Source organism: Aythya marila (assembly GCF_965140915.1).
Source record: "Aythya marila genome assembly, chromosome: 10".
Lineage (NCBI taxonomy): Eukaryota > Metazoa > Chordata > Aves > Anseriformes > Anatidae > Aythya > Aythya marila.
Genome location: NC_139051.1, coordinates 19,677,931 through 19,745,017, shown reverse-complemented (window position 1 = coordinate 19,745,017; position 67,087 = coordinate 19,677,931). Strand labels below are relative to the sequence as shown.

Here is a 67,087-nt window from a genome sequence, read left to right as displayed (position 1 = left end):
GGGCCAGCTTTCAGGGAGCAGTGCTCACCATGTTCCTCAAAAGCAGCCTCCCGTGTTACTCGTTCTTCTCCTTTCCCCATCTGCTTCGTCGTGTTTATCGTTTGCCGTCCTCTGCTATTGTTGCTCAAATAGGGGCCACATGTGGTGACAGTGGCAGACTTGTAAAATTTTTTCTAAATACAAAAAGTAGCCAACAGAGGAAGATGTTGCTTTCCTGAGCTAAGAGTTGGAGCCATCTCTGAGAAGGGAGAGATTTTCTGTGCAGGGGCTGATAAAACTGTGGTGCTCCCCTAGGCAGATCTTGGTTCCCTTAAAAGTATGTAAATTGCAGCAATCTGAACGAATACGAAACATGGAGATTTGCTGAAGAGACAAATCTGGAAACAAAGATGATGACAGAGGTCTCTAAAACATGCCACATTGTTGCTATACTGCCAAGCAGGGAAGAAAATGGTGTTCTAGCAGCAAAACTGTAGAGAAGTGCAATAAAGTCCTAACAATAAGCAGGAGGGCACAGAAACAGAACAATGCTTCCATCCCCTTTTGACCACCTACTTTTTCTTGCCTTTATTTTCCTTCTGCTTTGCCTTAGTTCTTTCCCCTACCTCTGCAAAGTTTATTCCCAAGCCTCCTTTCTTGTCATTTGCCCTCTCCCTGTCCATGAGCTGTTTGTAGAGAGGTACGCTCCACTGGAGCGTGCGCCACTCCTGTAGCTGTTGGCTGAAATGTGGGCAGGATGCTTTGGTGTTTGTATTTTGGGGCTTTTTTCCCTCCAGTCCTGAAGAGGCTATGGTGATGGTAGATCACCACAGGTATGGGAAATGCAGGAACCTAATCTGCTGCAACTGTTTCATCCACATGCATCTTCTCAGGTGCAAGTCCCTGGAGACTTAAATTCAAGCCAGTTCCATTCCCACATCTTCTGTGGGAATAATTGCAGAATAATTGCTTGCAAATTGATAGGAGCTTGCTAATGAGCTCATCCTGGAATAGTGTGCTGCTCTGCAATGCCTGGCTCAATGAAGAGCCTCAGCAGCAGCGTGACAGAGTACCTGTGGCCAAAAGCAAGATTTGTTCACAAAGCTTCTAACTGGTGCTAACTGCTACTCCCTGACTCAGTACTGTAATATTCACACCCCTAACTACAATAACTCTGAAGAATTTCTACTTCGTGCCTATAAATCATTTATTATTCAGTGTCATCTTTGAAAATGAGTAATTGCTGGAGTTTTGGTTTTGTATTTTGACATTGGATTTATTTTTTCAAATTTATGGATTTATCCTACTTTGATCTAGTGAGAACCGACAACATGTTGTTTGGATATTAATCACAGCCATCCCACCATGCAAACTGTGACAGGCTGTTTAAGCTCAATCTCTTTTATTTTTATGTTTCTATCACCGATGTCTATAAAAATATATCATAGGCATGCCATTTGTGCAGAGTAAGGCTGAAAGTAACTGCCTATCTGTAGCCAAACAAATGTTAATTCTTTAAAATTTGGTATCTGTGCTACTAGAAACTGGGGTGGCTGGAATCTGAAACCTCTGAAACAAGACAGGCAGGGGTTCAGTGGTGTGGCCAGTGTCACCCCAGGTTTTCCACACCTTTCTGTGCCCAGCATGAAGCCCATTGCCCAGCCCCACGGGACAGGAGCTGGTCAGCTAGCTCAAAATGGAGCAACTCCAGATGTTAATTCTGGAAGATTTTTTCCTATGCAGCCATTGGTGTTGCCCAAGATGGGTGTTTTCATGCTTGCTCCATGCTGAACATCGTTAGGACAGTCATTTTTCAGGATGTGTACTGAAGTACATTGTTTCTATTAATCTGTGAAGTGGAGCTGGCTTCCTTCAGAGCTCCTGGTGGGACTGGAGGGACCATTAATGAATTCCCCTGTCCTTCCCCTGTCCCTTGGCCACCAGCTCTGTCCTGCTGGCTGCAGGGGATCGTGGAGCACCTTTGCTCTCTCCTGGGCTCTAATGCTCACCTTCAGTGTGCTGTTCTACATGAAGAACCACCACAAAAGTGAATAATATATGAAAAATTGTAAGATTTCCATCCCATTACTCATAAATGAGTCATAATGTTGTTTCAGGTGTTCGTGTTTTCAGCTGACACCGGACTATGTTCTTGAATGTTGCTGTCTTACGAGCTCACTGCATAAGTGATACCTGAGTACAGGACTGCCAATAGTCCAAACACTGATTTCTAGTAAATGTCAACAATCCTTAGGTTTAATTACCTCCATTAACACTTTCTTTAATGGCAGCTTAGCAGAGAGTTCTGCACAAGCATCAGATAAATTGAAACAGAAAAAAAAAAAAAAAAAAAGAGGAGCTGGCAGTGAGAAGGGTAATAGCTACAATTAAAAAGTGTGAAGCTTTGTTTTGTGTTATCTCTCTGTATCTTTGAGTTCTCTGTATTTGCTGTACATAATGAAACACTAATTTAGAATGCAATTTGTTTTTAATTTATTTTCGGTGGACTAGAATAAATGAATACTGTTGTCTCATAAACAGGGCTGGGATTCAGTCTGTAGTTTAGCCTCACCAGCTTTGTAACGTTCACACATCTCCGCAAAGAACATGCTAATCCTGCGCACAGCAAGTCCTTGAATTCGCTGCTCCAGTGTCACTGCTGGGGCTTGCTTTGTGCTTCAAGGCTGCTGCAGGGAGTTTGGGTGGAGTGGTTCACTGCTGCACTAAAGTTGGAATAAGATTTGTAAAACGCTGCTTTAATCACAAGCAATTTGTATCCTTCCTGATAATGCTGCGAGCAGCATGTTTAATAACATTTTTAATGGCTCCAATTGCCTGTTATTAAGAAATGCACCAATATCATGCTGCTTCTGATCCATGCACTGAGTTGTGCGAGGTCCTCGCAGTGGTAGCAGACCAACTATGAGAGGAAACGGTCACTGCAAACCCCGTGGTTCAGGTTAAAATAATCGTTTTGTTTTCTGAAATAGGGGGAAACAGAGGTATTTCCCTTACTTATTTTTTCGCAGCTTGAAGCCATATCCTGGCTGCTTAGAAATCCAGAAGTAAAATTCCTACTGACCTCTCTTTAGACCTATTTTTCCTTTGTCAAATACACTTTTTTTCTTTCTAGATTTACAGGGGTTTTCTTTTTCTTTATATATGTATATTCTTTCTTGCACCTTTTAAAGTCCCCAGCCCAATAGTGCACGTATGTAAGTGTAAATGCTCTCTGTCAGTGTAATTATTAGCCCACACAGGGCTAGGCACACACTTCAGGGTATCCATGGAGCAGCATCAGAGTGCCAGTGTTTTCTACAGTGAAGCCTTGGGAGCAAACCTCTGCCTGCCCTTTTCAGTCACTCAGACGAGGTAGGACAGAATCACATATTTACTTGTTCCTTGCAACCCTGGGGACCTGGCAGTGGGAGGGTGATGGCAGCATGCTCAGGCCCCCAGGAGCAAGGGGAGCGTCTGCCCACGAGTGGTCATGGCCAGGTGGAGGAGAGAAGTGGGGTCAAATGCAGTGAGAAAACTCCACGTGGCTTTCTCTCTTTGGTTCTGAATCAAGTATTCTGGACAAAATTGCTCTTTGGTCATTTAATCTCTTCTATTCCAATGGGATAAGTTGGAATCACTTCCTTTGTGATTTCATAAATTAAGGAATGCCTCACTTCTGTCATTGGCAAGTTCTGGTGGTTTTCGTTCTGCCCACTGGGGAAAATAAAAGTATAAAATGAAAGCTAGGAGATGTTTTCCCAGGCAGTCTTTCAGAGGCCAAAGAAAAGCACGGAGCCAGCCATGTACTCAGCTGGTTGCCTGCAATTCTGGAAAATTCACAGTTGCAGTAAGAACAGTCCAAATAATCCTGCAAATGCTGTGCGTGCCTGTAATAGCCTGTGAGATGTGTGAATTCAGCCTGAGCTTGAATCTGAGCTCCTCGGACAATTTGCCTTTCAAGTTTCTTTCCCATACAAGCAAGCACCCTGATCCGAGCGTTGTACGCTGTGCAGATTCGCACCGCTCCCAGGGACCGGATTTATTACCACTTCAAACAGAACAAACACATAAACAGCAACTCCGAGAGATTCTCTCTGCAGTGCCGCTCCAGCAGCCCTTTGCTGTACCCAGCTGCGAGACAGCCAGCCCCAGGCCTTCCCCCCTGTTCCACTAATGGCAAGGTGCATCTGCACCGGGCAGGCGGCGTTATGGACAGGAGCCACGTGCTGGCAGGTCTCCTGGCCATAGAGTACGGTAGGGAGCAGCGTACGTCCTCTCAAGACTTCATCTCCTGCAGCTCTGGGCCACAGGATTTGATTTCGGATCACCAGCCTCTCTCAGTGTATGGCCTGCCAAGCGTGCTTTTTGGCTGTTCCGTAAGGAGGAAGGCTCTCCTTTCCTCCCGCGGGTTTGTTTTACCGAACAAGCACCAGGGGGAGCGTGTGATCAAAAGGGAAAAATGCTGATGGGTGAGTGAGTGGTACAGCTCCTTGTTGTACGAGGATGCACTGTGCTGCTCTGGACTTAACTCTGTGCAATGGCCAAAAAGAGCTCATCTCCGGTGTCTTTCTGCAGGGGTGTGCTTTTATGTATTTTAGGTTTTACTTCTAATTCTCCACAGCACCAAAATGGGCATTGTCACCTCCTCACAAGCTCACAAGCACTTGCATCAGACATTTGTTGGGGCTTTGAGTAACAATGCCAGTTCTTTCAGGAATAAAAGTGGGTCAGCCTGATCCAGAAAACGCAGGGAATAAATCTCACCAAACCTTTGCCTCTCCGTGACGTACACAAAAGCCTTATGTCAGCAGTCCACAGCCTACCCTGCCGTGAGGCGTTATCCCAGCGTGGAGGTGAAGACAGCTCCCTGTTGTACCTGCATGCTCTGCATAACTCAAATGTCAGAAACCAGCACACGTTTCAAGCTGGTTCCAGTACCTTTGCGAGCATGTGAGGACTGAGGCCATACATCTAGCAGCGAGTGAGATATTGCTGGTATTTAAGGAAAGGCAGGTACCTCTCTGCTGCAGCCTCCCTAAGCAAATTCCTGCTGAGACGCCGCGCTCTGCGGCAGCTGCCCCAGTGTGTGAGCCCGGCTGTAATCAGGGATCAGAGTGTGTCTGTAGTTCTTTTCTAATGGTGCCACTGCTGCCTCTGGAAAACACCTAAGTGCTGTGAACTTCCCATCAGAGGTTGGCCTTGGTGTGTGTCTGTGGCTGCAGCCCTCTGAGCTGTGTTCTTCAGGTACCTCGGTAGTGGCGGTTGGGTTCGAGGGGTTCCTCGCACCCACTCCGGTAACGTTACAAGGCAGCACGTGAGACCCTTGCCTGAATTCACCTGCCTCTGTTTCCAGTACAACCAAGCAGCAGCAGTGATGCTTCCTAATCCATACCAACCCCGATACACAAGTTGATGAATTCATCGCCCATCTCAGACCTTCAGTCACTGAGCAGATACTGGAATGGAAGACACAATAAGGCGGCCCTAAACCCAAGTCCGGCTCTTTTTCATGTCATTTTTCTTTCCTTGGCAGTGCAGCCATGCTCTGAAAAATTAATGTGGGGAAAAAAAATGCACCCTCTGTTTTAATAGATCTGTGCCCTGTCAATATTCAGAACCAAACCTTCTGGCTTGAGCAACTCAGACAAGATTTTACTGCATTTGGTGCTTGTTGCCTGCCCTCAGCAGTTGCTGTGGTGCTCGCAGGAGGGGGCTGCTGCCTCCTGGCCACAAGGACCAGCAGAGTCCTGGGGGCCCAGTCCTTCACGCCGGTGCAGACCCCTTGGGGGTGATGGCCCTGCTCAGGTATTGTAAGAGGTTTCCAGGCAAGGAGGGGTGGGTGCAGGACTCGGGCTGGCCCACAGCAGCACAGTTGTTGGCACAGGTGGGGAGCAGGGGAACGAGAACCCCGAGCCTGCCTGACCCCGAGGTGAGTGCCCCCAGGAGCTGGGCACTCCAGCCCATAGTCACTGAGGGTGAGGACAACCCCAGCACCTGCTGGGGCCTTCGCTCTGGGAATCTGCACTTCAAGGTAATGCACTCTCTCTTCATTTTATTATTTTTTGTTTCACCACCATTACAGAAGGAAGGTCTTTCCTTGTCCTCTAGTCCAAGACTGGTTCCCCCTAACAGCACCTGCTGTGCTTACAAGGGCAGTCATGCCATTTGCACTGCGTTCGGGTGGAAGGCTATGAAGGGATGATAGTGGGACAAGTATGATGGGAACAATACTGATGCTGTTTTCATCATGCAAACCCAAGTTCTAGACTACAAAACTCTCTTACACATAACTTATATTTTATGGCCGTTTTCTTTTTATAGCTGCCTCTAAGTAGACATCTACATTGGAAATTACAGGATTAAAGAAATTCTTTTCTTTAGGGTAAACTTGAACTGAACTGGTGCATTCATATTTAAAGTAAATACTAAATATTCATAACCTTGTGGCAAGCAGTTAGACATGAGATTTGGTTTCCCTTGTGCTATCATCTTCTCCGCTGTTAATAATGCCTGTTCTTATCTGTTCTCAAAGCCGTGCTATTGGAATTGAACTGTATCACCAAATGCATCTCATGTCAGCATGAGTCAAGCTCGATAGCACAGGCAGTGCCTTTTCATTAAGGTTTCCTACAATCTACTACATTGTCAGGTCTTTTTTCAAGAGTAGTTGTATCTTTCCAGAAAGCTATACCAAAGAAAGCAGATCAGTCTCTTTTACCAGTTTTCATGTGAGTTGACCAAGGTAGAACACACGTTTGTGCTGCTTTGCTGATATAGAAAATCCATTTGTATTATAATTACAAGCTAGAATAAGAAGGTTGGTTTTTGTTTGTTTGTTTTTGTTTTGTTTTGTTTTGTTTTGTATGTAGGTTTTTCAGTTATTCCTACAATTCAAAACATTTTCTAGGGGGAAGTGTTTGATTATGAGTTTACTATTTTTAAAATTGATTATAGCTTTAGGTAATGTTTCAAAGAAAAAAAATGGTAACAGCACAGAGGCTTGAGGCTGGTGTAACCAGCCTCTTGTTAAAAACAAAATTTGGCATGCTGCAGTGAATCAGGCTGGAGAAAGAGGCTGGAGTGAGAGCCATTTTCAGCACCTGTTTCTGGCCAGCTTGGGGACTTGGGCCAACTCTCAGTCTTTACTTCCTCTCTTCTTCTTCCTTCTTTTGGTTTTGAGTACAGACCCTTTGGTTCATCTCCATCTCTAGGTTGTCTGTCCCTATGTGCCTGAACAGGACCAAGCATGACTGGTTGGGTCTGGCTTGGAGTCTTTGGGTGCTGTTGAGTGTAATTTCAAATCTAGCTCATCCAAGCTCATCCACTCATCCAAGATGGGTCATTAAGCAGCATTGCCATTAGAAGTGTTGACAGTCCATTTAAAAGTGGGAGATGAGCTTTGTTCTGTGTTAATTTGCATGCAGAAAGACAGAGAGTTGCCTGCTTATCTCATTGAAGAGCTGTGCACATCAAGTCAGTGCGGTCTGAAAATATCCATGTGACAAACTCTACTTTACAAAACCCTTTTGTGGGTTCTTCTTTTGTTTTCGTTTCAGTCTTATGATAAACTGCTCCAGTTGCTTGCTAGTAGGCAAACCCTATTTCCTCCCTGTGAGGTTTCCTTGCTTAGCATTGCTGTTCTTGGAACCAAACACACCGAGAAATGCAGCAGGAGACCTGGATCTCATTTACTATGACTTCATTAATATAATTCCTTCAGGGATGTGCATTCTCAACAAGTCAAGGGAAATATGCGTAATAAAAATGAATACAGTAAGGAAGCAACATACCATAATGCAATAGCAAAGCACTCTCAGAGAAAGGACGTGCTTCAAAATGGTGTAGCAGAATCTATCTCAGCCTGCATCGGCTTCCTGTACTGCAGAAACCAGCCCGAGGGGCCCAGGGCATGGTGCTGCCTTCCTCTGAGGCTGTCACCAAAGTTCTCTGGAGACTTGTAAAAAGCCTACAGCAGCACCCAACTTTGTCCAGATACAAGATGCAGGGTCAGGGCCCTAGTTTCATTCTCTTTCTTAATCTTCTGTCACTTGGAAGGAAGCAGAGCTTCCAAGGCTGAATAAATGGAAGTAACCAGGAGTATTTGTCAAAAAAAGCTGTAAGCTTAAGACTTTCCTTTGTCCTAAAATCTGTTCTTCTGAGTACAGCTTGCTTCTGTGCAGAGGGCTAGCACAGGGATTAAGCATCACCTAAATCCTACTTATGCCTTCATATTAGTGCGTAAGGAAGGCTTAAGCTGCTAATAGTCCCTTCTAGCTCTCTGTGTAGAGCCAAATTTCATATGTTGGCTACAATGAGGCTAGCGAATAAGCTTAGTAGTGCCAGCAGCAGCCAAGTTTGAACATGGGACTGGATTTAAAGTGGCCACTTGCCTACCCACCGTGTCATTTCTAGGGGTGGCTACCAGCTCTGCGGGGTGGCGACCGGGTGCAGGTGCTGCTGGCCTTGTGAAGCCTGCTTGAAGCCCAGCTCCTGGCCACGGATGGGACCGGGCTGGGTCGTGCACTGCCAGAGGCCGGGTGTGTGCGCCCGGTGAGCATGACACGGGGAGTGATGTGGCTTGCTGAGCTGTGCTAGCAAACCATTTCCATCTTTCCGGTTGTAACTGCAAAGTAAAATACGTTAGGTTTTGTGATGCAGGCTGTCAGATAAAGGCCATCAGGCGCTACCCGCTTCACAGTCACAAAATGCCTTCTCCGAGAGCAGCTCCTGCAGCACAAAATCAAGCCGGTCTGTTCAGAGCGCTTAGGTACTGCCCGATCCCCAAACACTAAAGCTCCTGGCAGCTCCTGGGAGCTAAACCTCTCAGAAATATGACAGTGTGCTCAGTTCTTCCTGGCTCTTGTTAGGTAAGGCTCTTCTTTGATTAGCTGCTTATCCAGGAGTCACTGTCTATTTCTGAATTGCCTATCATCCCCCTGCTGCACTTAATTAAGCTGCCGTCTTTTTTTTTTTTTTTTTTTTTTTTTTTTAACTTTTTATGGAGAATAACAGATTAAACAGTTGGAACAAAAATGTTTTTGTTACAGGAGGCATTCATTAACAAATCAATTAGGTGTACTTAATATCATTCCAGTGCAATTTTCAGTGTGAGTGCTTTTCTATTAATTTTCCTATCCTGCTAAAACGTAGCATTATGCCAGCAGAAAGAAGAGTTGGCAAAGGCAAAAACAAAAACAAGGGAGCTGCCAAGTGCAAGCAAAAAAAGGAAGTGACAATGCAAGCAGACATGGCAAGTATTCAATAATTTATTCCCTTCCCTAGAAATGGGATGGACTTTGACAGGTGTCTAATTCCGGAGATAATGAGAAACACAACGATGAGGGTGAAGAGTAACATGCAATAATGGTTTGGAAAGTCACAGCATTCCAGGAATGAGCTGACTCCAATGTGAATCTCTCTCCACCACCTGCATTTGGGCCTTCGGTACAGTGAAAGGGCAGTGGAAGTGATGACTGAGCTCTTTATTATGGCTGAGCAGCATGGTCTTTGCAGTGAGCAAGGGCCTCTCAGCACCAAGACTGCAGGAAATGAAAATGAAACCCCTCATAGAACAGTTTTTACCAAATCTTTGTCACCTCTCAGAATATGCAGAGGGTATAAGAAGTGTTGAGGCTAGAAGCTATATTTTTGCTAGATAATGTGTTGCTTTGTAATACCTCTGTCCCTGAATTTCTGGTGAGCTTCCACGTGATCCAGTAGGTTGTGTACTGGGTCCAGCAGGGCTTGAGCAGGTACAAAGCAAGTGAGAAAGGGGAAGCAGCAAGATGAGCAGTCCTGGCCTGCTGTGCCTGCGGGGAACCGTCTGCACAGCATAATCTGGCCCAGCTTTTGATAGAGTCAAATGGAACTCATCCTTTCAGCAGGATTATTTAGAATTCACTTTAATCTTTTCTAAATTTCCTAGATTTCAGTATGCTTGTTTGGTTAATTCATTCTCTAGTCTCTGTTTTGCCTACTAGGGGATTTCCATAAGGCTCATTTCATTTTTCCAAGAAGAGGAGCATGAATGTGAGGTTTTAGGAGAACGATGCCACCACTTCAGGGCTTTGCTGTGGGCACATGAGGCTTTCTGCTAAATGTAAACCACATGAAGTCCTGCGAGGTGAGTGCAGTCGGGCAACTGTAACAGCCCCTGTATGTAACGCTTCTTCTAAAGGCGGTGTGGGACAGGCAGAAATGGGAGCCACAAATCTTTTTTCCTGTGCTCATTGATTGCCTTGGCACTGATAGATGCTTATAGCTGCTTCTGAGAGGAAGACAATAAAGTTACCAATTTCTTGTTTGATGCTGGAGCCATTTGGAGAGAGAGAAAATATAGTAGAGCACTGAACATGAGGAATATGTGTTTATGTTCATTATAAACATCTTTACAGAGGGAACAAAGTAATTACTGTGCCAGAGCACATTGGTGCTGTGTCAGTGCCAGTCCCCCTTCTCTGCAAGTGGTGGATTTGGGAGAACACCTGTATTCAGAAGGAAACAGTGTTCTTGCCTGTAAGGGAAGATTTTTTTTCAGCTCTTCTCAGGGATTGAAGTATGAAAGTACTTCCTAGGTGTCTTGAAAAAAATCTAATGCTGTACAAGAGACACTTGGAAGTGCTTTTAACCACGCAAATGTCTTAGACGTGGATTCCTTTGTAACTTCTGTGAGAGTTACAGTGTGCCATGCCAGCAGCCAGGGGAAGTAGTGCTGCTGCCAGCCTCAGGGGGACTGCTGAAAACTTGTGACACGGGCTCTTTTTAAGCGGCTACCCAATGCGCTATATTCAAATGGATCTATTATTTTTTCCATCTTTAATTTCTTCCTCTCTTTCTGTTGTTGTTTCACACAGCTTGCTTTCTTTTGTTCTATGTCAAGGCCTGGTTTAGACGAATGCACCTTTATTTAACAGACTGTCATTCAAGTGCCACCGGCTACTGTGGGCTCTGTTCTCCTGCTTCAGCAGTCTCGTGCTTGAGCCAGGTAATGCAAAGCAGAGGGGGCGATTCTCGATGCTGCAGTGTGGAGCACTTGCCATGGTTCCCCACAGACAGTGTTGTGGGGAGGAGGCTGTGGAGCCCCAGACTTTTGTAACCTTTCCACTCTGACCCCAGTTTACACTCAGCGTGGCGCTGGCATTTGGCAGGGGCTGGGAGGCGCCACCTTGGTGGCTCCTGCATGCAGCTGGCCAGGAGGCAGCCAGTGTGTTGGTATGAGGGGAGAGGACAAAACCCAGCCCCTTTTGATGTTCTGCTGTGTGTGAGGTGTGGGGCACACCTTGGAAGTCATCTCTATCTCTTGTGCCAGCCGACTGCAGCAGCAGGCTGTGTCACTTGTTTTCATGTTTCTGTCCCAGACTGCTTGTGGCTGGGGCAAAGAATATTCTCCCTCTTCAGCATCTTGTGCTGTTTGGACTGTCTTGATCAATAGTAATGCGTCAGTGCTTTCCTGGCCGGTGCTGTTTTCTTTGTTCAGTGCCCTTAACAAGCTGGAAGAAGAAATATTAACCAATATCAGCTTCGGGCGTTCTTGAAGTTGATGTTAGACTGGTGTTTGTGTATCCTTCAAGCACTGCCCTTTCTAAGTGAGCAAATTGATGATGTTGCAGAGCTTCTAGCAATTATATTTGAATATACCACGTAGGGACTGTGACAAATTCATTGCATGAACTGAAAAGGGCAAAAGGTTAAAATAAAAAAGGCTTAATGATGCATTGCAATAAGACATTTAAACTGCACTGGTGGTCTGCAGGACTGTGAAAAATGCTGAGCATTTACCCCGAAAAGATCTTTCTTTGTAAAGAAGGACAGTGAGCAGCTCCTTAGCTGGTATAAATAGATGGATTTAGTTACAGCTCTGTTAAATTTCGTTGAGGATCTGACTATTTACCTTTGTTTGATTTTGAAGCATGAGATAATTTCTGCCTCCTGTCAAGCCCTGGATAATCAGGGATTTCCAGCGTGGCTTTAGCTGTCCCTAAATGTACAGGAGACTTGAGCCATTGTTCAGTTTCATGGTACTGTTTCCTCCTTGCAGCGAAGTTTATGAGGCTCCTTGCTCTTGTTGCTGCAGTACAAGCTGAAGCAAGGGAAGGGCACAGCCAGGAGAGCCCCGGCTGGCAGAGCAGGAGCCTCTGACCCTACCTTGCAGCGTGTGCTGGCAGCTGCCTGCACGCTAGGGGGGTTTGCTCCCTGCAAAGAAATTAACTAGGATTTATTTTTCTCCTAAAATAATGTGAAACTCCTCCCAGGCTTCTGGCTCCAGGCCAGATTGCTTTGTGCTGGGGAAGGCTAGGGGTGAGCAGATCAGATTGGCTCAGAGCAGGGACCCAGGGCAGTGCTGGAGGCAGCGTGGTTTGAGGCTGCTGTTCCTGCCATCCTGCACAGGCTGTGACTGGGGCAGTCACAGTCCCGAGGCATCCCGTCAGCTTCAGGTCAATCACACAAGGCAGGAACGTTGCAGTCGTGCTGTGAGCTGTGGCTCGGCACCCCCAAACCCTGTGCTCTGCTCTTGTGACCGTTGTGGCTGCCAGCAGTGCAGAGCTGGAGGAAAAAAAAAAAAAAAAAAAAAAAAAAAAGGAAGAAAAAATGTTATTTAATCTCATAGAAAATGCTGACTGATGTGATAGATAATTCTGCTTCATTTAATCTGTTTGGGTGTTAGTTGTTTCTTGCTCAGACTGGTGTCAAGCTGCCAAAACGGCACAAGGCAAGGGAAGCTGGCGGCGTGCTGCCCATGTGGTGGAACCCTGCCTGCACCGCGCTGTGCTTCGTGTCGCCTGCACTCGTGGGGGGTGGGAATGGGGGCACCTGGGTAGGATAAAAATATATTTTCCAAAATGATCACTTTGTTAAACATTTTTTGAAGGTTAATGATTGTTTTATGGCACTTGTGGTGTTTGCATCAGAAGGATGGAGTTAAAGAAATGCTTTGGAGCCTCTGTTTGCATGTCCCTGGGTGGTGGGAAAGACCCAAGGGTGCTGCCCTGCTGGGTCTGGGGATGAACTGAGCTACAGCACTCACAGCTTGTGCAGCCCAGGAAGGTGGCAAAAAGCAATGCCAAGAAAAGAGGTATTTTAGTTCAGATTGGCACCTGTCACAGGAAAAGTCATTACTTACTTCTCTTCAAGGAGTCTGAGCGAGGCATCCCAGAATGAGAGACTGGGGCACCTTCGGGAACTGTCACCAGTTTCAGACGCGGGCTTCTTGGGGATGTGTATCCCCTCAGGAGAATGGGGCTCAGCCAGCAGGCCGAGACCTCCAAAGCGGAGCTCTGGGGTAAATGGAGCCAAAGCTGAGCCGAGCTCAGACAGCCCCAATGTACTTGTAGGGCTTGTAGGGGTGTGTGGCTGCAGCAAGGAAAAGCCGACCTTGTGAGAGACTTGTTCTTCACCTTCACAAAGAAGTGAAGCTTCAGCTTTAAATTGTGAATAGCAATTGGAAAGGAAATGTCCTTGTGGGTTTGGCCAGGCCCATGGGGCTACCACAGGGATGGAAGCAGGGGGTCACTTTGTTGTCTTAGTCTCCCCACTGGAGAAGTGCAGGAGCTGGAGGTGGAGTGGTGGTGGGAGCAGGTGTCCCCATCCTGCTGTCCCCACCTTGCTGTCCCCTCCGAGCCACCTTGGGACCAGGCTGAAAGGAAGGAGGAGAAGCCCTGGTGCAGATGGAGACACTCAGCCAGAGCCCCCTTGCCCCAGGGAAGCAATAATAATCCAGAAACATCTCTGGTTGTGACAAAAATGAGATCTTCTTCTTCCCCATTTCTACAAATGGTATTAAGCCCTGCTGTCATTACTAAGCACGTGCTGCCTTCCCTGGCAGCGCTGCCTGTCTCTCATCAGATTTATCAGATTTCTGTTCTTTGACTGCAAATAGCTCTTCAGTTAATTTTCTCTCTAATTTCCACCAGCAGACAACCAGACACTACATTATTATGCAATAGCCACTATTTTTTTTATTATTTTTTTTTTTTCCTGAGAGATGATTTTTGTGTCAAATCTGTGTCATATTAGCACCTCTTCCTTGGTTTCCAAAGTCAGCGCAAGGCTCAGCAGGCTGATGTTTTACTCTAGGTCTGTAAGGGAGCAATCCCTTAGAGGCAGCATACTAATGCTTTCCTCTTTTCTTAGAGATTACTTCCCATTGCCGTTTTGAAGGGATAAAGCAAATCCGATGTGCCTCTCGTGAAAGTTCCTAAGGCAGACACTGGTATCACATGGGTGCAATCCCCTTCTTAGCTACGCAGAACCAAATCCCCAGGGACTTGCTTGCCACGGGGCTTTGCACTCGCACGTGTGCAGGCTTCGGTACCCAAATGTTACCCCGTGCCGTGCCTTGCCATCAGCTTGTCCAGAGCTGGCGGGTGTTCCACCAAGGGAATGGCATTTTTTGAAATCAGGACCAATTACTTGATACTGGAGCAAGTTGTTTGTGTGTCACCTTTGGCTTTGTAATTACTCCTGTGTCTTTGTCAGGATTAAAACAATAGAAAGCAACCCTGCAAAAGCAAAGTAAAACTTGTAAGAATTAATGATTCTCATGTGAAAGGATGTAAAAAAAAATAAAAATCTGTATCCTAACATTGGAACAATACTTTGGTTAAGAATTTCTGACAAAATTGAAACTAGTTTTCACCTGGAGGAGAAGCATTAGCCAGACATGGGAGTTGGACAAGTTCTAGGGAGGTGAAGCCAGGACCTGGTAACAGCAAGTGTCAGGCTGGCAGCTGCTGCCTGTGAGAGCCAGAGCACTGGTTCAGGTGGTAAATGCTACGGCTCTGGTGCCTCTTCCAGAGAAAATGCCCTGAAATTTTCTCCAGAAGCATGCACAAGACATGGTGACTCCTGCAGTCTTTCCCTGACTCAGAGCCAGCATCCTGGGAGTCACGGAGGAATGTCAGTGTCTGAAGGCAATACAACACTGGCATAAACTGAGCTTGGTTTTTCTTATGGATAATCAATCTAATTATTATCTGTAGAATCTCAGGCTGGATACACATTTTTGAAGTGTATTGGTTCAAGAGACCAGAAAGCTGATTTGTTCTCTAAAAATATAAAAATTGACATTTCTTGTCAGCCAGTGTCAAAATGGTTTATAAAGGGACAGGCTGGGGTTCTTGGTATGACAAGATGACAGCTTTCCTCTATATGGCCATTATAAAAGTGCTCTGCAACTGAATTTCAGTGGAAAACCAAGGTTGGTAGAGGTTATCTGCATGTGCTTTGGAAATATTATATCGTTTTAAAGGGTGTCTGAATTTATATGGAGAACTGCATTTGTGGAGGAGAATATTGGCACCTCACTGTTTAGGGTTCATAGTGTCCTCACTTCTAATTCAAGGCAACGCAAAAAGCTATTTTCAATTTCAGTAGCAAATGTATGAAAACTGACATTAATGCTTTTAAAGTGGTGCTCAAAACCCATAGAAATTGGAATCCAGGAAAACAAACAGTGAATAATATGGCTTAGCAACAGCCTCACAGGTAGCAGTGACATACGGCACCGTGCCGCAGGAGCACGGTGGCAGGGGACTGTAAATATCTCAGTGGAGGTATTAGCACCCTAGCTCGCACAGGGCAGGATCAATACTCACAATAAAACTCTGAGCATGAGAGAGAGGGGATTGTTTTAGCCATAAAACTGTAACACCTGTGTGAGCATTTGAATAAGGGTTCTCCAGGACTGTTTTTTTTTGCTGCAGGTCTCCTTGAGCTGGCGAGGAGCTGAAGAGGCAGGACTGGACTGACCACAAACAGCGAGCGAGCACAGCTGGCAGCAGCGGCTGGGCTGCCCTGGCAGAGGAGGAGGGCTTGCTCGCACACAAGTCCTGCAGCTCAGTGCTTGGTTGCAGCTTTCAGCACTGACACTACCACCGCAACGCCCTTCAGTGTGTTAATAGGGGAATACAAAAGCATGCTCTGTAAGGCTGGAAGGGAGCATTCTTGTCACCCACCTAACAAATGTCATGAGGCTTCCTTTAGTTAATCTTTTAGAAAAACATCCACTTCTGATGCATAAAGTGCTGGAGGTTGCAAATTCACAGCTGCATTTAGGAAAATCCCCCTCGGCCATCCCCATCAATGTGTCTTTGTAGCATCATGCTGTGTGTGCTCAGCTTGGCTGGTAATGCTGTAGCTGGTTAGTCCAAGCAGCCAAAAAATGTTGACAAAAAGTCCCTGACCTTAGGTATTTATAACTGCCCATGAAGTAATCCCATTACTCTTCCTCCAGCAAATCTATGAGATTTTTTTTGGTGTGATATTTCCACCATGCTTCCCTGAGCCCTTCCCAAACCAGCAGTCTGCCTCTCCTGTCAACACCAGCACTAGGCATGACACTTCAGAAGCTGGCAAACCTGTGCCAGGTACAGAAATAGGAGGATTTTCCAGCTGTTTCTTGATATTTCTGTCTCATAGCCAGTGTTCATCTTTGTGGCCCCATGCAGCACTGGGAGTACCAGACCAGGTGTTTCTGTTTCGACTCTGCAGCCCTCCTCAGCCCTGACTTGCTGCAGTCCTCTGGCCTCCTGCAGATTTGGTGCACACTTGGTGTACATTTGTTGCTTTGCTGTGTCAAAATGCCTGCTGTCAGTCTGCAGCCAGCTTACCAAGGGAGCTGTATTTCTCTGCTGTTAGCTGCTCTCCTGTCTTTGTGTCCTTAGCATGCTTTGCCTGCAATGATTTTCTATTTTATTGCAGGTCATCAGTATCCATATTAAATAGTTGGATGTCCAGCACCAGTCACCACAGGAATGCAATAGGAACGGGGATGGGCCGACAATGATCCCTTGGTTACGGTTTGAAGGCTGTCAGTCTGCCAGCCGTTAATCCATGTTAATCCTTTGGAAAGGAGGATTGAGACTCAGCACGGCTCACTCCAAGAGAGGGGTCAGGGGGAATCAGCATGCTTTAACTTCTGCACGTTGACTTCCTGCCTCTAATTGATTTGTCTTCATTTGTGAATGTCCCTGTAGAAGCAGGCTCCTGAGCAAAGCATCATACTTGGTACTCGGTCTGGAGTTGCTGGGGTAGGCTGGGTCCAAGAGAGGACAAATGGGGGGAATGAGTGTAGTGTTGGAAGCTGAGCAGGAGAAGGCTGTTTGGATAAACTTTTGGGTTTGTATTAGTTTCTGTTTATCTGAGGGTGATCTGGTGTACTTGTTCTCGCTATTGACACGTGGAGCAACCAAGTTACCCCTGATTCATAGATGGATTGCTGTAAAGCTCAGTTGATCCCAGATTTGTAGAGGTGCTTATATTTGTAGCTCCTCTGTAATAAGAATTAGGTACTTAAATAGGAATAAGGCATCCAAACACCTTCACGTAGCTAAGCCAAAATTCTTGCCCTTGTCTACAGAGGGAAGACTTTGGAACTGTAAAAAGTCAAACCTGTTCCCATATCCCAAGACAATATCTCAACCATTTGATCTACGGGCACTTCAGGGGCAAACTATTACAGGCATGAGACACTAGCACACTGACTTAGAAGAAGAGGCTTCAAACTAAAAAGAAAAAAAAAAAAAAAGAGAGAGAGGAAAAAAAATCCTATAATCAATAAATCTTTGTTTGTTTAAAAATAACCCCTAGAACTGCATCCTGTAGCAAATTACAAAAAAGCAAAAGAATGGATGACTCATTTTCTTGTCACTTAGTGTTTTTTGTTGTTTTGTTTTTTTTTTTTCTTTTACATAGTCTTGAGCTCCAGGAAGCATTATGTACCAGTATTGACTTCAGAGGAGTTTAGGAGTTCCTCAGTTCTCTGTTCTGGAGTACAAACTGTAACATGGCATGCTTCTTTCATTTCTAACTTGTTCAGCTGACCAGAAATCTAACTTTTGTTTAAAGTGCAAAGTGAAATTTTAGCTTTTAGACTATGTACCAAGCACTGAGTGCTTCTGTGGGACCCACCAGAGGCATCTCCAATGCTGTCCTGAAAGACCTCTGACTCAGGGAAATATTTGGTACGTGTTATTGATGTTGTCCATTGCACTCATTTGCCCATGTTAACTGAAATAATAGTTTCAGCCTGTGCCAGAAGAACTGCATTCTCACAAGGGAGACAAAGAAAGGTCTATAGATAGATAGAGCTGATGCACTAAAGTGTTTTGGGAAGATCAGCAAGTTGCTGAGCACGGTGCTCTAATGCCTGATATAAACCACTGCCATGCTGAGCAGATGCAGCCACCTAGAAAAAGCAGGGAGTTAAATTGCTCAGCACCTGTGGGGAGGGAAGGGAACCTGAGAGGTTCGGAGAGTTCTCCCTTGTTCTCCCTGTGCAGTGAAGATTTGTGAAATGGAAAACAGCTTTAAAATGCATTCTGAGGTGGTTCTGCTCTTTTCTGGGCCCTCTTCTGAATTCCCGTGTTGAAAACACAAATACAAAAGTCAGCAAACCCCAAGATGGCAAGCTGGATAATACAAATGTGTTAGGGAAAGATCTGTAGGCATGAGTTAGGGTCCCATTGTATTACCCGCTGTGTGGGAACCGAGAGCCTTTGCCTGGAAGGGTTTGTGTTCTGCATAGACAAGATAGCAAGCGAGAAGGCAAACCGGGACAAAAGGAGGCACATTAGTCTTTGTCCCTTGCCATTTCCCTGATATTATCATGTTATTTAAGGACTTGGAGCTTGACAATTGGAGCATCTGCAATGCCATCTGACTGGGAGTTTTCCCAAGTGCTCCGGCTTCCTGCAGCTCGGAGGGAACCTCGCTTCCAGGGTTAGGCAGGAGCTTCAGGCTGAGTCAGACACGGCACGGGAAGAACCATTTGCTCTTATCCCAACTGAAAACCTGCACTTTGAGGCAAGTGAAAATGTACATCACAGCGGTACATTCATATACACTGTGGATACATAAACTCTGCTTTTTGGTTTGTTGTTGCTGGTTTTGTTTGTTTGTTTTTAAGAAAGAAAGAAAAAGGAAACAAAACCTGAAATGAAGCTGGCCAGAGGTGTGTGCAGGTGATGCTCAGCCAAATGGCCTGTTCTCTTTGTTGTTGCCTCCTCACCTGTGCTGGGAGCAGGCTGTGCCCCTGTCTGGGAGCACAGCACATCATGTGATCTGCAGAGATGGTGTGATAAGCCTTGCCCAAGCACGTCTCTAATATTCAATATTCAATCAAACAGTGGACTTTGTGCCTCCTGCTGCTAAAAGCCAGCCACCTGGGGCGCGGGGGAGGCACCCGGTGTCTGAGGCTCCATTACAAGGACCTGGAAGGATTTCTGGCACGAGGAGGGTGATCCAGAGGGCCATCCACTGCCTGAATGTCCCATGTCAGCCCCAGGAGCTTCCCTTCGTCTCTTGTTCTTGCACAGGGAATCCAGGAACGGCAGAGCCAGCCCGAAGGAGAGCAGAGGGGGTGGATCAGCCAAGATGATGACAGGACACTTTTATTTATAGCCTAACTAAACCAGTGAGAAGGAGCTGTTTGGCGTGTGAAAGGGGAGGGAAATCACACTCCCCCTTCTCAGCCCTTTCGTGTGGAGCAGTGACAGCTCAGATTTGGCTTTGCAGAGGTTACCTGTCCCCTGCCTGTTTCTGGTTTCCTCAGGAGATGGGTACCTCCAAGTCTCCCAAGGAAAACACATAGCAAAGCCTTGCTTCAAAAGTGCCATTTGCTACTTCAGCCTGCTACTTGTACAAATTTTTTTTTATTCTCCTTCTCACCCTGCCTGCCAATTGTGCTTTATTGCAGTGATTTGGAAATGAACTCCTTAATCTTTCACATTGTTAGGAGAACGATGGTAACTTCACTTCCCACTTCGCAGAGAGCAAGAGAAAAATGATTACTGCACTATAATGTGATACCTGCTAAATAGGGGCCAGAGCAGACTCCTGTCAGCGAGAATTGCTCCTCTTGAACTGCGTGGGATGGGGAGGCTGAGGCTTTCTTGGCTGTTTTGTTACTTTCTGATAAGCTTGTTAATATCTAAAACTATCACTAGTAAAATGCTTGCAGTAAAAGCCACAGATTATGAGTGCTAATCATAAGGTGAGGCAGTATTCAGAGCAAGCAGGGCTTCTCTAGGCACAAAGACAACCTGTGCCTGCCGGTGGGGCTGTGCTGGGCTCCTAAAGAAAGTGCTGGGAAAGGTAAATAATGGGAGCTGCTGTAATGCAGGGATGTCGGTTGCTGGAGTGATGACATACCAGCTGCAAGGAAAGGCAGCGATTCTGTAAGATACAAGAAAAAGTCCTCATTTACTCGGTCTCTCCACCTCCAACTTAATCTGCTGCCAATTGAAATTCCTGACATGAGCTATAGATAAGTTTCTAGATAACTGCCTCAGTGCTAGTAGGGGAATAGACACGAATCTTAAGGAACTAATGAGAGCAAATAAAACGTTTAGGAAGAAACTTTGTCATTCGTGCCTTCATCCCATGTAGCTGGAACTGGCTGAGTACACCACGATGCTCTTGGGGATGTTACTTTCTTTGGAAGGCAGTCAAATGCCTGCCTTCATCTTCAGCAATTTCTTCTCCTGCTTTCTCAGAAACCTGCCGGAGCATGCCAGCATCTCTGCAGTGTTTGCAGGTTCATTAACAGAACGAAAGGAAGGCTGCTTTATAGGCAGAGACATCTCGTGTGCCAGAGCACTCTGGCTATGGGATATACTGGTTAAAAGGCACTGCTTGGTAGTAGCATTGTGTGATCGTGTCACTGATTTCCCTCACTGGGTGCCTTTGGACAAAGCAGCTCTCTGAACAGGCATGGGAGGTGGTGGCCATCCTATGGCAACGTAAATCACTGGGCAGTTCATTTGGGGTTACACAAACCAGAAAGAAAACTTGGTGGGAGGTGAGGGATCCTTGGAGGGCCATACTGAAAGGGCAAACAGCCTGCAGGTGCTGAGCTGCCAGGCTGCGAAACAGCAGGTAAGTGGGATGCGGGCACGGGGAGCTTGCCTGTAGTGTCTGTTTCAGTATTTGTTCCAGGACTCACTGCTTGGTGATCTTTAAGGGTTGGATTGGCTACACTTCTGGGTGCTGGATTTGGTGCTCACCCTGTCTGAAGGCAGGACTGGAGATCTCTCGTGATCCCTCACAGCCTGAAAGAGTCTCCATTTCTGCAATGGCTGGTAATTTAACCTTGGTAATGTTTGGTGTCACTCGGGTTTAATTAGGTTCAGGATCAGAGTTAGAGCAGAAGGAGAGGAAGAATAATAAGTGCTGCTTTGCTCGGTCTCCTAATGCATGGGCTGTTAGCTGTCGGCTGGTGGTTTGTTGCCAATGTTATGTGTATGCCAAAATAGCATAACTTAGGTTGTTTTGCTTTAAAAACCTTACTTGGGAGAGTATCCAGCTGAGGCTCCTGTATCACAATTGTCTTTGGTTTCCATATGGGAGACCTAAATGTCAGGATGGAGATGGCATTATTGACCCTGCAAGTGAAGTTATCTTGGTTTTAGAATAATAACAGAATACAAACCTATGCATAAAACACAAAATCGGTGTCACGCTGCAGGAGGTGCAGGTTCAGTCCAGCAAGGTGCCTTGGTAATTCTACCTGCATCTCTCAATGGGTGTACAGAGGATGTGAGAGCTTACCTGTGGCAGTTTGGGCTGGAAGCCTATTCCGCACCTAACAAATCCTTGAGGCTTGCACTGTCCCTGAGAGCCACAGGGCCAGCAACAGGAACTGCAATGTGCAGCAATCAGCTGCACTTGTGGATTTCACCTTTTATTCCCTGTCTTCTCTAAGAGTGAGAGTCTCTTTTCTATGAACTCAGGGCGACAGACATCTTGAAAGAACAAACCTAGCAAGAAATAAAGAAACTGCTCATTTATTTAAATAAGGAGTAAAAGCCAGAAGGTGCTGTGTGTGGCTGGAGCTGAGTGGTCTTCTGTTGTATGCTGTCCTACATCAAATCTAGGAGAGATTTTATGGCTCTGAACACTGGAGGTGACTGTAGTCTACAGAAAACCAATGTTTATGGCATCTAAATACTGCTGGGAAATTGTCAAGCTCTGTCCTGAATCTGGGACTTCACAGGGAAGGATTTCTGCAGGACTGGGTCTGTAGCTGTGTAGAACCCAGTGTGCTGGGGTATTGCCCCAAGCAATTCTCTGCGAAAATCGCCCTAAAGCAATATCATATGGGGTCTCCTTTAAATTCCATTTCTTTTAGTTTTTCAAGTACACACAGTAAACAAGCGTGGCGGAACTGCGTTGGTGTGCAGAGTGCCTGCAGTGCTCTTTCCTCTGGTGAGCAAGAAAAATGTTTCCAAATCTCCTGTTTTGTTCCCGCATGTTCCAGATGTGCCATCCTGCCACTCCTGGGGCTCCACAGAAACTGGGCTGAATGCAAAAACTCCCACAGAACTCGGGTGAATATATTTCTCCTTTGTTTTACCATAATGAATTAGTTAAAATCAAGAGAGCTCTTCTGGGGGAAATACTCACTTTATGTTCTACTTAGTTTTAAAATACAAAATCATCTCTCAGTTCTCTCCTGTTTATTGTTTCTTACAAATGTAGAACAGCCTCTTACAGAACATCCGTGCTGCAGTCTGAGGGAATTTGCTTTTATGCTATTTAAAAACCAAGCAAGCACAAACTGCCACAATATTTATGCACTTAATCTAGATGGGAGATTTGTATGTGATGATGCAATGTGAATTTTTATGTGTATGCATCTATATCTATAGAAAATTATTCTTTATCCAGTTCTAATCGTAGTATTTCAAGCATATAGGAGTGGGTCTGTTACTGATGTAAAAACTAAAATTACAAAAATAAGCTGCCTGATTAGATCTGGGATTTAGACTGAACCTCCTAGTCTAGAGAGGCTTTGCTGGTAAGGTCTCTGATATGGCAGATTCCTAGCCAGGGGTGATGGTCTGGCAAGTGAGCAGACTCTGTTTCTTAACCATCTCTAAGGGAACTCTAAGGTTTGCAACTTAGGTGCTTGTGCTGCACTAAATTTTGTGCCAAGTATTGAAGATAGAGATTAAGACTGCACAGGAACTTGCACCGACAGCGTTAATGCCAGAGGCAAGGAGACGGCCGGGCTGCAGCCCCTTCCCCTCTGGCCTGACTCTGTCTCACTGTTACAAAGCTGGTGTCCTGCTTGCACTCAGCACTTGGCGTTCATGTAATGTGGTGGAGCTGCAATATCTTGAGCACTGAGAGCATCAGTAGCCAACAAAACATCCTGGCTCCCAGAGTGCATGCACAGCTGCTGTGCACTCGGACAAGATCCTGGCGTGGCAGCGGTAGGTGCTAAATGCAGCTGTACATGATACTAAAATTGACATCGTTTTGTGTTTTCTTGGAAACTCTGTCAGTCCCTTCTGCACCTTATTTGAGCTACGCTTAGCTACAAAGGAAGACCCCTTTGGTTGCTGATGTACCCAGGTCAGGGTCTGCTTTCCCTTGGCTCTGCTGTGCTACTGCGGCAATGGGAATCTTGCTGCTGGCTCTGCCCAAACCCACCCGGTAAGGGCTGAGTATGCTGAGGTGGCTGAAGTTTACTTCTGTTATGGCTGAAAAAGCTCTTTCAGAGTCATTTTTTTTTAATAAGAAAATTACAACAAATAAATATTTTCCCAAGGAATAAATGAATAAATGTTTCTACGATCACTTTTCCAATACAAGGAGGAGAGATGCCCTGAAACTGCTCCATGAACTTCCTCAGTTGCTGATATGTTCCCTTCCCTGAATTCTTTATGTGATCATACATACCCTCTCCATTTTTAGGTTATGCTTTACTTCCATTAGTCTGCAGTTTTCCAGCTTTTCTTTTTGGATATTGGAAGGTGACTTTAAAACAAAGAAACACCACTGAACTCAATTGGGTCTAGAATTGTGGTCACATAATTTTGGATTTGTAGCAAATTATTTCTTCTGCTTTAACTTTCTAACCTCAATGGCAGCACTAAGTCAAGTACTTCTCACAACTCTTTTCAGATTATGTTTGTTCCCATTTATGCAGCTAGGTTAAATATAAGCCAGTTTAGGGATGGGGAGAGCCTGTGATTGTAATTCATCCTGCAATGAAGCCACTGCCAGTCAGCAGTTCTCCCTCCTGATCTCTTATGGGCCAGCACCAGAGGAGAAAACATATGGTACCATTAGGCACCACGTATGTTGTTGGCTGAAGAGTACACTGGGATTTTATCCATGCCCAGCAACCACCATGAATTTTTCTGTGTTGCTCATGTAGCAGCACAGGGTGGCACTGATGGTGGCGGTGTTGTGATGGGCACTGCAGTGAACTGGCTCCTGCCCAGAGCAATGTGCTGGGGGAATTTGCCAGCTGAATGCAACCCACAATACAACAGAACTTAGCAAACACGTGCAGAAATAAAAAGCAAGCTTAGGAGTCTCAAAGTTTTGCGATCTTGGCCTTAGTAATTTTAAACCATATCTTTTGGATTTGAGTTCTCATGTGGATTTGGAACCATTCAGGTTTTCGAACTCTGGCAAACTTGACTGTTCATACATTTTTCCAGCCAGGTTATTGCTCACTAGATTCCTGATTTGTGAGAGCAGGTCCACCTGTGTGAGCCCCAGCAATCAATTTGTTGGGAAGGATGAACCCATACGCTGTTTCCACAAACTTTGTTATTATAAGGGCTCAGTCTGTGGACAAGAAGTACTCAGTGGCAAGAAATTCTGTCTACAGAGGGAATTGTGTGCAGGATCTTGGCACATAAAACTTCAGCTTTGTCAGTCATGTGTCTACAGGATGAAAGAAAGATGAATGTGCTACTTTGGCTGTACATGCTTTTTAAATGGAAAGTTTGTCATTTTGACTTGGTAGCTCAAAATGTGTCCAGTTCTTGGTATTTTTAGGACGTGTTCATGTACCAGTCAAGTGTGGGCAGTCTCCAAAGATAGGACACAGTTTTACTCCCTTTTCACTTAATGGAGCATATTAAAGACTAAAGCAAAACAGACAACCAAAAAAATGATGTGTTCCAGCAGCCAAATTGCTGGCTGTGCTTGGAAAACTCTCTTGCAATTTTAATATATCATAGATTAAAGTTATTTGTAATCTAATTTAAGCAGGTGCAAATAATTTCCATTAAAATCCCAAATTGTACACGGGACTGCTTCTCTCACTTTCTAGTTTTTGTTTTGTTTTGTTTTGTTTTAAATCTATTCTCCCTCATTTAAATAGTTACTAAAGCTAGTCATGTTATTAGTCACTAATAATGTATTTTGTGTGTGTGTCAATTAAGCTACAGTACCAGTTAACAAACATCAAATAACATACTCTGGATTGCAATTTACTGGAAAGGCTTTTGTACAACTTCAAGAACACTGCACATATTTACAGAGAGCTTCACAGAGCTTGGCTGTCTGGGGAAACCCTCACGAGCAGGAGCAGCAGCATCTGCCCACTGTGGCCAGCCGAACTCAGTGCTTTTCAAATTCAGGAAAATATTTTTATATTTGTTTGTGTGCTTTGCTATTCAACCAGCTCCAGCTGGCAGTGACCTCTGTAGCAGAGTGTGGTTGGCTTGAACCACAATGTAGGCAATGAATCGGCAAACCATGCACAATTTCACATATTTATTCCTTCTTCTCTCTGCCTATGTGGCCAAGAGACGGGGATCCTGCAGTCGGTGGGGCGATGCAGTTTCACACGTCCAAGCACTTGACAGCTGTGTCGCCTGGTGTCCCCAGTCACTGAGGAGCATTGTCACTTGTGCACTGGCACTCATTTTCATTTTTCTGGTGTTGCCTGAAATATAACTTCTACTCCTTCCTGCCAGCTCTGTCTTTTTTGACAACAGCAATTATTTTTGACAACAACATTATTTCTTAACCATTTCAGAGCCTTGAGATGTCTGGCACAGAAGAAACGTTCCTGCTGGCTAAGCATTTTACCAGGATGGCCTGCCTGCCTTCTGGGATGGGGGGGAGAAGTTCTGCAGACAAGTTCAGCATTTGCTTTATTATCCAATGTTACTAGCTTTAAGTGTGTGTGTGTGTGTATACATATATATATATATGACTTTACATGTTTTAGCTGATGCTGTTCGCTATTTTCTCTCTCATGTGCTCCTGTCCTCCCAGTCTTTCAGGTTGGCCGTATGAGATCCTGCGGGCATCCACCATGACTGCAGTCAAGAACACTACGCAAGTCAAGGACAAAGGTGAGTTTTCTACTGCTGCTTTCCTTGAAACTCGAGAACATTTCCCTGGAGGCTATGGACAAGCTTCTCCAAGCCTTTTTGCCTTTTTCAGGTTTTAAAATTTCTTTACTATTTCATTCATGCCTGCTTTATGGCTTGCAGATGACATTATATTGCTCTGGTGTTAGCGTGTTCCATTTGACTCTTGGGGCTGCAGGGATCAACTTAGGCAGCTGTGATCAGAGGGCAAAGAAGCTTGCTGACCATGCACAAGGGATCTCATGTGGCTGCTAACGAACTCATAACTTGAGCTTTCTCCTGACAAACGGGTTATATCTCCTGGCTGCCTCTCCACATCATGCTCTAGCTGAGAACTGGGAAACATTTGGAATTTATGACTGCAATGAATCTATCATTTGTAAAAGGAGGTACAGCCCAATGTGAGCTTTTGCAAGGCCTGGTACACACTGGAAAGCCCCCAGTATTCCCCCAAATTTTCCAGATCAAGGTCAGTAGTTCAGTTAGTCGTGGGACTGCAGGATGCCTCGTGGGGTTTCTATGCTGGCTGAGGCAGGATACTTCATTTATTTATGCCCAGGGAGTTGATCCTAGTTTCTTTTGCTGTCCCTGCCTGTTTGTGTGAGAATGGAGCTATTGGTGAGCTGTAGCCAAAGCCCAGCAATTCTGAGTAAGCTGAAGTAAGCTGGTTTGGTGATATCACTTGTAGAATGAAATATGTTCTGTGAACTGAGCTCCTGATAGAATTGTTTCAGAAAGACTGCAGTTCTTTTTTTATTAGAGGGAAGATACTTCTTGGTTGAACTAGATGGACTTGAGACCAGCTTACTTATTAGCACTTGTTAATATCATTTAATATACAGGTAACTCGTACAACAGCGCACATCAGTAATAGAAGAGGTTTTTGCTTCAGGCCAAATATTTAAGCTCTAGCTCTCCTGTTCATGCCCTTACAAGGTAGGCTCTAACAAATGGTTCTTACAGAAAACTGCCTGCATAAAGCTGCCTGCATAAAGTGTAACTGTATTTTATACGGAGTAATAAATGGAGAGTGAGTGGATCCACTTGACTTACTCCAGCCACCAGCAAATGTATAGCTTGCACTTTCAGAAGTTGCTGACATATCTCTTCATAACTTGTGTCGGGAATATATTTTTTTCATGGCTGTACTCATTAAAAATAAGCACCCGAGGTTTCACAGAGAATCAAGGTACAAAGACTGAGTGGATACAATGAAGTAAAGGTACTAATTATGGGAGGTAAGTCAGCAGGATTTGGAGCGCTGCCAGATCACACAATGTGTTTTGGATGACTGTAACTCCAGGGGTTAGTTTGTGGTGGGAAAATAAAATTAGCATAAATATCCTAATAATTACTTTCCTTGTCTGTGAAATCAGATTGACAAGTCCTGTGGGGAGAAATAACTCCTCTAACGAGTCTGCAAAGGTGATGACTGCTGCACTTGTTCTTGCTGGTATAAATTTGGACTTTCAGGTATACATTGTGTCTGTCCTAGCTATTTTTGTTGTGAAGAGAAAAAACAGGATGTAGAGGTGTGCATTTAGTTTCAATTTAAACAAAATATGTACACTCAGGAATGCATTTCATGCCTTTGCTTAGAAGCCTTCTTGGTGAAAAATGTGCGTGTTGAAGATGCACAGGCTCAAATTCAGCTGTGATCTGAAGCCAAACTCTTGCTGACTTGAATATTTTTTCATTTATATGTAATAGGGGTGAGCTTTCCCCATCTTCTAGGGGATAATTTAAAAATTATCACTTGAACCTTGGGTTTATTCATGGGCCTGTCAGCTTTCTCTGCTTTGTGTGCTTTAAAACAGACCATGTCACTCCTGTTGATAACATTGCGACCCTATATAAAAACTGTCTGTGGCATGGGACTCAACATCTGGCTGGCCTCGCACACAGTACCTTGCAACTTCTCCATCTTAAACCCTCCACAAATGCTCGTGTGCTCTCAGCCCCGAGGCAGGAGGGGCAGCAGCTGAGGAACAAGCACCCTCTTTGGGGGGGTTAATGCAGAAAGCCAAGCCCCGTTCTGAATATTGATCACAAGGTGTCGCTGAGCAAGGTCACTGATTTCTTCTGCCTGTTTTTGGTAGCCCACGAGGAGGGAAGGGGTCATCCTCACTGAGAAACAAATCTTTCTGCCCCTTGCTCAGAGAATTCTGCTACTTCTTGGTAATGCCAGGGCGTTGGGAGATGTTTTTCAGCAGAAAGCTGCTTTTGTTTAAAATCAACAGCTCTCTGATTTTCACAGCAGATCAACTTTCCAAGAGCTCTAGGTCTTAAGTGGAGAGGAAAATCCCACTGCTTGCTTGCATTTTTATTCCTCCATATAATCCCCCTACTTAATGCCCCACAGCATCTTTTCTTCTAAGCTAGCTTCTGATTTTTGGAACTGTTTTCATATTTAGATCTTAAATGTAAGAATAAAAAAATATGTATATCCTATTTGTTAGGGCAAGCCTCCCTCTTGCCTTCTCAGCCTGAGTGCCCCGATATCTGGATGCCCCATGGTTTTTGGTATGTTTCAGGCAAGGGTTCCTGGTGTGAGTTTAGCTCCATTCGAAACCTGATGGGAGTGAAAATAATTCTCTTCTTCAGTGTCCAACTTCCAGTAGCTGGGAGGGGGAGAACCTGAAATTCACCCACTTCTTCTTCAGCTTCTTCCTGCTGCATCCCCCAGGCATGGTGTCTGCGGGGCTCCTATCTGCCCTGCAGGTACCACGCTCCTCGGCTCGGCTCAGCCCTTCCTCAGATAACTGCCATCAGCTCCCAGCAGACAGACCCTGCTTGTGGTGAGCCCCTGCGGTTTTCTTATCCTTCGTCAAGGCACCATCGCATCCCCTGCAACCTGCTGTCAGGCAGCTTTTTGTAGACCATCCTCTTACTTCTCTGTCCTGCTGAAAACCTGGAAGTGTCACACAGACACTTTTTTTGTTCTTTTCCTTTTGAGCGAGCCACTTGCTTTCTGTCTCTTCTTTCCCAGTTCCTCCAAGAATTCCCCATTGTTTATTTCCTTTTACTTTGTGTGTGTTTATTCCAATACCATGCCTCTTAAAACCATCTCTACAGGCTCAAATGCTGGTTTGGGGGCTTAAATGGAGAACGTGGAGGCTCGTAACAGCTGAGGCTGGTTTGCAGTGCGCTCATGCACATTCATAGCAGGGCTCGGGGCTGTTGAGCCCTGTGGTGCTGTGCAGTGTGCATGTTTGTGATGGGGGGATTTGCATGTTCTTACCATTTATTTTGTTTCCTGATTCCTAGGCTCAGCACAAACAATTTAAATGGGAAAATAAAAAGCAAACAATGATAATTCTATTATAATTTTAAGAAACTGAGCTGGGAAAGAAAGTGTGACATCTGCCAGATTACCACAGGCACCAAATCCCAAACCAAACATGAACGTGTAAGGCCATGTCTGCTTAACTGTCACTGCGCTGATTAGCACCGAACAATGCTCGAGGAGAGGGCTTGCGTGCGAGTGCACCCAGTAACATTTTATCTTGTATTGAAGACACAAATGGCTGTTCTCAGAATGTTTGTTTTTCCAAGCTACTGGCAAAACTGCATGTATATCGATGCCACTTGGCCTGCTGCACTGTGTTTATTCTTTTCTGTTGCAGAGGGAACAATACCCTCCCCTCTTCACATTAACTCACCGTTTTCAGGCAGTGCTTCGGTGGGATATATGCAGCTGCATGTTGCTGTGCTTTCCCCACCCCGTGTCACTGCCCCATACCTAGCAGCAGAAGAAGAAAATACAAGGTACTGAGCTACAGCCCCATCCTGAGTCCAGCACCTCTCCGACATCTGCCCACATCTCCCAGGGAGAAGCGCAGGGTTCCTGGGCAGAAGGAAGGTAGAGCTTTGGGTGCAGCCTGTGAGCGGTCCCCTGGCTGTCAGCCCGGTGCTGGTGGCAGCCCAGGAGCAGGTGGAGGAGCTGTGACAGCTTGGCCTAGAGTTTGGCCCAGGCACGCAGCTTGGCCCATGGCACAAGTGATGCTGCAGGTCCCCGCGTGCTGTCTTGCTTGCTTGGGGAGTTCCCTTGATCACCTCTCTCTGCTGTGAAAAGCAGCTCTGTATCTCCCATCTTTAATCACTTCCCTGTTAGGGCTACATCCTTTCCTGTTATGCCCTAGCTACCTGCAGTCCTTTGAGAAGAGGTTTTGCTGAAAGCCCTTCTATGAAAATCCAGATGGAAAATATCAGCTAGATATTCCCTATATCCTGTCCTGTTGGCTTCTTTAAACATCCCCAGAGGATTTTTGAGATACAATTTAATTCCATTTGTAAAAGTCACGTTGACTCTTCCCCAGTATATTAAATGTATTCATGTTTTTACTGATTTTATTTGCTAAAACATTTCCTACTATCACGCTGGTGCAGATTTTGGGCTTACCAGCCAATAGCTTCTGAGGCCTCATCTGAAGGAAATCCTTCTGAAAAGCTGGTGTTATGTGCTCTATTTCAGGCCTTAGCTAATTGGGAAGATTTTAAGTGAAATGTTATGCATCAGGCTTAAAAATTAATGTGCCTGCTTCATCTTGAGGTTTTTTTGGCCACTTGATGAATGCCTTCTGCTATCGTTCTTTGCCTATGTGGTCCACAGCATCATCTACCATCTACAGACCACCTTGTGCGTCCCTTCAAAGAGGGATTCTGGTTTCCCTCCTTGTTTTCATCACGAGTAAGCAAAGAATTAATTTATCTTTTCTGCTATGACCCTATCTTCTCTGAGTGCTTCTTTCATATCCTGATCAAAGACCCCACAGGCTCTCTGGCAGAATTTCTGCTTGTAGGGCACTTGAGGAGAAATTTACTACTCATTTTGATGCTTTCTGCAAATTGCTCTTCTACTCCTTGACCTGCTTTTTGTGCCGTTCACATTTAGTCTGCTGGATTTTCTACTCTTCCCATTCAAAGGCAACTTCAGATTTTCAAAAGGACACCTACCTGCTCCTAATAACCCTCTCCCTCCAGCTTTTCCTTTCTGATCCTTCTCAAGTCCCGTCTAAGACGGCGTGCCCTGTGCCTCCAGCCCTGTGGCCGAGAGCAACCTCCTCTCTGCCGGGGAGGATCTGCCCCTCGTGGCTCCTCCTCAGAGGCTGTTTTCTAGCAGGGCCTCTGCTTTGCTTCCCCTTTTTGGGCTGAGTACAACAGCGGTGAATTGCCTGGCTCCTGCTGCTCTTGCAAAGGTGCCAGATCTCGAGCACGTTGCGGTCTGCAGCAGAGGCTCGGGGGTGACGCTTTGAGGCAGGCTGTGTGCTCAGGGCCGCTGCTGCTCCCGGAGGAGGAGCCACCTCCCTTGGCAGGGGCCCGCCACTGATTCAGAAGCACCCTGGGGCCACTAACACTTCTTACAACCTAGCAGATGATTTCATTGCCATTTGAAAAGGTCTAGACTTTCTTTCAGGAATCTAATTGCTGAGCCTGAGGTGGATTTCCAGCAATAACACCTGTGCATGTGTTATCTGGTTAGAACAGAAACCTGTGGCTGAGAGCTACTGGCCTTCCTTTAGAGAGGTACAGAACAAGCAACGCCTCCTACTCAAAGTTTCTGAGCAAGGTAGACAAAGCCCGGTTTTGCTGCCTCAGGGATGAGGGTCTGATGCTCGGCAGGAGCCAGGCAGCTTCTGCAGTAAAAAGGGAGGAGGAGGAGGTGCAGGGGGCTGGCTGCAGGGGAGGAAGGTGCCAGAGCTCGGCCTGCTGCTGTAGGAGGGCTGGGGAACTGGCACAGGGCACAGGACATGATTTTTAAATCCCTGCAGCAGGGCTCTGCAGCCTGGGGCTACGTGGGCAGCGAGGCCACGGGGAGTGTTGCTTCAGCAGTCTTGTGCCCTTGGCAGCCTTGAGCCAGCCCTAATAACTGGGATTAGAAAATGGTGCCTTAGGGCAGCTTAGTGAAATCCAGCAGTCAAACAACCCCTACACAAAGGCAACAAGTGTCTAGTTGGGCTGCATTGCTTCCAGTGGTGCTGAAGGCTAAGTAAGGGGTCTGCCATAGAAAAACTGGGCTTCAGCATGGAAGCTTTCATGATTTCTAAGTTGCGCTTTCCATGCTCTTCCTTCTTTCTCCCCTTATTTCCTGTATGCATTCCCATTATACTGATGAGATTTGTCACTAAATTGAAAGCATATTGGCATGGGAGGGGTGGCACTCAAAGTGCAATCACGTTGCCGTTGTTCAGAGGTGGACAGCAACACCTTGCTTGGGCAAAACTCCCTTTTATTACAGCTGGACTTTAAGTAAGCATTACAGAAATTGGGTCAGTGTAATTGGCCACCACCTCTACTGAAATCAGCACCAAGACTTGTGCTGGTGGCAGCACAAGCTGTCACCTCACGGGTGGCTCCAGCCATGGCCCTAGGGCTGCCCTGTGCTGGGGGCTTGCCCAGCAGGCGTTTTCAGGACCTGCCTCCCTGCTGGGCAAAGCTTTGCTTTCGGTTATGAAGAAAGACTGGCTGCCCGTAGGAGGGGAGAAGAGTTCACATTCTGCTTTGGCACTTGCTTCTGGAGGTGCGTGTAACAGGAGGTCTGGCTTGTAACACGGTAACGCAGGGTGTGCGACCTTGCCATAGCAGCTGTCGGAGCGGTGACTGGAGGACAAAATCGCTGAGGCACTCGCCTGCCTTCGGTGTTCCTCCGGCTTCAAGGACAGGATGGAGTGGACTGTGGGAGCTATCGCTCCTGGGGCCTTCACGTGGATTTTGGAGTATTTGGCATTAGTGCAAATGCAGACCTCATTTGTAAGCTGCAGAATTTTCCAAAAAAAAAAAAAAAAAAAAAAAAAAGCCACACTTTTTTTCCTAGAGCATGACTATTACTTTTAAAACCTGTGTTTTGGTTGTAGAGCTGGAAATAGCAGCCCTCTGTATCCACAGCACAGAGGAAGGGGCGCCGTGCCCGGGCGCAGCGCAGCCGTGGCACCCGTGGGTTCGGTCCCTCGCCGCTTGCACTGCCAGCAGAGCCTCGGATCTCCCTCAGCCTGTCTGGGCTCGGTGCGTGTTGGAATTTCATCTCCCCAATCTGCTCCTGCAGACTTTTTTTTTTTTTTTTTAATTCATGTGGAAAAAAAAATAATAATGAGAGGGTAAAATAAGCGGAGCGAGAGCGAGCGTCAATAGCCCCAGCCCGTATGCTCAGCGCCTTCCTGCAGAGCTCCCGCAGCAGGGCCCCGCTCAGCCCCCGGCGCTGCCTTAGGGCCCCGAGCAGGGTCAGCACCCAGGGGTGCTGGGCGGGGGCTGAGCCCCGCTCCCTGCCCCGAGCCTTAGGGCCACGGCCGGGAGCGCTGGCCCAGCCCCGCGGGGGCCGAGTTTGGGGTCAGCTGGCGGTGACCTGGGGGTGGCTGTGTGTCACCCCGGGCCTCACCCCGCCTTCCTCCTCCTCCTCCTCCCCGGGGCGGGGCGGGCTGCCGGCGGCTCCCCCGGGACACCGCCTCCCCCCGGCCCGGCCCCGGCGGCGGAGGCGGGCACGGCTGCACCTGCCGGCACGGCTCGGCTCGGCTCAGCACGGCTCGGCACAGCTCAGCCCAGCCATGCCGGCAGCCACGGCGCCGGGCCCGGAGGTGCCGCGGAGCGCTGCGCCCGGCCGGGACGGCGGCGGCCCCCCCCGCGGCTACACAGGTAGGGAGGGATGCGGCCGGGCCCTCCTTTAGGGCACGGGGCGGGACCCCTGGGGGGGCTTGGGGTCTCCTGTCCCGCCCCCAAGGCTGCGGGACCCCCGTCGAGGGGCTGCGGCTGCCCCAGGTGTGGGCTCCCCTCGGCCGCCCCCTGCCCGCGGCACCCCCCGAGCCCTGGGGGCACCCCGGGGGGCGGCGAGGCCCCCGCCGTGCTCGCAGGGGGCTCGGAGCTGGGCAGGAGCAGGGAGATCGGTGGGGCCGGCAGCTCGGAGCTGGGCAGCAGCCGGGGGAGCTGGCGGGGCACGGCCCGGGGGGGGCGGCTCGGCACGGGGCGCGCTGCCGGCAGCTGCCGGCCCCCGGCACAGCCAGCGGCGGGCAACGGCCCGGGGAGAAAATGGAGCCCCGGGCGCTCCGCTGGAACGGGGCGATGCACCGAGGGCTGCGATGGGAAACGCATCAAAGCTCTCTTGCTTCCTCTTCTCCCCCCTCCGCCCCAGTTTCGTTGCTCAACTTGGGCAGGGGAGCGCGTTTCCAGAGCTCCTTGGCTGGGCTGGGAGCGGTGAACTTGCTGCCGATTGGGCTCTGGCCCTAGCGCAGGTGGGACGCGCCCGCTGCACCTGGGCTGTCGCCTCTGCAGCTTTCAGGGGCTGGGGGGCACAGGGGGGTCCTGCTGCCCGCGGCGGTGCTGGATCGGGCTCCAGCAGCTGCCTGCTCGCTGCCCCGGCGAGCCCTGAAGCTGGCAAGGTAAAGCGAGAGGAGCCTGCCGGAGCTCTGCGCCGCGCTGCTCGCCCAGGCTCTCCCTGCCTGCTGCAGCTTGCGGTGTAGGCAGTTCCCTGCCTTCAGCACCAGCAGCGCTCAGCACTTCTCGAGCCCCGGGACCTCATCCTCCTGCAGCCCGTCCCCGCACGCCCACCTCGCTGGGATCGAGTTCACCCCCGCGGTCCCGGCGGGCTTTATCGGCGACCCGGTTTTTATGATGCTGATGGAAACGAGCAAACGCGTTCGGGCTGATGGTGTAGCGATGCTTTAAATTGCACCCGCCGAGTGTGCCTAACTGCGCGTTTCATTTGAATTTAATAGCGCGGTTCGTTTTTAAAAACAGGGAACAGCTTCTGGGGAGCGTCCCTCAGAATTAACAACTCAAACTCAGGCGTGGACACCGTTTCTCTAATTTTTGCTAATTATTGGCTTTTTTGCTTGTGTAAAATCACATGTGTTGGGCTCCATTTAGTTGTTGTGTCAAACTGTCCCCTCGGACTGGGCTGTGCCACCGGGCAAGATGGGTCAGAAGGGGCACGTCCCATGTGCTCAGCCTTTCCTCTTCCTGAGTGGGATAATCTTGCCCCCTTTACCTGTGGCAAAACTCCCAGAAGTGTGGGATCGACCAAAAAATCCCGGCATGCAGACTGGCATCTCAGCCTCGGTTAATGCCTTGGATGCCCACAAACCTGACTCCTGGGTCAAGCCGGATCGCTGTGCTTCACAGCTAGCAAGTACAGGCATTTTTCACCATCTGTATTTTTGAAGTCAGAACAAGAGAATGTGGTGTTACGCTTGTTGTAGTACCTCTAAGGAGACGTTTCTTCCTGTACTGAAGAACCTGATTATTTAGGCTTTGTGTGGAGAGGCTGAAAGGGAGAAACCTATTTTCAGGCCAGGGCTAGCTAGGGGCAGTCCTCCTTCTGCTGTGTTCCCAACCAGAACAGCTCTCACTGTCCTTCCCAAACCACCTGCAACAGTGATGTGGACCAGGAGTTATTATTAGTGGGTGCCAGATTGGAGTCAAAAGGGGCTGGACAGGACCACGGCACAGATACATCTGCATGTAAGTCCACATCGATTGTGGGGCCAGCAGAGATGCTTGCAGCAGGCACTTTTGCCAGACCCACCACTGCCATGCTCCCCGCAAGCTCCCTCACAGCCTCTTTGCCCACTGCTGTGGAGTCTGTTCTGCCCTTCCCCATCCACACAGGTTTCACCTTGGCTGGATATCAGTTTGTTGCCACAAGTGTACTGAGCTAGCCAGATGTGCTGCTGTTAAATCTGAGTGGTTTGGATAGCTAAAATTATGGCTACTTGGTGTATAATTTTTAATTAAACTCTTGCTCAGGATGCTTAATTTAAAATGTGATGTGTTGTTTATGCAGCAGCATTTGCAGAAGTGACCTCCAGAGAGAGCTGATGACAACTGTTATATAGCACCTTTCATTTATTGTGTAGTTATTGGTGATCATTTTTCTTTGCTGCTTTGATTGAGTAAAATTTCTGGCCCTGGCCTGCAGGGCGCTAGTAAGTCTCGTGGATAAACTCCTTTGCGTGCTCCTTGTGCAGGGGATGAATGAAAGCATTGCAAGATTTCCATTTGAATCAATATATGAATGAGAGGGAAGTTAAATTCATTGCACAGCCTGATGCATTTAACACTTAGGGTCTGACAGCTTCCTGCAACGCAGTTGTGACATTCAGGCATGCTCTGCTCTTCCTGCTCCTGCCTGCCTGCTGAGGGCTGGCATCTCTCTCCCACTGTCCCTACTGGACTGAACCCAGGGGGACCGCTGCCACCCTTTGCTGGGGAAGGTTCAGCAGGGCATTGCAAAGCAAGCAGTGAGCTCAGCCTCATTTCCACCTCCCGGTCACAGCCAAGCAACAGCTGTGGCTGCAGGTGGGCGCTGGGACGCTCGCTGTGCTTCTCTCGTGCTCTGCTAGCAGACGGGCAAACGCGCAGAGCAGGAGCGTGGGCAGGGGAAGAGTGCAGCAAACTGTCCCGGTGCCTCTCGAGGCTGCGAAGAAGCCTTCTTCTATTGTGTTTTTAAATGATACTGATGTTTTTATGTTCTCCTTATCGTCTCGTGGTTGTTGTGCTGTCACAGCAGCATTACGGCATTATTGCCTTGCTGCAGGAGTTTCCTGTGGACAGATGCTCATCAACCATCTCTTGCCAGGCCCGTTATATTATCTGGAGATGCCTGTGAAATTCTGAAATGCTCATTGAAGTGGTGACTGAGCGGTTTCCTGCCCTATGGGCACTGTCAAGCAGAGGCAGGGATGGCCCTGTGGCTGCAGAGCTGCGGGCAGCACAGCCGCTGGGCTGTCACTGAGGTGCTGCTGCCCCTGAAGCTGCTCAGATTATAGCAGGGGGCTCATCGGGTGGAATAGGAAAGGGAGGAAGGAGTAGTAAAGGCGTGTAATTATTTTCAGTCTCCACATCACTGAAGCTGGGGCTCTAGCCCTCTGTTTGTCTAGAACGGCACCTTGGTTAGTGCTGTGGTTCTTCCCCCAGCCCCCAGTGCAATCATGTAGCTCTTTTAAGGCTGCTCTGCCCCAGATTGGGGCAGCACCTGCTGCTAGAAACACCAACCTGCTTCTGCAAATGCATCAGTGCAGCCACAGACAAAGGTAATGTAGGAAAGAAAAACAAAATGTGTCAGAAACTATGATGCCAGGTTAGAACTTGGTAGCTCTCTTGCTGCTGGGCTGTTGGTAGTTGTGGTTCGGCCATATCCCTCTGCTTTCCCAAACCAGGAGGGAAGAGAGGCTGCCTGAGGTAAGCTGCAAATAACCTGTGGGTTGTGCCACAGGAAACCGTACGTGCTAAGTCCAGACAAATTCCTGCAAGAAGTTACCTAGCAGGCACCATTTAGGGGAAAGACACCACCTCTGGCTTAGGACAGACCTGAGCTGTGATATGCTTGAGGAGGTATCGCTCGGTACTTGCTCGGTTGTACTCTTCTCTGGGTGGCCGTGCTGGGACAGAAGTACCAGGCCAGTTTAGCTTTGGTGTGACCCATGGTGTCTGTCCTTTTGGCACATGCTGTTTTTGTTTTGCAGTGAGGTTGTGTCCTTGCCAGTGCAGAAACTGAAAACATGTCACGAGAACTTATGGCTGCTCTTCCAGGAAAGCAAAAGCACAGTTGTTCAGAGCAGAGAGCACTGCGGCTCCGCAGGTGGGCTGCGAGGAGGTTCTCGGCTCACTCCTGTGATCCCAAGGTGCAGCTCGGTTTCTAAACTGGGGAAGAAAATCTTCATCCTGAATTTTCATTCTGCAGGGCAGGATGTGAGACAACCTGGAGCAGATGGGCTTGTAATTTCTTAAAGGGTTATTTCTCCTTCCTTTTTCTCCCATGAGATCAAAGTGAAACCTTCTATTAAATAAAATAAAAGAAGCGGTGGTGGCAGAATTTCAGCTAATTGGCTTTATCTCCTGTACTGCAAAATGCTAATCTCAGTGGCTCTGTGTTTGGACCAAGCATTGTTATTGCTTTGAGAGATTGATTTTTGTGCTTGTCATAAAAACTCTAGAACGATGCGAAATAGAGAAGGAGACGAGTTATGAGGTGGTGTAGCACAGTCCTCCACAGTGCAAGATGTTTCCCTGTTGTACTCTCCAATACTTTGTCCAAGCGCCTCTTAAATTACCTAGGTTATAGAGATGAATTATGTCTAGATGTATGAATTTCAGCTAGGGAACGAAGTGAGCTGAATGTCTTGGAACCAGAACACTGACATTTCAGCTCCAAACCCACCCAAACAACCCTGCAATCTCTGGGTTTGCTGTGCCTGGGGAGCTGAGGGACCAAGCTGCTGGCTTAGCTGCTCCCTGTGTGGCAGGGCAAGGAGATCCCTGGGCTCCCGTGGGAAGCTGAGTCTCCCAGCATATCTGAAACTCTGCGACAAAGGGAATTTTAACTGTGTGGAAATTAGCACGAGATACTTACCTCATTTGTCAGGATTGCCGCTCCCTTTTAACGCACCTGGCACCGCAGCACTTTGCCTTCAATAATTTGACAGGGACAAGGCAGCACGTAGGACAGTTCCTTGTTTTCACTTAGGCATTTTATTGACAACGCTGTCTTTCAAATGCAGTCGTAGATAAGCAGCTGTGTTACTCTGTGGAGCAGTTTAGACTGGCTCTGCGGATCCGAAGAGTGACAGGGAGATGATTTTGCATTTGCAGTGGAAGCCTGCCCTGCTCGCTTTGTGTTTTGCCGTGAGATGACAATGAGAAATGCGCAAGTTGCAGAATGAGCAAGCACGCACCAAATAAAATCAATTCCTGTATCTGTGGAGGGTCCCGGAGGCCGGGCTGAGTGGGGCCTGCTTTATGTAGCAGTGTTTGCTGGTGGGGCCTGGAACACCAGGGCTGGGACTGGCCCAGCAGCACGGTGGTGTCAGCATCAGTCGGAACAGCTCCTGGAAGCACAGGTGAACTGATTGCTTTCCCTTTAATGTAGTTGTAAGTGGTTACTGAGGCCTTATCTCTAAATAAAATAAAATAAAATAAATAAAAATAAAATAAATAAAATAAGATAAAATAAAGCCAAACACAGCACCATGCACCTGTACGAGTCTCCTAAGCAGAGGGTCTTTGGGAATTGTTTAGGGAAGTGACGGTGTGGACAGGAGCTGGGATAGGTGTGGGGAAGATGGTGGGTAAAAACCTGAGTGAAAGTGGGGCCTTGGAAGCAGCGTTTAGAGGGAGCCCCTGGGCTGGGGTGGCAGGAGGAGGCGCTGGGGGCACGGCACATCTGGTTGTTTGGTTCCCTAGCTCAGGAGAGCAGAAACGTCTGCCTTCATGTGGGGAGCAGGATGAGGCACAGGAGGGCTTCTCCCCACGTGCCCAGTGCTCTCCAGCACTACGAGCTTTGCTGCCCGGTCAGGTCGCGAGGCACACCCAGCCTGGCAGGGCTGCTTTCGCCTTTCTCCACAATGAGCGGCCCCACAAAGCTGGTGCTGTTTTGTACAGGCAAGGAGGAGCTGTAGCATTCAGCCTGTTACTGGAATACAGGCTGGAACCAAGTTTCTCCCTCTGTTTAACCCTAGGCTACCCCTGCCTGAACACATAAGCCTTCCAAAAGCCGTCTGTCATCTAGCTCACTGGCAGAGCCCGAGGCAGGCCGGAGCATCCTGTGTGAGTGGGGCTGCTGCCCTTTGGTCCCTGTGCCTAAGCTGCTGGCCACCCTGCATGTAACTGGCCTGAAATCATTTACTGGTTTAGTGGAGAAGAGTAAACATGGTGGACAGCTTCCCTGTCCTTTCGCTGGTGTCCCCATCCATCTTCAAGTCATCTCCCGCTAATTCCGATGGCTGGGGAGGCCCCAGGCAGATGTGCCCATCGACTCGCACTGTTAATCATTGCGGGGCTGGCAGGGCTGCTGCGGGCTGGGGCAGGGCTTCCACACCCCCAGCTGTGGCCGAGCTGTTCTGCTGTCCCGTTGCTGCTGTGTGCAAAGCCTGGCACCAGAAAGCCCACCCCGGCAGCAAAAAGGAGGGAAGGAAAATGACAAGCGATAAAAACTGCTAAGGGGGCTTTAAAATCTGTTACTGTCTCAGTCCATGAATGGTTTCTATCGCCATAATAAATTGCATGCTATTGCTAAGTCTTGCAGACCAGTGTCTAAAAAAATCAATTATTCACAGAAATTCTTGCTGACAGCTGTGAATGGCAGGTCACTGCTCTGTGGTGCGCTTTTAGCATCTTCAAGCAGCAAACTGGGTAAGGAACAGCAAAGGGGAACAAATGCAGGTGAGCTCACTGGCGTTCAGGTTGGTTTTGTTTAGCAGGGTGGCTGGAAATGCCCTGGCTCTGTGGGCCCAAGAGATGGGCAGAAAGCGGTACCATTTGTTGCTGTGGCATCTGTGCTGATCCTGAGTGGGGTCGGGGCTGGGCAGTGAGGACTACGTCTGGCCCTGTATGCTGACACTTGCACTGGGGCCATCTCAGAGCAAAGGGGTGACAGCCGCTGCCAGGGGGCTGGGCAAGTGGTGCCAGAACTGTCACCAGTGAGGAAGTCAGGGACTGTGCTGCAAGTTGGGACAGAAGAAGGGAAAATGTTTTTCCAGGTTGACCCACATTGCTGCTATACTGGAGTGTCTAGCTGCAAGAGAACAGACAAACCTGTATTAAATGGTTTGTTTTAAAACAACAAAGTGGCTTCAAAAGAACGAGCTTGAAAATTTTCCATATTCCTTTGGAATAAGTGCTCTGAGCAAGCAACTCATATCTTGTCGATTTGGGCCAAAACTGAACATGTTTGCAGCAAGCGCTCCAAAGTGTCCACCTAGGCTTTCATTCTGGGGTGGATTTTGCAGAGACCAAGGCGGGTCTGGCCAGCTCAGCCCCTGCTTCAGCACTGTTGGGCCAAGGCAGCACCGGTGCCATGCTCAGCTCCTCGCCCTGGCTGCAGGGATTTTGGCGGCACACAGAGGTTGTCACCGGCAGGCAGACGTGGTGTGAACGTGAGAGGCCACCTCATCAGGGGACATCTGCTTTTATCGGCGATGTTCACCACCCTCTGCACAAACCAGGGCAGCTGTTAGAGGCAGATAGCCTGCTGTGGGTGCTGCGTGGGGCTCTTGTAGTGCCCGGGTTAGCGGGGATGCACAGGGACATGCACATCCTTCCTGCAGGACACAGCTGCTGGCTCCTGCAGGGTGCAACAGGGGCAAGAGCAGCGGGTTCTGCCCTGGTCAAACGTAAGGCAGGGCATCCTTCATCCATCTGTGGCACTGAATGGATCCGTCCTCTCCCCATGAAAGTAGGTCTGAGGTTTTCTTTTGGCTTCTCCAGTTGGCAGCGTTTCAATGAAGCGCTGAGTTTCTCCCCTTTCTATTGCAAATTAAATGTACCAAAAGCCGTATTAAAAGCAGGAGATTCCTGATATTGCCAGGGCATCTTATTCGTGCTCAGTTTTTTCATCATGCGTGTTCAGATAAGAATTTCTATTGCGCACACTGTGCCCGTTTGAGATGTCGAGGTTGCTAGCTGAGCTCTGCCAGCTCTCCTTGTCTGCACAGCCCACTGAGGGCCACCAGAAGCACCCACCAGTGCCTTGTGTGTTGAAACTGTAGCTCTGGAGCCTAATGGACAGAACTGCTGCCGGTTTCTCTGTGTTACTTTCTTTACCTGCAAAAAACAGTAAAATCTGAGTCTTGCTCAGTTTACTGAAGATGTAGTTAATTTAATTTTGGCAAGAAAACATTGATAATTATGTAGGGAAGCCAGAAAGTGTTGAATTTGTTACCAGCTTGCTTTCAGGTTAAATATAAAATTGATGAACTTAAGTGTTTAAAAAAAAAAATAAAACTCATCTCCTCTAAAGAGAAAAAGGCAAATGGCTTTACAGGTTTCTCAGAGGTGCTAAAACATTTTGTAGGTGAAAAGCCACAAAGCTGAGGCATGTTCTGACAGAATGGAGTTTTTCTGGCCCCTGTGCTGGGTCCAGAGCTAATAACGTGTTTGTATTAGAACTGGCTGGACAACACAGTTTCAACATTTTTCTTCTTTCTGCATTTTAAAGGGAACAAAAGCAAGGACAATTCCACCAGAGCTTCTGCTCTCAGGCATGAGGGCCAGGTTGCCCTATTTGGTTTTCCACAAACAAGTACCCAGAGCCTTCTCCAGAGCCCAGAAATGCCCATCAGAAACACTGTAAAAATCAATACCTGTGTGAGAAGTGTTCAGCTCTGCCACTGTAGCAGCATCAATCTCTGCTCATAAAACCTGCCATGGGAATGGTTTGGGCCAGCTCTGCTGTGCTGCCCAAGGTTCAAGCACACCATTTATTGCATTCACCCATCCTTTTTCTGCCTGTAACTTACTTGCAGATAAAGAGCATATAGCTGCTTATAAATACTAAAAGGACTCAGTGCTCCTGGGATCTTGGTTATCTCAGTAGGAAGGGAGGCTGTTGTGGTAAGGAGAGGATTTAGGAAGTTTGACTCCTCTAAGTGGTTGGTGGTTCTCTGTCACGTTGGGCACCTGTATGGGCATGGCAAAGGGCTCACCAAGGATTGGCAGCTCCTAAACCTTGTCTGTTTTTCTATTGATACCTGATCTGTGTCAGCAAGATGCTAAATACCAAGTTGGATGCTAAAATCTAGATTGTTTTGGCCTTCGTTAGCATGCTTATTTATTTTTATTTAGTTTGTGGTGGTGGTTTTCTTGCAGTTACTGTGATGCTGAAAAAGGCTTTGAGCATTGTTCTGAGATAATAGATTACCTTTACTATTGCCAAGGAAAAAATTTAACTTTTCTGGTCATGGCAGTTTCCAGTGGAAGATGCAGTGCCTGGCTAATGGAGCCCACGCACTGCCTGCAGAAGTGTTGCAGTTGGCTGCACAGGTTTAATGAATGAGGGGTTATTCATGAGCACTGGGCAAAAGTAATGATGCAAGTTGAAAATATAAACCTACAGGCTTCTCCAGCCCACTGCTCCCTCAGAAACACCTTGCCAGCAAGGACGAGGCTCTGAGCCTGGCTGGGGACAGCGGGGCCAAGGCAGCAGAGCGGGGCGTGGGGACTTTGGTCCTTGTAAATACCAGCACTTATTCCACAAGAAGCGGGGTTGTTGGACCTGGGAGATGAGCACAGTGAGGAGCAGACCCCTTGTGCCCAGACGTGGGGGCTTTGGGCTGCCCCACTGGGTCTGCCTGGGTGCGGTCAGGGTCTAGGCTGGAGCGCGACCGAATAGCTTGTTTCAAATTATTCCTCTTAATTTTATTCTCCATTGGACCTTTATTTTAGAAACAAGGCCACAAACTGTGCATTGTGCAAATGCATCATTTATTTATTATCTGCTTTGGAATGACAAAGGGGGAGCCCATCAGCAATATTAGCTCCTTCGCTAAACAATTGGCCACAAAAGCAGCTGCTGGCAGTGCTTCCATGGGTCATCTTTATTTGGGAACTGCTTCCATTGAGACATAACTCTGGTGTGCTCTATAGGGGATGCTTGTGGGTTTTTTTTGTTGTTTTTGTTTGTTTGTTTGTTTTTTAATTATTATTTTATCTATTTTTTTAAATATAGAAGTAATGGTGAAGAGGTAAATGGATGAATGCTTTGAATTTATTTTAGGTTTAATGGATCCTTCCCATTCTTGAAAGTTGCAATATTAACTTTTCAGAAGTGTTATAACCTACTTTTCCAGTGCTGTTGGTAAACAGACTAATAAAATGCAGAAAACCCATCTGTTCTTGTTTTACTGGGGACTTCGTCAAATACCTCATTTTTCATTGAGTTCTTATTTCTCAATTAATCGTTCCCATAAGAAACATACTCAGTATCCTCTTTGTTGCTAGATCCCAGGGTAAAATCTACAGATGAGAATAACCTGACTTTGACATAAATTGGCAAAAAAAAATCAATGATGGAGATGGCAGTCCAGTGACTGGAACAAATCCTCTCTTAAAAGAGCACCATGCCATACACAAACAAGAACCACTTTACACCAATCCTACATGTTATTTCTGTTGGAAATATGAGCAGATTGTGCATGTTGTCAGCAAACCCTAATCTAGCATCTCAGTGATATGTGACTTGGATTTTGCATGGATTAAAATTGCTGGCAGCCCCTGTAGATGGGGAGTATTTCAGAGCAGAACTGCGACATGGTTAGTGCTGACTCCTAAATCTCACCGTGGCTTGTTTGCTACATCGAGTGGCAAAAAAGCCAGATGAAAAATGCTGGGAGGGAGTGAAGGAGGAAAGAAAAAGGCTGGATATTGTAAATGGGGATGAACCAAATTTGTCTGGCTTAGATGTGGACCTGCCTGTGCAGGGTTCTGCAGGATGCAGATGTGAGACTGCCAGAGTGCATTGCAAGGGTCTTGCTCAGAGGCAGAAGCCAAACGTTTGCTGCTGTCTGGTGATTTTTGCTCCCTTAGGCATGACAAGACCCTGAGGTAGGCTTCACCATCTCCTCTCTGCCAAAGGGCACCCTGAGTTGTCAGGAGCTGCGTAGCGGTCAATATGTTCCTGTGTGTTGTCAGACCTGGATTGCAGCTAATATAGTCGTAGGTATATTAGCTGTATTAACTAATTGGCAGCCCTTCATTAAGGGAGTGGAGGCATCCTGCTGCTCTCAGCTGCATGGGACAGCACCAGCGCCTGCTCAACCTCAGCACTGTTGGAAAGGTGATTTAGTGATTTACTGCCCGCTGCGTGCAGTCAGAGGTGAGGTGCAGCAGGATGGGATCCAAACCGAAATGGCTTCAGAACCCAGAAATGGCTCAGCACTTCTGGTGTCCCTTGTTCCTCCCACCAGGCCCCGCTGGTGGGTGCCCCTGTCCTGTCATGCTGCAGAGCCTCATTTAACCACCACAACACAAGTGTGGGCAGGCACCTCTCTGAGTACCAAGGTGTGAATGCAGCCATGAGAAGCTTTCTTCAAATCCTTTCCTGCTTCCTCTGTGTGGAAACTCTTCATCAACGGGACAACAAACTTTTTCAAAAAAGCATTTCCATGTGTGGGTGATGGTGGCCTGTGAGAATGAACAGCAATTGGTTTCCCCCTTTCACAAATTTAAAATTAATTTTCCAGTAGAAAACCAAAATAATTTATATTAAGTATTTTAATTTGGAAATGATGAAGTCGGGCAGATGCAGGGCCCATGTATTGCTAACAGTTGTGTTTCTTTTTGGCCTGTGTCCTGAGAGACAGATGCCTCCTGCAGGCACCTTGCTGTTGCGGTTGTGCTGGTCCCTTGGCAGGCCCGCGCTGAGAATGTGCCCTGGGGATGCCCACCCCAGGGCCACCCACCCCTGTGGCTGCAGCTGGGCCCAGGCACTACCAAGCCATGAGCACGGAACTGAGCCTGGCCCTGCCCACCCAAGGGGCATCCTCCAGGTGTGTAACAGCTTCCAGCAGCTCCCTTTTAAACACGACTCTCACAAAACAGAGAAATAGATGGGAAAGGGCAGGTCGCTCCATCTCAGAGCTTGCTGACGTGAGATTCTGTTAGCAGTCGCTGAAGCAGGTCGCTCTGTGGGACGGGCAGGGAGCCCTGGGGACGCGCTGTCCGGTGCCTGCAGCATGATGAAGGGGCTGCTGCAAATTGTGCAGCTTCCAAAGCCTAGGGTCCCCACTGTCACTGCCGGGTTGGGGTTACCTTTAACAGCAAGTTCTCAAAAAGCTGTGCCAGTGTCTGAATCTGCTAGGGGCAGGATAAGCTCCTCGTGGCAGCACGTTGCTGCAGCACCTCATGCAGCTGGGAGCGCAGCCCTGGCAGGGCTCCTGGGCAGCACAGGCGGGCAGCATGCTGCTGGCTGAGGGGGAAAGGCTGCTTTATTTCGCATCCTGGTTCTAACTGCTTTTTTTTTTTTTTTTTTTTTTCTTTCCTTTTGACATAGCGAGCTCTTCCAAGAGCTCTTCTGTGAGCTCGCTGCGGATGTTGAACATCATGCCTGTGACTTCGGGGACAGTAATTTCTAAAGCATGCTTTTGTAAGGAAATAGACTTGCAGAAATAATATCATCAGCCTGTTTGTTTTCTTCAGGGTTTGTAGAACCTAATGTTCTGTCTCTTTCTGGCATCTGGCTATTACAGCATGTTTTAGTTGCATTAAATAGTCAACAATAAGCAACACAAAAGCTTGAGTTACGTGTGTATGGGAATAATGAGGCAAAGTCGTGGATGGCTCTATTTCTGCACAAACAGCGGCTGGCTATCTTGACAAAATGCTTTCAGGTAATTACTGCTATGTTTTAGATCATTTTGGCATGTATTTATGCAATGTATTTGATTTTCATTTTCTGTGTTTTGCTGTAGGGAGGGAGAAGGAACACAGGAAATCTACAATGGGCAAGCGTGCTTTACTTACTCTTTCATTTCTGTTTCCTTATCAGCAAAACATAAATCTGCAGCTTGCTGGCAATGAAACCATATGGTAACTCTTCCTGACAAATCGATTTTGCAATACAGATAATCCTGGCTATGCATGAGAAGAGATATTTTGGATTATTGTGTCTTAATTCTTACATTGCTCTCTGTTTTTCAGTGCTTGGAAATTATGTATTTGGCTTTTTCTGGACTCAGTGACTTGTGTGAATTAAGAATTTATAGAGTAGGCTCCTCTTTGATGTTTTGACTTTGGGGGCAGTTATTTGTTATAGAAAATAATGTGTTTATTTGCTACAGCCAATGCCCTTCTGTGCTGTCAGACAGCAGCAGCAGACTGAGATTCTTTTCAAATGTTGGGTATCCTCTTAGTGTGAAGTTAAGCTAAGAAATCAGCTCTTGCTGTACAAGATGCACAAGTACCTCTGAGGCATTTGGCTCCTGGTACCCTCAGCCACGCTGGCCGATGGATGGCTGCTGGTGGTCTCGGCTCAGCCCAGCTGAAGCTGTGCGTTGGCGTGGTGCGTGCTGTGGATGAGGTGTTTCATGAATGCTTTTCAGCGAGTCAAATGAAGAAGCAGGAGTCTTCACAGCTTCTGCTGGAGTTCAAAATTGAAAAATGATTTTCAGCCTTTGCTTCATAGGGTTGTATCAGCAAATGAGTTTTCTTCTTGTGCTTAGGAGTAGTAGCCAGGATCTGAGAATGCAAGCAGAGCACAGCCTGAAGGTGAACACCTTAGGAGTAGTGGGAGCTGGGTTCTGGAGACATGTATCAAATCTAGGAGTGATGCCACGAAGCTAATCAAAACTAAACACATCATTAATTTTGATGTTTATTGTAAACTACTCACAAATGGCTGATAGACAATGCCTCATGCATTCCTCCCAGCTTTAGGTGCTGGCTGCCAAGTGTGAATCTGTTGGATTTGAGATGCAGCTATTGCAAAAGCTGCATGAGCAATATTTGTTTTCTCAGTATTACATTACTATACACTAAGAGTTACTGCAACCCAAGACCTGAACGTGATATTTTTCTAGACGTTTAGAAAATAATTATAAATCCAACTATAAATCTGGCCAGCACAAGTATTTATGCAGTACATGTACTTGTGTTTTACTTCAGCAGCCTCAAACGAGGGCCTCAGCTGAAAACAAAAAGTCCTGATTGTGGTAGGTTTAGTCAAATACATATGCCTGAAGAGTATTCAAAGGATAAACCTATACAGCACATCTGCTTATACAAGTATGAGGATGGAAGCTCACTGAAACAATTGCTTTCTGCAAATGAAACCGTAAAATTAACCTAGCAGAAAAGTGAATGCAATGAGGAACCTCAAGAGCTTTATACATGTAGATCCTTAACAGCAAGGGATGCTGGAGCTTACAAGCAGGTCTTACAAATTAATTATTAGAAGACTTGCTGATGAAAATTAGGGCAAATCTGATCCAGAGATGTTAAATCTGAACTTGGATAAGATTCACAAACTCATAGTAGCAAAAATCCATGTATGCATTTCAATAAAAGCTCTTATAAAAAGGAGAAAGTAGTGAAGCCTTTAATGTTTAGACTTTGGTGGGAAGGAATTATGTTGAAAAGCTCGAAGAAGAAGAAGAAATGGTATTTATTCTACAGCCAAATGCAGATACTTGAAATACAGTTGATGAACTTTTGGCTAAGGACCTGTGTAAATCCAGCTATAGAAGCTTTCAAAATTGTGTCTCTTATTAGACGTTATCAGAGGAGTCTTGAAGTTACTGCCTCAATTACATCCATCCAGGAATGTCACCTGAGGATGATATAATGCTCTTACATCCCAGCCAAAGCAAGGAAATAGCCACGGCTTAATGGGACATTGGCTAAAGAAAAGCTGGAAATCTTTGTAGTGCTCAAGTGAAGAAAATATTTTAAAATCCATGGCTCATGAATAATGCAGACAAGGTCACTGACATCTGGAGGTTTTAATCACTCTATGTGTACCATTATGGGCAAGGACAATGCAGGAGAGGGCAAAGAGCACCTGCACCAGATACAGCTGTACCTATCACTCAGAGTGGTTAACACTGGATTAAATGAAATATGTCCTGAAGGAAACAGTTGAGTGCTAGGTTATCTGTCCCTTCCAGAGAAGAGGCTGAATAATGATTCTAGGTAAACTGGCAAATCTACTGAAAGAGTCTAATGAGGGCTGCTTAGGAGGCTAAGCAAATGCAGTTTGATTCAGATTTGGCTCTGAAATACCCTCTGCATCTCTTGCAGCTAGAAGTGTCACTGACATGAACTCTAAGTATGTGATCGGGTACCTAAAAATAGCATTGAAACTGTAAAATGCAAAGAGGTAGGTACTTTGCAGCTTATGCCGATGGCTTTTAGCGGCAAGTGTCTGAGTGATCCAGGTGGAAAGGAAAGCCTGAACTTGTAATGTGCTGAAGTGAGGAGCAGGATTGTGCAGGTGACACACCTCACGTGTCCCAAGAATCAGATGTGGGAGGGGAGGACAGGAGATCAAGGGAAATGACAGAAAATATTTGCTCTTGTTGAGGCAAATTGCTGCTGTGGCAAGGGATGGAAAGAGGTGGCAAAACAAACAGAAATAATCTGCATGGAATTACGGAAGGCATGTTTTTAAAATCTAATGCTCAGTGCATATTTACTTAGTAGATTGGACAAGTAATTGTCACTGTGGCTTTTGTTTGGTCTTTCACTGAGATTCCCTTGGTTCCTTTTTTTCCAGGGAGTTGGGTTTTTTGAGCATAGACTGAAGATGGGCAGTAAGGCTGTCTCCTGCAGCTTGATTGGATCAGCTTAATGTTAATTAATGACTGGAGGGGTTTTTGCTATGAAAATGGAAATAGATTTGATATCAACATGTAGTTCTGTCCAAGTGCTCTTAAGGAGGCTATTAAAGCTCTAAATTTCTTTTTACTTGTACGTGCAGAAAGCATATTTTCCCTTCTCTTCTGTGTGTGTGTGCCACCATGGTGCTTGCAACCCTGGCCTCGCAAGTGCCATCCCATTGCCTCTGCCTGTGGCCCTGCTGAAGTCATCTGGAAGCCTGCTGAAAGATAAGGAGCTTGGATTCTGATGCAGAAGCAGTGCTGCTATTTAGTAACTGTTAAAAAGGGGTATATAAAGCCTTTCCCAGCTTCTGTCAGTGCACAGGAACAGAGAAAACATGAGTGTTATTGTCTTTGAAGTATAGCAGGATATTATCTGTTGTCTTAATGAGTGATCATTAAAATTTATGTTAAAAATTAATGTGAATTAATGAATATTGTGGCAATAAAGCTCAATGTATAAAGCTAGTGGCTGACAATAGGTTGCCGAGAAGAGAACAGCTCATGGCTCAAAGAACAGCTGCATGAACTGCAAAAAAAAAAAAAAATAGAGAAAAGCCTAAGGAATAAAAATGTACTACAAATGAAGGATAAAGCAGAACTTGTAACTTGAAATTGGAGATGTATGTAACCATGCTGTAGGTGCACAACTGACTCTCTGTGACCTCCCTGTACAATGTCCCTTGAACGTGGTGGCTCATTTCAGCTGAGGTCAACAGAGGTGCTCCAGAGATAGGGAGGTGCTGGAGGGTTGTGAAAAGGTGCTACCAAGGAGGCTGGAAGGCTGAAGTATGTGATCAGGCCATTGGATCCTGGGAAGGCTGCATAGGGAGGCTGTGTTATGAATATTCCCTGCATGGAAGATGCCAGCCTGAGTGCTTATTAACACTTGGAGTCAAGCAAGATGGGAATCGGTAGGTGACCAGGCTACTCATAGACTAAGTTTGGTGTTTTTTTTGCCTTTTTTTTTTCTTTTTTTTTTTTTTTTTTTCTTTTTAAGTTTTTAGTATGTAACAGACTAAGTAGATACTGTTGCAGGATGAGTACAGCTCCCTTTGTGCTGGGATGAGAACAGCGGGACTGCTGAATGGCGCTGATGGGGTTTTGGCCTTGGGCTGGTGCTTGGCAGAGCAGGCAGCGCTGCCCTGCCAGAGGTGTGCTCTTTGTTTTACCCAGCAACTTGGACTGATTTAAATTGAGGTGAGCCTTCACTTGTGGCTCTTGTGTTGCATTGTTTTGCTTTGTTTTCATTCTGCAGGGCAGTGCAGCCGCATATTTCCTCCCCAGCTTGGCACACTGGAGATCATTCACGGCAACGGCACCGCGGTGGGGACGGTCATCGCCTTCCAGTGCTCAGCCGAGCACCAGCTGGAGGGGCCAGGCGTCATCACCTGTGTGTGGAAAGGGAACGGGACCCAGTGGACAGCAGGCGTGCCCTCCTGCAAGCGTAAGGGTCTTCCTAAACAATTTCCAGTCCCTCCAGGCCACTGTGTATTTATTTTGTCCCACGTATCTCCTGCAACGTGAGGATTAATTCTAGACATCTGCACAAGGAAAAAGACAAATTCAATTTCCTTCAAAGTTGCCCCTCTTGACTGTAATTGCACTCCAAATGTGTTCTGACATCATCAATTATCATGACACAGAAAAGACTGTCAGATTTATGCCTGGCCTTACGTCACTGCCTCCAGTAGTGTTGCATCCAGAATAAGCGTCGCTCCGTGGCTGTTCTTCTTTAGAAAATGTGCAGATATGGCCAACCAATCTGCAAACATATTTGCAAACCCTCTAATCCGCTGGCATGCTTTTCTGAAGGTTTGCTGTGAAAGAAACACAATGATATTTTTGAGCAATTTTAGGTTGCTGCCTGTGAGCAGCTGCATGGGAAAGTTACCGTATTAACAAATATTGTTTGAAAGGCAACAGCATTGCCTACCTTTCATGCTGTGCTCCTTCTTAGTAATTTGACTAGAAGCAGACTCTAGGAAAACTCTAATACATGGTACCTCTAAGCTTTGTGGTGTTTGAATTGAGAAGCTCAGTCTGTATCTCAGACTGTGTATCATTTAAAATCATTGGTAGTTGGGTAGCTCTCTTACACACTTATCAGTCCTTCTGAAACGCAGCTATTCTTATCTCTGGTTTAAGTGACCCCATTAAAGAAATGAGAGAAATCCTCCCCTTGAGAAGCTGCTGCAGCAGAAAGCTTTGTGTGGAGCTCCGCTGAACCGTTCCTGGAGCTGGTATTCGTGTTGTTGGAAGAACTAGACGAGTTTTGAAGCAAGATAAGGTTTAGTGCTCAGAATGAGTTGGCAGAGATCTGCATTAGCTGTGCCACACCACATTCCCACTCCTCCTTTTGTCTGGATAATTCATTTCCAGCGTCAGATCACTGTGAACATGGAGCCCTACAGATACCCTTCCTTCCATCTGCTATCCTTCCCCGAGCAGAGGAAGACTTGGTGTGTTTGGTCACTGCCTGCCAAATAGGATAATCATAGTACAGAGCCATTCTTGTTATAAAGGGCTTCTTTAAACCAACATACCCTTTTCAGTATTTGAGCTTGCGGCTCCACTCCTTGTTAACCATTGATTAAAAGAGTCTGGCAGCTCATCTGCATTTGATATACTGATGAAGTTGTGCTTTTTAGCTACTGCAGTGCTAAAGGCATTGTGTTTAATTAATTGCAGTGCTAAAATACTTGTGAACAATTCATTAGCGGCTTATAAACAGGGGATTTTTAAATAGCCCAATTTAAGGCCTGCATAGCTTTAAGTTGAAGCCAAGATACTTTGATAACATATACTGAGGTGAAAATCCTCACTAAACTATTATTAGCAGAAGTGTGAAACAGATAGGTTTCAGCATGGTTTAATGAAAATGCGAGAGAGAGGGATAAACATGCTGACCTCAGAAATGTGCTTTTGTGTTTGGTTTGCTGCAGCCATATCAAAATATGAGACTTTTGGATTTAAGGTCGCAGTGATTGCCTCCATCGTGAGCTGTGCCATCATTCTGCTGATGTCTATGGCTTTTTTAACCTGTTGTCTCATCAAGTGTGTGAAGAAAAATGAAAGGAGGAGGACTGAAAGGTACGTCAAGAAAAGGCTTTTAAAACTGTCATTAAGATGTGTACATCATGTGGACCCCATTGCTGTGAGAGCAGGGAACTTTAAAGTTCCATTTCAGGGCTTGATGCTTACAACACTACAGTGATATTAATTACTTCAAATTCTTCATTTATAGATTAGACTGTATGTGTAGAAAGGCTTAGAATTCAAGACTATTTAGGCACCTAATTTCTGTTAATATTGGATGACTTAAGTGGGCCTGGGCAAATCTGGATTTACCCAAAATTATGCAGGAACTGAATGTACAAGTCTGATTTGCTGTCCCAATCTTTCTCGCCTTGAATTATTTAGGTTTGGCTGTATTTTCCCTTCTTTTCTTCCCTCTCTTTCCTTTTTTCCTTTGCTTTTGTTGAACTCTGCTGGGAAATTTAATCAACGTATGTCAAAACCATCAAAGCCCTCACCATCTGCAAAATCTACTTAGAGCTGTCACAAAGATGCGACAAACGAGTGCTGGAAAGGAAAGACATAGGATTTTGTCATATGGCTCGAAGCACAAGACACTGGGCAGAATTACAAACAGGCAAGGGAAGAAGTAAAACTCACTCATCCAGTCCTTTATAAAAACTCAGTGTGAAGGGTGATGGAGGGACCATCGCTGAAGCCAAGCAGCAGTAGTTCATGAGAGCATCCACTCAAACTCATGTGCTGCACGAAGTTTTCTTCATACTCCTCCTTCTTATTTCCCTCTCACTTTTCCAGCTCACTGTTCCCCAAACTTCATGTAGTTCAGTGGGATGGCTGCACCCCATCTCAAGCCAGTAAGCTGCACTTTTGTTGATTTTTGACCACCTTTTGTTCCCAATAAGTGTTTGAATTGAGGTGAGGCAGCGGTGAAGTAGAGAGAGATTGAGGAAGGCACAAGTGAAGGTCTCTGTGCTCCAGGCTGTGTTTTATCTAAAGCTGTGTGGGAGCCAGACTTTCTCTTTGGGGGGAAATTCTGTAATTTCAAAATCTGACTGTAACCAAAATACAGACTTTCTATTCCCCTTGAAAGGATTTTGCACGGCAAAAAAGTCTTTTGGTGTCATTCCTAGTATTAAGTTTTCACTGACAGCATGAAATAATTTTTGAAATGAAAGGGATGACTGACTCTTGTAGAATTGCTGCTTTTCTTTTTGATAAGACTGTTCATATCAAAGTCCTCATTCTTCATTTATTTTAAATGAAGTTTTGTCAAAAATTAGCCATTCACATGACTTTGAAGTCTTGGTATTTCTTTCTTACAAAAGGAAAAGACCTTTACGCTGGACATTTTGACCCAGTTCTGTCATCAGGGCATAAAATGATTCTCTTTGCTGCAGGCTTCTCGGTTCACTGCTGCCCTCTGTCCTTCCTCCTGTCCCTTGAGCCAGCGGTGCAGGACTGGCTGTGGTGCTGCAGTGCTCTGTGGAAGCATGGCAGGAGCTGTGTGGTCTGGCCCCCTGTTAGAAAACAACTGAGATCATACAGAAACTGTGTTATGTGAGAAAGAGTATCGCATCCTGGCACGAAACTTTCTCAGCTTGCAGCCTGTGCACCCAAATGCCAGATGACCTGCCTGCGGTGTTCGCCTCACTGCGGCCAGGAGGGTCTGGGAGCTTGGGCAAGTGAGGGTCTGCACGTACAGACAATCTCTTGTTTCAGGTCAGCTGATGTAGTTGGAAAATGTGGACTAGCTTCTGGATGCACAAAGCATTTCCTAATCTGAAAAGAAGCTGCAGGTCTGATGATACAAGCTGAGGACACTTGGGAGGGGGCTGGTTAAGGAAGTGTCTCTTAGACCCCCTCCGACAGAAAGGCAGTCCGTTCCTGCGGAGCAGGGAAGGCGTCCTCAGTTGGCCTTTGGCTTTGAAGTCTGCCTGTATGCTTTTTTTGGGCTCTGTTAGTAGACCTATTAAAAAAGGTCACCTCTGCCTAGAAGCCTGTCTTCTAAGATATCTGATGATCTTTGAAGTGCCAGCAGGACGTGCCATCCTGTGCTGTACCCTGCATTTGGAGAGACAATGGACAAAAGCTTCTGAACATCCTCACATAACGTGGCCTCCCCACAGAGCTTGTCCTGCTGCACAAGTGTAGTGCCCGTTTTCTTTGGTAGAAGCAGAACTGCATCCCGAGAGGACAGAAAAGACGTGAAAATCAGCATTGCCAACTCTCAGAGTCTTGTTCCAACCATCTTAATCTTGTCCCAACAGCTAGTGTGAATGTCTGTGACTGTGTGAATCTTAGACTTCTTTTAAAAACAAGAAAAGCAATTGTGATTTTTTTTAAACCCAGAGCTGTAGTGCGCAGCGTGAGAAGTACCTTGAGCATATCCAGAAGAAAATTCTGAAGGCAACCGAACAAGCCCTACCCTTAACAAAGACAGTAATTACTTCCTCCAGTTCATCTGTTAAACATGCCTGGTGATTTTTGAATCCTTTGGAATGGCACTGCTGCAAAAATTCACAGAAAATATTTTTTTCCCAATAATTTATTTCATAAGAAGGTAATGTTCTGTAGTCTCTTCATGTACAACAGGATCTGGCCTGGTGTGGTGTCACTGATAAAGGTGTCTATAAAGAACGTTGACACAAGACCATTCCTGAAGTGACTTTCTGTATTATTGAAAAAAAACAAAACATAAACAACTGAGTCAAATAGATTTAATTACTGGGGTTTTGTTCCTTTGAACTATCCACAGGTGCTTGTAAGACAATTGCTCTTTGTTGATGGTGTTTTTGTTGGCTTTTTTTTGTTTGTTTTTTTGTTTATTTTATTTTTGAGGAATGCTAGATAATACTTAAAAGAACACAATTTTACAGAACAATATTCATGTTATTTAAGACACACTGTCCCTTAAGGGAAGGAGATATCTAAGTTTCTGAAAAATTGGCTTGCACTTGAAGTTCAGTGGGTATTTAAATGCTGTCCTCAGTAGACACAGGTTTAGATTTAAACTCTGGTGAAGGAGGGCTGTGGTCAGATAAAAGCTCAGATATGTAGTTGTTTATTGCAGTACTGTGTTTTACCCTTCGCTTTATTCACAGAGATATGCAGCTGTGGTACCAGCTCAGAACTGAAGAACTAGAGAACATGCAAGCTGCTTACTTTGGTTATAAAGGAAGAAATAACAACAACAACAACAAGAAACTTAGGAATAAATCTGTATTTGATGACATGACTAACATGGCATATGATAACCAAGGCTTCTACAGGTAAGGCTTTTAAAATGTACTGGGTTTGAATGAGTTTGAAGAACGTTTGGGTTTTGTCAATGATGCATTGAGGGGACTGCCCCTGGGGAGGATGTGCTGCCATGTACAGCCAGGGTGTGCGCTGGGGGCAGCTGTGCTTGGGGCAGGCTCTGCTGCCTTGTGTGCTTTGTTAGTGCAGGCAGGGTTTGCTCACTGGGGCAAACCGAAGGGGTTTCTTTGAACTTGCCTGCCCTGTGGGAGTTACCCAAAGGTGGCATGGCAGAAAAGCTGAGCGTGACCTCCACCCAGCACTTAGCTTCTTTCACCTGCCTGTTGTCTTTCACTGGTGCTTGGTGAAGTCTTGTCTGCAGAGAAGGTTGTGCCAGATTAAGGAGAGAGAGGCTTTTAATTGGCTTTGTTAAGTTGATGCTAAACTGTAGCAGGTAAGTCGCTGGGCATTGCTGTTGCGTGGCATCAAGGTGCCAGCTTGCCTAAGAGCCTTAAGAGAGGAGCTAGCCAGGGCAGCTGGGGCTGTGCTGCAGCCCAAGGTGAGCACCGAGTGCTAGTGTCGGTCCCTCAGTGACTGTGAGAGCTCCCTGGAGAAATATTTCATTATCAGTGTGTCCAGGACAAGCACAATGGGATCCTCAGCTGCTGGGTGCAGCTGCAGCATAAATGCCACCAGGGTGAGAACCTTGACCGTGTGGCAAAGAAATGGCCAAGCTGAAAAGATGTGCACCCTGTAGCATGGATGCATTCATGGTGAGCAGACATACATTTTGTTCAAAATCTCTCTGAGTGTGTCCAGATGTGTTGTTGCTAACAAATGAAAAATAGAAAAATGAATGCGTGTCAAATTCTAATCACTGTTTTGCTATTACCATCCATATAAATACATGCCGTTGTGTTTTTGATGCCCTTTGAGTTCTGCTTCATCATCATGTGCATCCTTGTTTATTTTTAATTCACTGCTTGCTTGTACAGCTTTTATGTACAGCAGTAACTGTGATTTGCAATGGTTACCTGCTGAAAACAACTTTGTGCAAATTATAAAACTACTTCCATGTCACAGTGCAGCTGGAAATTATATTCAAATGGAGCATTTACACAGAAGTCTGATGGCTGTTTAATCAACTCCTAGCTTTGGGTGACTTCGAAAGATGTATAAACCTAATTAAATGATGATTATAACCTAGACAGTTTTCAGAAGATTCAGGATGCAACTTTTAATTTTGGGCAACTTCAATCTGTTACAATGCAAATGCTTTGTAAAAGTATAATCTGCTTTTAAAATAAAATGGATAAACTTACAGAGGGCTGTCCACAGGGGTGAGTGCTCTGCTAGAGCCTCAAGCTCCTTCTGGCTCTTATCTGCACCACTCCACAGGGCAGAAGCTGTTGTATTATGTTTACCTAATACTGTACATCTTAACTGAAAGTAGCAGGGAATATACAATTCTTCTGGATAAGCAGCTTCTCTGGGGCCAGATGTCAACAATTTTATCATTTCTTTAGAGAAATGGAGAGCGTATAGCTCTCCAGTGGGAAAATGCAGAGGGCAGGAGGATAAAGCTCCTGTGAGCTCTTTGGTTTTCCGGCACGGAACAATGCAGATGCCGCGTTCAGCACCGGTGTGCATTACCACCCTTCTGGTACACAAGAGCCATTGTTAATCAAGACCTGCTGGACTTCGTGGTGCAGAGGTGCTGTGATCCTGGCAAATCGCTAGCTAGAGCAAAAATCAGCCAGAAGAGCTGGTGTATCAGGCTGTGTACACCAGAGCCCACAGTCTAGCATAGTCCTCCACAGAGTGGAAGCTGCTTCTAATCAGAGATAAAAATGGCATTTCAGCTGTTACAGACTTAATAAAACTGTCTTGGAATCACTCTAGGAACAAGCATGACCTGTTATCTGTTCGTGCCACACTTCCTTTCTTCACCCAAATAAGATCTATCTAATCAGGGTTAGTGAAGGTGTTCATTTCTGCTGTTTAATTCTGTTAAATACACATAAGTGCACAGGAAATTATGCTGTTGCCTCTCATGCCACATCTGGAAGATGGCAGGTGGTCTGTCAGCTCTGTGCTTCGCTTGCAAGGCTTCATTTCTGTGCGTAGCCATCAGGCCAGGTCTCCCCATTGGGTGCCCGGGCCCTGCTGCCAGCAGCAGGACGGCATGGGGCAGGTGGAGCTCGTGCTGTGAGGACTGCTGGCCTGAGAGATGTTTACTGCCCAGTTATTTATGTGGTGCCTTTCTCCATTTAACGGGAAGCATGCTGTTGGCAGCCTCTGTCTGAGGCGTTTCCTACCTGTGTGTGCAGTGCCGCGGTCTTACGGCCTGCATTGTCCGGGGCAGTGGGCAAAGGCATTTGGCGTGGTTGGAAAACACAGCAAGTACGAGGGCAAGCGAGCCCAGAAGAAAACTTAAATATATTGTCTAGGAACTGAAGTGTGCGTACGTGGTCATGAACAAACCGAAAGGTAATTTAACTTGTGCTAATGTTTCAGACACCTGGAGGAATTTGTGCAACATACTGCTAGGCCTCTAGTGGAGTTGGGAATCCTGCTTTGTTTTTCTCGTAAGGAGCTGCACTAAGAAGGATGGGAGGCCGCCACTTGTCAGCCTGCCATTTTCCTGAGGGCTGCCAGGATGTCTCTGGGTCATGGTGGGCGATGTGGCACTGGGCTCCTCGCCCCGGAAGGGCAGGCGGAGGATCAGCGAGTGACGCCGTTTTTACCATGGCATTTCCCTTCTGTGCAGAAGGTTGTTGTGCTGCTTTGGTCTAGAAGAGTTGGGAATGCCTCCACCCTTGAAGAAAACCCTCTTGAGTGTGTCTCTGCCTATTTTTGGCTAGACAAGGATGTAGGTTATGCTGCCTTTCAGATTTAATTGAAATAGGTCTAGGGACTAACTGTAACATCTTGGTTTGCCACTCTACAAAAATACTGTAGGAATAAATAAAATAAAAAGCCAGTTCTTCCAGGCAGGTAAGGCATTGGTTATGTTTTATAGAGTAAGGAGTAAAACACTATAATCTGTTAAAGTGATGCCTTCGTTTGCTGATGAGATAATTTTGACTGTAATGAGGTGCCATATCAGAGATCCAGAATGCTGACACAAAAGTTATAAATAATACAGGAGCCCAGCTGTTGGACAGCAGAGGCTCCAGTGCGTTGTTCTGGGCCTGCCTGACATGAAATGAGGTCCTTTTCCCCCTTGTGTTTGAAGCTTGGAACAAATGTGATGAATATGTAGTTTTGCTGGGAAACATTGAATTTTAATGACAACTACTGTAATTATAATGAACCCCATTCTGGCTTCTTGGGTGCATGAACAAATTGCTTTAAAATGCTGAGAAATATGTCCATGAGTACCTGGGATCATTACGGCGTAGTCTCTGTGGATGCCACCTCTTTGGAGTGGATATAAGGAACCATAAGGAGATTTAAAAAAATCAAATTGTAGCAGAAGCTCTTACATGCAGGAGCTGCAAGCATTTACAGCATGTTTACTCTTTTATAATGTTTGAATAGTTAACTAACATTGAGTAGGGAACGGCAAGCTACAAGGTGCAGGACTGCTGGGAGGGACGTGTTTTACCCCGCGTTGCTTCTCAGATGTTTGGAGCCTGGAACAGAGATAGCAGGTTGCTGCGGGTTGCAGGGGCTGGAGACAGATTAGCTCAAGGAAAGGGTCTGTCAGCTCCGGGAGGGAGATTAGCTGCAGCTCTGTGCCTGCAGCCAGAGGAGAGCAGTGCCCGGCAGCCTGCGGAGCAGTCCCGGGAGGTGGCGAGGCAGAGGCAGGGCTCGTCACCACCGGCTGTACCGGGAGCAGCTCACCCAGCAGGGGTGCAGCCGGAGAGAAGTCTAAAATCAGGATCGTGTTCTGCAGCCTCTAGCACGTTAAAATTTAAGTCTTCCCAGTTCTGTGTGAGAACAAAAGCAGGATTGTTTAAGTAGTTCATCCAAAGTGAGAGACCTTCCTCAAAACAGCAGATAGCATCACGTCTGCTTTGGATTAGACGGTCACCATGGGTCTCACAGGGACATTTGGTATTGCTAGGAGCTAGCACGTGAAATGCCATTCTGGATTTAAGAGGCTTTTTGAAATTGGTATGTTCCTAAGCAGTAAATGTTGGCTTTGAATAAGTTCTTTTCTAATGAAAAAATATTTTTCCTTCCCAAAATGAACCCACAGAATCTTTCTCTGGGATAGTTCACCTGGGCAAGCACTGCCTGAGAAAAGCAGTCCTTCTCCATCCCCAGCAAACACCTCAGTGGGCAAGGAGGCTGCCAGGGCCATCAGTCCTCTGCCTCGTCACAGCACAGGCAGCATGTCAGTAACGAGGAGCCTAATGGCGCTGTCCTGCCTCTGTGCCAGCTGCTCATGGTGCCTGAGAGAGGGAGGTGAACATCAGCAAGGGGGAATATTAAAGACACCAGTGTCGATAAGAAGAGCGGAGTCACCCTAGCGTACTGCTGCCCTGGGCTGTGTGTAGCTGTCCCCTGGGACAAGGTCATCCCTGCAATCCCCTGCCTGCGCTAAGGCAGAGAAGTTCGGCAGCTTGAAACAGCAGCCGCCCCTCTTCCATGAAGCAAGCAGTGCTAGCCCTGCCTCTGTGAGGAGTCACGAAAATGTGCCCCATCTAACAAAACCATGGTGAGAGCAAACTGCGTTTGGCATCCACAGCCACTAAAAACACAGACGCTGCTTGTGCCATAGCACGATTGTTCATCTGCACATGAGAAAGACAGCTGTCCCAGGAGAAATGCTTAGAAGTAGTAGTAAGAAAAAGCAGAGAGAACTTGTTTCAGTTTCCGTCAACTTCCTAATTATGGTAAGAAATGGCCACACCTAGGGAGGCCTCTCTTTTCTTTGCTTTTTCAGCATAGCAGGCCTGTGACCTGTGCTGGGCTAGGCCCCTTGACTCAGGGCTGTGCTGTTATTTTGCAAGGGAGAGTTGATGGTCCGGTATTTTCCACGCTTTGGAAGAGCTGAATTTAACTGGAGACTGACTCCTTTTCATCTTCTGTCAGCTAAGAGGACAACCAGAAAGAAACTAGCCCAGCTCAAAAATACATCTAAAGAGCAGCAAAGAAATTCGGTGATTTTTTTTTTTCCCTGGTGTGGAAGCATTTGGAAGAAGCCATGCATTCAAGATTTGGGCTATGCTGAGGTGAATTATTTTACACAGCTCTAGGCCAAGTTATAAAACATTCTCTATGAAGTAGTGATCTGAGTGCAGGAGTGAGTCAAATGGAAAAGCCCATGTCTCAGTAGGTTTAAAGTCCTCCTTTCAGATATCCACTACAGCTGGAGCTTATTATCAGGAAGAAAAAATGTCTTCTGCAGAGAAGCAGGCTAGTATATTCTCCCACAGAAGGTATTTTTAGTATCTGAAATTCTTGTACCAGAGTCCTTTCTGACTACAAGCTGCATTACCAGTGTACCTGGCAAAAAGCAAGTAAGGGCAGTCCAACAACAAAGATGTCCAAGTGAAAAGATTTTGCAAAACTAAAAATGAACCAAAAAAAAAGCCAACGTGCTCTTAGGAGAGGCAGCCTGGCGTTTGAGTCAGTCCAAGAATCCATACGTGGAGTTGGTGAAATTAGCTCATAGCTTTGGCCTCCACAGTAAAACAAAGTGCATTTTCTTTTTCCTTTTGATTTTAGTGACTATAATGGTTGAAGTTTTCCACTACCTTTTATGAGGGGTTGCATGGGAGGCGCAAATCAGAAACTGATGTTGCTCTAAATAACATTACTGTGTGCCCAGGCTTGCTTAGGAGTGTGGCTGCAGGCCAAAGGACCTCTAGAAGCATGGACAAGCGGGGGAATAATACATGGCCACATTCCCACCTTTCCCTCTGCCCCCTGAGGGCACTTTCCCAGCTGCTCTTCCCCTCTGAACACATGAACAGAAGAGATTAGCAAGCTGAGGGAGCTGATGACCTTTCACTTGCAGGATAGCCTTGTGTGGGTTTACCGCAGTGAAAGGGGACGACACTTGAAGAAAGGCCCATACTGAGAGACAAACTGCTGCAAAGCTTGATGGAAAACAAAAGTAGAACAAGAAAAAAAAAAGAAAAAAGAACACCACCAGACCAGCCAGAATGACTGTCAAAGCTCCCCAGCAGGAGTTGTAGCTCTGGAAGATGCAGCAGGGGAAGAACCACGGGAGCAAACCATCTACAATAGCAGCTTACAAGCTTTGCAAGATGGTTTGAGGTCCCCAAAGGCGTCTGCTGCATCTAGCAATGCTACAGAAGGCTTTTGGAGTTCCTACTGGGTTGTATCTTCAGTGGGTTCAATTTCATAGTAGAAGTCCAAATGCTGTGGGCCTGGCTGAAGAGTCCTTTGCCTTGTGAAAGGTCATCAAGCCTTTCCCCTACACACACAGCTGGATCTCTGGTTCTGCCTGAATTCTCTGTGCTGTGTCCTGACAACTCTGGTGGCACATAGAGACAGCTCTGTGCTCAGTTTTTCCCCTCTGAGCCCAGCAGGGGCAGCTGAGCTCCCACCTGGGCCCATGGTTGGGGTAACCACGTGTGGGTTACCCCCACACTTTGTGTCTGGCATACCCGCAGTCTAGACGGATGTGATGTCTGCTTCTGTTTCCAGGCCTTTACAACATCTCTTGTAAAGAAAATATTTTTTTTATTCTGGCATTTCAAGATGCTGTGTTCCTGCATTGTTTGTTTTTCAAAGTCCTTCAGGGTACGTGGCAGCAAAAAGTGTGTTTTCCTGAGGAAACTGATTTATCTATAGTTGCTATATACTTCGCTATACTTGAAGATTGGCTGTTTACCTGAGGGCCAGACCCCTCCCTCCCTCCAGAAAATCACTGTTTTCTTTTATGATCAGCCTTGCTGTCAGGAATTGCTCAGGTTTGTCTGAAAGCCCAGGCATACCGAGCTCAGCCCCACAGGTCCCGCTGCCCGAAGACGTGGTGTGTGTGAGATGGCTCAGGGTGTGTGCAGGGCGTCCTCGTCAGCCTGCGCTGCCGTGGATGTGGCCCTCCCCGCTCTGCTGCACGGCTCCGGTTGTGGAGAGCCACCAGCGGGCTCCTCAGCTGCTGCAGGAAGAGGTGGGGGACTGATGTTAATTGATATTAATTGTGCTCCATGGAGCATGCAGTGAAAGGCTGCGAAGCGTGGGTGCTGCGTTTGGTTTGGTTCCCTGCAGAAGAGGGGTGACTGCATGGCACTGAGGAGGGGAGGGGAGGACACCCAGCTGGCGAAGGCACAGCAGAGGGACAGGTTTCCTTTTCAAGCCCTTTCTGTAGATCCCTGCCCTTGCAAGTTGTCCCACCCTGAGCTTCTCTACTCATTTTCCCAACATCTGTTATTCCTGCGCTTTGTGCTTCCCCCAGCTTTCAGAGGCTGGAGTCCTCCAGCACCTCCTGACACACCTATTTCAAAGAAGCACCAGGCAGAGGAAGTGAGCTGTGGTTTCATCTTGGGGCCCTGTCACAAAAGGCAGAATAGCTAGCTGCTAAATGTGACCTATTTCTGAATTTCAGTCTTAATTGCCACTGCCATGAGTGGGGAGGGTGTGTGCCCAGCACCATGTGCTTTCAATAAAGCTGCTATTATTGTTTTCCTAATGATTCCGTTATTACCCCAGAGTACTGTACAAAGTCACCAGGCATACAGCAAAAACAACCCCCCTCCCAACCTCCAGTGTAAAAATCTCTTCTCGAAGCTGGCGCCAGCACCAGGCAGCACTGCCATGGCCCCACTGCTTGGCTGTCCCGCTCACAGCATTTCCCTGAGGGCTAGGATCAGCTCCCCAGCCCCTTGCGAGGTCCTTGTGGATCTCCTAAAACCGCTGGCAGACAGTGTGGTGGCTGCTTGTCTCCCCAGACAGGAGATCTGTCTTTATTTCCCCTCCCAGTTGTACCAGTGTCGCTGTGTACACCCACCACCAAGGTGTCTTCACAGTGTACTTTCTTAAGTTGTTCAGGAGCTACAGGACACGTTTCCTGTTTGCTTAACATAGTAGAAATAAAAATACAGTGAAAAAGAAAGTAGAACGACCAAACCAAGAAAGCCTCACTCCGCTATCTAAGCCGCTTGCATCCATCCTTGTCAAATGTAAAGTATCAAGAATCTAGATAGGAAATTCAGCATATGGTGTTCTTGTAGGGACTTATGTTTCCAGGTAAGAGCACAGGGAGGACTTCTGGTCCACTTACTGTGATGGTTTGGAGTAGCCCAGCTGGAAGCTGGCCTTAAGGAGAATGGAGGTGGTAGGAAGAGGCCACGTTTCCTCTGTCCCTGGATAAAGCCCAGGACGCTGCTGGGGGTGGAAGCAGCAGCTGGAGCCGCTGTTGGTCTGACAGCTGTGTGTGCAGGGGGGAGCCCTGCACCTTCATCTGTCCCCTCTCAATTCTGCATCCCTTTGCTTAGCTCTCCTCAGCCTCTGCTAGCTAGAACCCCACTGAATTCACCGTCCCTCCATTGGTTGTAGGGTTCAAACACTGCTTGAAGATATCTTCTCCCTGTTTATCTTCTTGCTTTTAACTTGAGGCTCCTAGACGAAGTAGTTAAGCCTCGTGTTTGTGTGGTGCATCTGAATGCAGCAGTGAGAGCAGAGTGCCTGCCGTCATCTCATCCTAGACCTGTTTCAACCCGTGGGCAGCTTACCAGTTTCTGGTCTGGAAGGAGCGGGCTGCTTGGCCAGGAGCACGGCTGTCCTCATGCACTCTCAGCCAGTTTGCATTGGTCGTGTGCTGCGGGTAACTGCAGCCCCACGATGCACAGCTTTACAGGAGACACTGGAATGGGGTGAATTCTGCAGGAGTAAGCTTTACTTATTGTGCAATAACCAGAATACCTAAACTTGAAATATAATCCTGGCAGGGCTATTGCCAGGGGTTTATAGCTACCCTGTGCAGAACTTTGTCCTGGTTCGTCTACCCTGTGCAGAACTTTGTCCTGGTTCGTCTCCCTGTACATGATCTTTTGATGTGATTTTTGTTTTGTAACTATTGACTACCACCTCCAGAAGACTGAAGGGAGTTACTTGCTGTATAAGAACCCATATGCACAGCATGGGTATGTCAGAAGACTTCCTTTTAGGCACCAAGGCTGTCAGCATTGCCGCAGACAGCTGCTCTTCCTGGTGGAAGATGAGGCAGCGCAGGGGAACTCAGATGTTGTTCTGCTGTCAGACACAAAGGCACGTGAGGGCTTGCTGGCACACAGAGGTTACAACAGTGCAGTGGTCAGTGCAAAGTGTGAGATGTCACCAGGTTACTGTTTTGATGGGTAGATGAGTTTTGTGTTGTCCAAATCACAGGTGGGTGAATCCTGCGAACCCAGGCACCCCTTGGTACCACGGGTATGTTGTGTCTGTGCTGATGTGGTGCCTTCTCCCATCAAAAGCAGAGGTAGTTTAAGGTGTCTTTACACTACCCGAGTGTAGTTTGTGCCCCAAATAGTTTTGTAATACAGCTTTCCAGCGAAGAGCAAGATTTATTGTCCTCTTCAAGAACGATATGTCTGCGGTGTCTGTACCAGAGCAGCAAGGCTGTGGTTATTTGGTAGCTACGTCGTTATTTTCTGCTGTTCCCCTGTGGGTCTCTGGGTTCCTATATGTGAGCACGACAACCCTTCCTGTGAGCGCTGCTGCCTTTGTGCAGCCAGTAAATGCCGCAGGCAGGCTGCGCTTCCCGAACAGCTGCTCACAGGCGACAGGGTGAGCCCGGGCTGCTGGCCGTGGGTGTGCGGCTGCCGCTGCACCCAGCAGTAGGCTCCTCGGTGAGCCACCTCGGGTCAGCTGCTGGAGCTGGGCTGGCCCTGCCGCGGGGACCCTGCCACTGCCCGGCACGTCCAGCAGCAGCAGCGAGGGCTGGCAGGAGCCAAGGCATGGCAGCACCGTGCAGGCATCATTAGCAGTTCTGCAGAGAACAACCACCCCTCTCGGGCACAGCCACCTGCTGAGCTCCCAGCAGTGTCCTGCTAGCCAAGCAAGGACTTTCCCTATGCACCACTCTCAGCATTCAAGGGCTCTTAGTAATATTGTCTAGGTAGCACAGCATTAAACTGAACCCAGGGACTTGTTCTATGGCAAACAAATGACATCTGCCCCAGCTGCAGATAAAACCAACCTCACCAGTCTTTTTCATCAGCTTGTACAGAGAGACAATTATTTGCCCCATTGCTGCCTACTGTTTTTAATGGGGGAAGAAGTGAGCCTGTATGTTATAGCACAAGCTGTTGTATGCCTGATGTGCAAATAAAACACGCTGGAAAGTTCTGTATTCTTGTTAGAGCAAAGGAAACTGAAATAAACTTTTTTTTTCCTTCATGCTTACAGATTCCAGGAGGAGTGGACTCGGGACATCGCAGCCCCCGGGCGTAGCAAAGACAACGTTCAGCTGCACCAGTTCAACAGCAGCAGCGCACCTGCGAGACAGGTGGTACCAGGACACAGTGCTGCAGGACATGCAGTGAATACAATACACGTGGTTGAAGTGTATGGACACAAGGATAGATACAACAAGCCTAGCTGTCAGATACCTGGATAGCTGATGTCTGAAATACACTTGCTTCTCTGGACCAAAATGAAATTTGGATAGAAATAACGTGCCTTAAAGACAACGCAGAAAGCTAACTACTCATTTGAATCTGAAAGTTTTATATACTCCAAGATGGTTATTTAATGGAAATACTTCAAGGTTTGATATAACTAAAATAATGAATGTTGAGGCTGGCCATCACCAGCCATCCTCTGCAGTGTGCTGTGTATTGTGACAATGGCAAAAGCATCATATCGTTCTTCTGTACCTCTAGAGAGAAATGGTAGCCGGTTTGTATCTTTGCCTCATACAAAGTCACTGACGATAATTACACATAAAATTACAACCTTCTTTTAACCTGTGTTTTTGTAAACATTTCAGGAAGAAAAATCCCCCATATTTTTACACAATAGTATGTTAGAACTACAATAAAATGTTGTTTTTAATTAACAGCCCCCTGTGCTTTGCATAAGGAAGGCCGTATTGTTTGATTTATCTTCTACGTATTCAGAGGCCGTGGCAGGTGGGGTGCAGTACGGGCACATCCCCAGCCCGCCGGTGTGTCCGGGAGGTGCAGCACACAGAGGGGTGCCTTGCCTTGCGGCAGGACCCTCCACCTTGCCGGTGACACCACTGCTGGGCAGCGATGGCTCGTGCTGCCCTGACGGCGCGCTGCAGCTGTGGCGCAGGTGGGAAGGCGACGTGGGGCCAAGTGCTGCGGCCGAGCACAGCTCGCGGCGGCTGCATGCAGCAGGAGGCACGGGGTGTCAGGACGCTCGCACAGGGCTCAGCGATGCCTGCAGCATGGCCGTGAGTAGCACTGAATAAAGGGACAATGCGGTTTTTGGAAACGTGTCTTCCTTTCCTGTTATCGGTACGTTCGCTGTGTGAGGTATTTCTCCTAGTTTTTTTTTTTCTCATTTTTTTTTTTTCTGTTTTGAATAGTTAAGTAGCTGATACAGCTCTTACTCTGCTGCTTACATGCACACATGTGTATCTTATAGCTGCAATATGGTTGTATTCGTTCGGGTTGAATTGTTATTTATTCTCCCCCCATCAGGTGTACGGTCACGTTCCTGTCATGACAGAAACATGATCTTACA

General features: G+C 46.8%; 1 protein-coding gene and 1 long non-coding RNA gene across 2 annotated transcripts; both read left to right on the top strand.

Annotated features, from left to right (window-relative positions):
- The first annotated feature begins 20,947 nt into the window (after window positions 1–20,947).
- Window positions 20,948–26,033, top strand: LOC309881935. Its single transcript, XR_014318208.1, has 3 exons — window positions 20,948–21,056; window positions 22,106–22,304; window positions 26,005–26,033. It is a non-coding gene; the product is annotated as an uncharacterized lncRNA (long non-coding RNA).
- Window positions 26,034–33,511: 7,478 nt separating this feature from the next.
- On the top strand, window positions 33,512–66,436 carry SUSD3 (sushi domain containing 3). Its single transcript, XM_082768573.1, has 5 exons — window positions 33,512–33,728; window positions 50,433–50,621; window positions 52,120–52,267; window positions 55,315–55,482; window positions 65,783–66,436. Exons 1-5 carry the CDS (start codon window positions 33,641–33,643, stop codon window positions 65,991–65,993), a joined length of 804 nt encoding a protein of 267 aa, XP_082624699.1. The 5' UTR covers window positions 33,512–33,640; the 3' UTR covers window positions 65,994–66,436.
- Window positions 66,437–67,087: the final 651 nt, after the last annotated feature.

Bases quoted from the DNA above. Each gene is read 5' to 3' on its own strand.
- SUSD3 (XM_082768573.1), top strand. From the start codon at position 33,641: ATGCCGGCAGCCACGGCGCCGGGCCCGGAGGTGCCGCGGAGCGCTGCG. The intron at 33,729-50,432 runs GTAGGGAGGGAT...TTCATTCTGCAG, and splicing joins CCCCCCCCGCGGCTACACAG to GGCAGTGCAGCCGCATATTT. The intron at 55,483-65,782 runs GTAAGGCTTTTA...TCATGCTTACAG, and splicing joins GATAACCAAGGCTTCTACAG to ATTCCAGGAGGAGTGGACTC.